The sequence below is a fragment of the Megalobrama amblycephala genome, linkage group LG1 (assembly GCF_018812025.1).
Source record: "Megalobrama amblycephala isolate DHTTF-2021 linkage group LG1, ASM1881202v1, whole genome shotgun sequence".
NCBI lineage: Eukaryota > Metazoa > Chordata > Actinopteri > Cypriniformes > Xenocyprididae > Megalobrama > Megalobrama amblycephala.
The window spans coordinates 25280352-25352440 of record NC_063044.1 but is presented as its reverse complement, the minus strand read 5'-3'; the positions used below and the strand labels follow the sequence as shown (position 1 = coordinate 25352440).

Sequence of the window (72089 nt, the reverse complement as noted above, 5' to 3'; positions counted from 1 at the left end):
TGCATTAAAAGTAACACACCTTAAAACCATTAAAAGAAAGACAAATAAATACTTAAAAACCATTATTCACCATTTTCTCCCTCCAAGCCCCTTAACACATCATATCTGTTCATTTCAGTCATTATTTTTTTCCTTGCACCTTCCAAATTTGGTTTTACCTTCAATGTTCTTCTTCTTATTTGTCCTCTCCCCCCTTTGTCTTTGTCCATGTTGTCCACCTTTATTTCTTCTTCACTGTCCGTTTCCTTATTTTGATCCATCTTTCCATGTCCATCCCTCTCCACGTCCTCCATAAAAGTATTAAAACTGTCCGATATTTGCATTTCAGTCCATTGAGTGTCCTGCTCCGTTGTTTGTTCCTCATTATTACCGTTGTCTTTTTCTCTTTCTCCTTCCTCTCTGTTGCTCTGTCCCTCTTCCTCTTGTTGTTCCTCAGTTTGTCCATCCTCCTCGTTGTTTCCTTCATGCACCTGTCCGCCTACCTGTTTTTCCCTTCCTCCTTCCTCTCCCTCCATCCAGCATTCACATTTATTTAAAAACTCTTGACACTCCGGGCACCTAACAGCATTGCAATCCCTTGCAAAATGTCCCCTCTCCTCACATTTGTAGCACGTGAACGTTGGGCAATCCTTTAGCAAGTGGTCCGGGCTCATGCACAGCCTACAGGTTTTCACCTGATGGCTGTGCATCACCCGGAAATACTGCTGGCCCTCGGCTGTCTCAAGCCTCGTGCTGTATGGCAGGGATGCCACCTCCTTGGGGAATCGGACTTTAAGGAACCTTGTCCCGTCCTCGATATCGGTGCCCGGGTAGCATCTCCTTTTAATTTGACTCTTGGGCTCAACACCCCATCCCTCCAATTTTTCTAAAATTTTTTCATCCTCCAGGTAGACGGGCAGGTGCATGAAGGAAACAACATAATCACGGTTTTGCAGGTTTTTCACTTCACACATTACTCCTTTAACTTTCAGTCCTTCAATTAGTTTATCACATGTTTCCTCCTTCTCCATCGTCAGTTCATATTCTTTACCTTGTCTTGGTCTTAGTGCTAAAATTTTACCATGTCCACATTGTTCCGTTACTGCTTTAATAATGTCCTCCGCTCTCACCTCAATCACATTCTCCACGTTCACAATAACTGTAGCCTCCTTTAAATACTTCCTTTCACCAAACTTCTCTCTTACTTGTGGGTTCCTTTCATTCCTTGCTCGTAGTCGTTTATCCAGTCCAGTGTCGTTTGCCGTGCGTGTTCCTCCTGCCAGTCCCATGTCCATTGCCGTACGTGTTCCTCCTGCCAGTCCGATGTCGTTTGCCGTGCGTGTTTCTCCTGCCAGTCCAGTGTCGGTAACCAAGCGTCTTCCTCCAGCCAGTCCAGTGTCATTATCCGTTAATCCGTCCATTTTGAGAAAACAAAAAAAAGAAAAAGGTTTAACCACCCTCCAGACAGCAAATGCTGCTGTTAGGTGGTTTAGAAAAGAAAAAAACAACAAAAAAAACTAACTGAAAGTACAAAACACAAAAAAACAAAACAGAAAAAAGAAAAAACAAAATGGAGAGCCTTCCTCTCCTGACTGCTGCCACCTCACTTCCTGTTGCTCGCTAACTCCCTCTAGCGTGCTCAGAGTGGTATGGCCGTAAGCGAAATCTGCAGCCAAGAGTGGGCTATTTAAGACATTCAGACACTCTTTATATTTTCAGAAAAAACATAAAGCTTACAGCACCTGGTATTCCCAGGCGGTCTCCCATCCAAGTACTAACCAGGCCCGACTCTGCTTAGCTTCCGAGATCAGACGAGATCGGGCGTGCTCAGAGTGGTATGGCCGTAAGCGAAATCTGCAGCCAAGAGTGGGCTATTTAAGACATTCAGACACTCTTTATATTTTCAGAAAAAACATAAAGCTTACAGCACCTGGTATTCCCAGGTTCTTACTTTTTTTTTTTTTTTTGAAAAACGGCATTATTGAGCCATCCTTCTCACCTTGGTCATCCCCGGTGGTCCTAGTCCCCAAACCTGATGGATCATATAGGTTTTGTGTGGACTATAGGAAGCTACAGCAAGACTGTACCTGACGCTTACCCAATGCCCTTGATTCATGACATTGAGTCCCTTGAAGGTGCATTGGTTTAGTTCGTTGGATTTACAGTCGGGGTACTGGCAGGTGGAGATGGAGGAGTTGAGTCGAGAGAAGACCGCTTTTATCACCACCAAAGGGTTATTTCAATTCAAGTCTATGCCGTATGGACTCAGAAATGCAGCTGCCACCTTCCAGCGTTTGATGGAGAGGGTGCTATCTGATTTGAGGGGGAAGTTATGTTTTGTCTACATCGATGACATCATCATATATTCAAAGTCACAAGATCAACACATTCAAGATATCAACATGGTTCTACATAAACTTACCCAAGCCAATTTGACGCTGAACATGAAGAAATGCCACTTCTTCAAACGCCAGCTCAAATTTCTAGGCCATATTGTCTCTGAGAGGGGTGTGGAGATTGATCGAGAAAAGACCAGGGCCGTTGATGAGTTTCCCCCTCCACAAGATCTCAAAGCCCTTCAGAGGTTTTTGGGCCTGGCAGGGTGGTATCATAAGTTCATTCCCCACTTCGCTGACATATCTGCTCCCTTGAACCACCTTAAAAAGAAAGGAGTAAAGTGGGAATGGACTCTAGAGTGTCACGCTAGTTTGGATGCTCTTAAACAAAGATTACAGAACTCACCTGTGTTGATACAACCTGACCTCAACAAAACCTTCCAGGTTCACACGGATGCGAGTGATGTTGGACTGGGCGCCATCCTCACTCAACACTCGGATGAAGGAGAACAAGTGGTGGCGTATGCATCACGGACCTTAACAGGGGCTGAGAAGAATTACAGCACTTCTGAAAAGGAATGTTTAGCAGTGGTGTGGGCTGTTGAAAAGTGGAGGCATTACCTGGAGGGATGTCCTTATGAGGTTTTCACGGACCACTCAGCACTCTCCTGGGCATTCAACTGCCCTAAAACCTCCTCCTGACTAACCCGCTGGACACTCCGCCTGCAACAATTCAACTTTCAGGTCCATCACAGAAAGGGCTGCCTTAACTTGGGACCTGACGCTTTATCCCGGGTCCAGGAGCCGTTTTCTACTGATGATGCCCCATGTCTTTCCATGTCATCGCAACATTCGTCCACTTTACCCCACTCGCTGGAAGAAATCGCTCAAGCAAAACGTTTGGACAATACTATCACTCACCTGCAGTCTGGCATCAAACCTCGATCAGTCAAGGAACAACCCATCACCTTTGAAGACCACCAGGGGGTGTGGTACCACAAGGTTCCTTTAAGGAATAAGGGAGAGAAGTATCAGTTGGTAGTACCATCCTCGTTAACCACTGACTTCATGCATTATTACCATGATAATCCCCTAGGTGGCCATCTTGGACAGTTGAAAACCCTGCTGAAAATCCTGGATGTGGCATGGTGGCCATCCGTCAGGAAGGATGTGTGGCAGTATGTCAAAGGCTGTGAGGTATGCCAGAAGTATAAACCCAGCAATACAAAACTCTCTGGATTTATGCAGAGTTCACCGATCACAGAACCAGGATACATGCTAGGAGTGGACCTAATGGGACCATTTCCCAGCAGTAAAAAACAGAACACTTACCTCCTTGTCATTGTGGATTACTTCACTAAGTGGGTGGAAATGTTCCCATTGAGAGACGGCAAGACCCAGAAAATAGTGAAAATCCTTAGGGAGGAGATATTTACCAGATGGGGGGGTGCCCAAATACCTGGTGTCCGATAGGGGTCCCCAATTTACTTCCAGCCTTCTGGGCAATCTGTCCAAGACATGGTGTTGCGTTCAAAAACTAACAACAAGCTACCACCCACAGTCAAATCTAACTGAGAGATTTAACCGAACCATAAAGACAATGATTGCTGCTTTTGTGGATCAACAACATCAGACCTGGGACCAGTGGCTGCCAGAGTTCCGCTATGCCATCAACATTATGGACGTTCTCCTCCAATGCCGCTGGCTGGGGGGGGGGGATTTATGTAGCGCGGCCACATAATAGGGGAATATTTATACTGCTGTGAATTATCCTAATTAATAATATAAGTACAGCTGTTTTGGATATATGTTTTCCCCTGTGTTGTATTGCCCAGAAATGTGTTTGTGTTCCCGTTTTACTCACGCTAGACTTCTGTCGGGAAGATCCAGGGAATCCCCGTGACGTCAGGGAGTCAGACAGCTGATTGTCACTTCCGATAAAAATAGCGGTTTGCCGGTGCTCGAGAGAGGACGCTCTCATTCATTGTATGGTGGATTAAGCGATCGATCGCTCTACACTACGTTGTCGTCGTCTGTGACTGGTTATCCCGTTGTGGAAATAATACCCTTTGGATTTATTTCACCGTTCACCGGATCCGGGACAACGCACATCGAGCTCCCGGACTAAAAGCCTTTCCGGTGAGGCCAATTCAACGCACCCACACACATACACTCATACTGTACATTGGACTGAAACTGACTATTCCAACACACATACATCTTTGTATGTATATATATATATATATATATATATATATATATATATATATATATATTAGTATTTATTGTAGGGGTTGTGGTCAATGTTCCCTCTAAGCTGCGCGCATGCGCGGCTGCGGCCACGCAGAAAAAAATAATTGCCGCGCAGAGAACAGACATGAAAATGATTGTAGTATTTTAAATGAGAAATAATTGCAGTGCTCTGGACAACCGCTATAGAGTTAGAACCGGTGAATGCGGTTTACAGGTTTCATAGAAAGAGAACGATTGAGCGTGTGTGAGCTGGCTGGCCCTGAGCCAAATCAGTCACAGTAAGAATACGGTCATTTGCGGACTAAATACCTCAATACAAGAGGCAACGCGAAACGAGAAGAAATGTGAAATAAAACGTCATGTTTTAATGAAAAGTGGTGGAAATAACGGATGATGGGCACAAAATGATAACAAAACTCTGAGACATTTACAATCACACCCACCACAGGTGTAGCTTGCAAACTCAAAATACATCAGTGATATACCTCAGTTTAAATAGATTTTTGTGTGTGGTGGTGGGGTGGGTTTCAGGGATGTTTAGATACCTATAAAAGAGTTAATGTTTCACATTTCTTAAAAATATTTAGCTATCTGGGGCCGTATTCACAAAACATTTTAACTTACCACTAAGAGTTCTCCTAAATAGCAGTAAAAGTTCTTAGCCAAGAGTGTTCTCTTAAAACCTATTCACAAAGCTGCTGAGACCAACTTTTACTAAGGAATAGACTGAAGTCTTAAGCTAAGAGTAAGGGCGGGGTTGACCTCGTTGCTATGGAGTATACACACAGTGATTGGCTGATGGGGGAGGAGTCAGCGATTTAATCATAGAAATATTGTAGAATGAGGTGTCATGTTTCCAAATTAAAATAAAGGTTTTAAAATACAAATGTTGCATTATTCAAATAAATATTTTTAATAAAAATGTTGCCATAGTCAAAATAAAATGTTGCCATATTGTTGCCATAAAGGTTTTAAAATGTAGGCTAGTGTCACTAATTAAACTAGTATATACAGTTAATTGTCCACCTCTTGGATGTGTTCATCTCAAGGGAATGCAGAATTCAAGCGACAAATTATATTATATTATTATATTTTTTTTTACTCTATTCAATCATTTGTAAGTGTGAACTCATGAAAACCACTGCCACAGATAATCAGACAATATTTATTTATTTGTTAAAGTTTTTTTTTTTTTTTTTTTTTGGCGTCTCATCGTAGATTCAAATCTATAAATCAAAATGTATTGCATTTATGAATAAAAGGTTCAGCACCCAAGGTTCTATTGCTATTGCCTCAATGGTGTACAGTGTCTTTAGGTGGATTAGGACTGTTTGTGATTTGGTCTTAGTGACTTAGGAGTCCTCTTGACTACTCCTAATGTTTCACAGATTTCGGAGCTAGTTTTAGCACTAAAATGCTTTGTGAAATACTCTTAGAGCAAAAATTTAGGAGTCCTAAAATTAGGACTGACACGCCCATTATTTTTAAGAGTTTCTCCTAAATCGGCAAGTTAGGAGCTACTTTTAGCCTTAAGATGTTTTGTGAATACGGCCCCAGATCTGTTTAAATGCTTCAGTTTGTTTTCACTTTATAATATATTAAAACAACTGGAAGCATTTAAACTGATATAATACTGTATCAGTTTAAATACTTAAATATTATATTTTATTATATTATAATGTAAGCCTAATAAAAAAATTGATCTCACAAGGGGATTGTTTATGGCTCCTTGCCACGAAATATCTTGAAACCTCCTGGTATATAAAATCTGGGAAATTCATAAGCAATAAACATGTAATTTTGATGGTTTAACACTGTCTGTTGCTAATAATTGACTGTACAAAAACACATTATGGTTGTCCCAAAATATCATTGTAACTGCTCATATTATATTATTATAAAGAATTGAACTGTCCTGCAGGAGGACAGAAATTATTTTTTAATAGAATTTCTTGGTTAAGACTGGTACAGTTAATACAGCAGTGTGAAAAAATCTCAAGTAACCTAAAATGTGCTTAATTTAGTGACTGAACTGCTTGTTTTCAAACATATTATTTAATAAATCACTAAGTTACATAAGGGTCAAATAAAATAGAAACGGCACATTAAAGTTAAATGTTACAGTTGCATGATAAAACCATTTTGTTTTTGTGCGTTTACGTTCATTGTACAGGTCTGATATAAAGTATGTTTTTGCTCAGGTGGCCAAAATGTGCGCTCAACAGAGAAAAGTTTTGCTCAGCGATTTATTCAGTTTATTTTGTGGAGTATTTTATTCAGACACGTTTAAGAGAAAGGGATTAAGAACCAGTTGACGTTGTGTAAACTGCCTTATATAGGCTGAGTGTTACAAGATTATTTGTTGAAGAGCCAGAGCCTGTGTATCCTGTGAACCGGCCCGTTCAGCCCACGGTGTCGTCCTCCCCCATTCTGCCAAGGCCTGCTGAGCCCACCTATGGACCACCCCCTGTGTCGGCAGCACCCATACTGCTGGTTCTCCCCGCACAGCCACAGGATCCCTCCGTCCTGTTTCGTGGGCCATCGTGCAGCCAGTGCTTTGTACCTCCTGCACCAACAGTCAAGGCATTCATGCCGAACAAGTCCTCGCGGCCATGTGGGGCTTGCCACGTGCCTAATTGTGGTGGACAGCGGAACACCTTCCAAGGACAAAGTGGCTGGAAGCACCCAGAAGATATTTTCCTACTGTCCATCCACTAGGAAATCCACCACCTCTGGGTTTACAATGTGGTGTTTGACAGCTTTGAAGACTTTAAAAGTGTGGTGGATGCGGAGTTGCAAAAGAGGAGAACTGTGTAAATAACTGTAAATAACTGTTTCTGTCAGGACCACTATCGTCAAATATGATAGATAATGCATAGAGTTTGTATTGGCAGTATGGTTCTGTTCTGGGCAAGAACTCCCTGCGCATCCATGCAGCCTAGCATGGATAAGAGCAGGGAGAGCAGCAATAAGCCCCCCAGGGTAAACAGAACAGGACCAACATGCAGATATCATTAAATGTCATGATTTAACATACACATTTTTCGAGAATTAGTCTGATTCAGGGGAAATAATAAGGCCAATCCTGACTGAAGAGAGGAGGAGCTGGGGATGGAGGAGGGTAATTTGCTCCTGAGAAATGCAATAGCTGCTGATAATACAGAGGAGCTTATATATAGATGCCGTAATAGGCGTCGTATTCCTATAGGTAGACGTAAGTCACCTGGGAGTCAGCTGATGCAAGCTTGACTGATGTGACCTGCCAGAACTGACGCTATGCTAGATTTCTGTCAGGACCACTATCGTCAAATATGATAGATAATGCATAGAGTTTGTATTGGCGGTATGGTTCTGTTCTGGGCAAGAACTCCCTGCGCATCCATGCAGCCTAGCATGGATAAGAGCAGGGAGAGCAGCAATAAACCCCCAAAACAAACCATATGCTGATATCCCCCAACACCAACTGAGTGCGAAAATCTAAATGCCATTTTTCCTCAAAATGCAGTTACCTGAATGACCTGAATTTTATTTATTTATTTATTTTTTAAATAAATGGGGGAAGCTTACACCCGTAGCGGCAGCAAATCTGATACAACAAGCATGTTGTAGCACATTTAGTTAGCGATTTTTATATATCATATATGCTTACACCGTTAGCAGCAATCTAGTCGGGGAAGCATACACCCATTGCCTAATTATTATTATTATTATTATTATTTTTTTTTTTTCTCTCTCTCCTATTGGGGGAAGCTTACACCCCTAGTGGCAGCAATCTGTTACAACAAGCATGTTGTAAATCACAGACTAGTATTAAACTAGTGGTAGTCAGGTTGGGGAAGCATACACCCGCAGGCCGCAGCAATAGCTCTGAGTTAGATGCAGCGTGCAGCTAAGAAATGAAATGCAGTGCTTCCTCATCATGAGCACGATTTCTGCTCCAGTCGGGCCGATTCCTTTGGCTACGAAAGACAAGATGGCGACTCCCATGATATCACACTCCTTACAGGACCATCAAGTTAGACATTGTTAGGGTTGAATAAGAAACCTCTGTGTATTTAAAGAAAAGCATGTTACAATACTCTGATAAGTTTTCAAGCCACAGACGTTTGTTCACTTATCACAGAATGTTGCGATATGATTGGATATCATAAAGAGCATAAGTCTAAGACAACAGCTTAAGATAACATGTACCTGAATAAACTTACCACAGTAGTGCTTATAGTATGCAGCAATGACACTAGAGCTTTGGTAACAAGCAATTTTTTAGATAGCCTTAAGATCAGCTTGTTCTAACCTTTAAGAACGAGCGTTTCCAGTGGCACTATAGCTTTAAGAAAAACGATGTTTACTATGTGCTGCACCACAACAGAAAAGCCGTTTGCACCATGAATCTTTGTTTTTCTGTCTCTACTGCAAAGCTGCTTGATCTGCGACGTATAGCGCTAAACACGGCGATCCGACCAGCGTGTGCAGCGATCAAGCCGGTTGCCAATGACAACAGATAGTAACGCACATCGCCAAATACGATCGCAAAAGCTTTGCAAAAACATTTTTACTGAGAAGGACTAGAAGCCTAAGCAAGAGTGATAGCTTTAACAACATCATGAGTTAGCTTTTAAACAATGAGCATTAAAAGGAACTTAGCTTAGCTTCGTGGAAACATTCAGAGATGAAGGAGAGTGAAATAGCCGGCTGTAACGTGGATGTTTGATCTCGTCTTGAAACGTTTCTTCATGCGGGGAGTGCAGATCATCTGAACTGCCAGTCCATGTCTAATTGCAGCGATGCGAGAAGCAATGCTAACCTTAACTCAGTTATTTCCAATCAGTCGGCTTATGATCAGTGCAGTGAATGAGAGGTGAAATCCACAAATCCCTCTCGCTAAATTCCCGATTGCACAATTCCTAGTGAGATGATGCTGTTTGCCTGTCGAATTCGCCATTTAATTTGCTCCTGAGAAATGCAATAGCTGCTGATAATACGGAGGAGCTTATATATAGATGCCGTAATAGGCGTCGTATTCCTATAGACCTTATGTAGCCCCGCCCCTTTTCAGCGCTGCGCTCGTTGTCTTTTGACTTCCGGCTTGTATTTCAACAGCGATCTTGTATTTATGAATGAACTGCTCATTTTAAAATCTTCCCGGTCTACTGACATTTGTTAAGACATCTGCTTTAAACATTACAATGCTCATGATAACTTTCATTGACTCTACAACAGGTAAATCCACTTCACCAGTTAATTATTCTTATTCTTATTTCCATAGAAATATACAGGGCTACCGCAAAACCGGAAGTTCAAAGACAATATTCTAAAGATGGCGGCGCGCTTGTTTCTCTGGAAAATAAGGTCTATAGGTAGACGCAAGTCACCTGGGAGTCAGCTGATGCAAGCTTGACTGACGTGACCTGCCAGAACTGACGCTACGCTAGATGTAAATAACTGACCTGAGTGATGCCACTTCTCCTGTGCCATCTGTAGAAGAGAGAAAGAGGCTTGTTTGTGTTGGTTTGTTTCTGTTTCAAAGTGCTTCAGCAAGTACAATCTATTTATTTATATAGTTCAAAAGTTAAAAAAAAATTCACTGTACAGTTTTACTTAAGAATGTTCTTGTGTTTGTTTTTTTATTATTATTTATGTTGCTGTTAAAATGCACTTTGTAGTATCTTTTTTTTTATACAAACATGTTCTGGCCTATGTTCAATATCAAGGCCAATCATTTTAACCTATCAGTTCCAATCTAACACAATCAGTTTACATACCCTTTAGTGGTTGTTCATGTTCAGATAATCTGTGTTTTTGTCATGCGTGTTGTTTGTTTGTCTTTGTCAGCTTCATGTATTTGTGATGTTTGTATGTCTTTGTCTGCTTTCAGTATCAGTCTCTCGCATAATTCTCGAGGAATTTTGGCCCTCTCTTCTTTACAATATTACAATAGCCACGTTTTCTATTACCTCTCATGATAAGTCTTTTTTTTCACATTTCCATTAAGTGTAATTTCAATTTGCAATTACAATTTGCACAATTTGAAAGGTAATGGAAACGCAGTGAATATTGCTTCAGTTCATTGACCTTAAAGGGGTCATGAAATGGATTATTTAAAATTATTTTATAATGTTTCTTGAGGTGCACTTATAATGTTAATATGATTTTTATATCAAATAATTGTCATAATTTAGAAATACATTTTTCTGCCCTGATTTTAGCCCTCTGATGTGACTGCTCTGTTTGAAGGGGCATGTCTGCTGTGAGACTTCAGTGTAAACACCCACTGCTGTAAATGGCTGACATCTTTGCAAATTAAATAAGTATTATATGTGGAATCCTTTCGAATACTTTTCCCACATTTTTACTATTACAGCTGTTGAGATTAATGAACTCTCACAAAATGAGAGAGTTCTTCTACTGAGGATGGGGCAGGCACAGATATTTGTCTAACATTGTCGGGTGAAAGAATGAATGATTTCTTCCAGCCTGCCGGATCTGGGCCATTATTGGGCTGAACCATTTTGGCTACCTCGGATGTCAGTCTCAGGCACCAAACCACCAATCATCAGATATATCAGTCTTAAGGCCCCAATATACTTCAAACAACATGCTTTTTTGTTCTTCGTTTAGGGGTAAAACGAAGTTCGAAATATGTGAGAAGCGGTAAAGCAGTAATCGAACATCTGACGCTGCTCACAGTGCTGAGAGCGGCGTTTAGATGAATATGTAAATATGTGCTGTGCACTTTCTTCTCAGTAACAGAATAAACAAAAACAAAAATGAAAAAACAGCAAGCATTTTTTATAGAAGGCATAAGAAAAATGTCTGATCATAACAACATTGGTATGTTAGCACAAGCTCTGAAAATTAGCACTCCGGTAAAGTCATGTCACGTCACGTTTATTTATTTAGCACTTTATTCAATAGAATTCTTTAAAGGTCCTGTTTTTCGTGGTTTTTTGAAGCTTTGATTGTGTTTATAGTGTGCAATATAACGTGTTCATGTTTTGCGTGTGAAAAAACACAGTATTTTTCACATAATTTACTTATCTGTATACCGCTGTTTCCACTGTCATAAAAACGGGCTGATGACTTCCTTGTTCTATGAAGTCCCTCCTTCAGAAATACGTAACGAGTTCTGATTGTGCCAGCGGTTCCTGTGTTGTGATTCGACAGCAGCTTAGCGCATCTTGCCCGGAAAGGTCACGCCTCTTACCATAACGTGGAGATGCATGCACTCAGTGTTATTGTAAACATGTCTTTAATTTTACCCTATCAATTTGAGCCGGAATCAGACCCGGTGATTGGACTGCGGGATGAAAATAACAGCGTTTCGACGACATGGCGACAAACACACTCTACAAGCGCAACTCTTGTGTATTCCTGTGGGCGGAGGTTAGTCAAAAAACTGTTTTAGTGACGTCATTAAAGAAGGAAGTAGAGGGATGTAGTCCAAACTGGCTGTTCGATGTAGGCGACTTCTGTTAAATAAAATATCTCGCTTGGCATTGAACTTTGAGCTTTAAAATTTTACAGATTTTATTTACACTCTAACAACAACATTACACACTAACTAAAGTTTGAAACATGGGATCACGAAGAACGGGACCTTTAAAGCAAGCAGCTTTACAGTATCAAACATGAAAAACAGTATTAGTGCCTCATTTCATCAGAAACACACATTTTGTACAACGCAGCTATCCACTGTGTTCATGTTTTCACCCGTGGAGATCTTACCTCAACAAACGAAATGAGTCAGAGAAGGGTTCCGTTTCGAACTCCCAATACAAACACAAAACAAACTTAGTTTTGGCCTGATTTTGTTTGAACTGACATCACATCAGTTCGTTCTTCGATTTTGTTTGAAGTATATCGAGGCCTTTAGTAAGCTCCAGTTTTTGTGACCATTTCATGAGAACTGTTTTCTTTGGAGAAAAAAAAAATAAAATCTTTGGAATTTTTTTGAGGTCTGTTAACCTGATCAGAAAAGCAAAGAATGAGAAAATTATGTTGTTTGGCTCTTCAAGAGTAAAATATTTAGCCTCAATTTATTTCTGCAGACATAAACGTATCTCAAAAGGCACTATTCCCTCAAAAAGGTTGTGAATTAGATCTGGAGGGAAGCCAGTAATGGTTTGGAAGAATTTAAGGTGTTTCTGGAGAACACATTCAGAGTCTCACTGCTGTTCAACTCTGTTATGCAGTGATCATGTTGTTCTGGACTTCTTGGTTGAAAAATACCTTCTCGGAAACTCTCTTGAAACCCTGCAAGTTCATGGGATCCAAGATTATCTGCAGACACAGTGAAAACTGTTCCCCTAACATTCTTTTCAAGCCGATCAACTTTTCCCAGGCAGAACCAACTGGACTGAATTAAGACTTGATTGATTCTGGGATGTCCCCAGATAGCAAACAATGATCGAAACAATGTTAAATCAATGTTAATGTGTCAACGTTAAAGGCATTGAATCAATATCACTTTTGCATCCGCAATTAATGTTGAAAAAATTTTGAAATTTCAACAAAAAATCTATGGAAATGGCATTGATGTTGGTTCAACATCATGCTTGCACTCTTAGAAAATGAAACACAACTATGCTGATGTTTTATTGAAAATGTTTGGTCACCATTTTGGTGGTCAGTATTTCCAGTTTGACTCTTGGCTTTTTGTGAGAGTTTGTGGTCTTTGTAACAGTGTTTACCAAAGCACATAATTTGTTGCAAAGAAAACCTGAAACAAAATGATCCAGTGATATAGTTTTCTGCCTCATAAAGCAGAGTAGTTTACTAATCTTGTTCCTGACCAAAAGTGGTTATTTGTTATTAAAATATTATGTTCACCGATAAATCTTTCTTGCCACTTTTTTAAAAATACATTATGGGAAAAAAAAATATTTTGACACACAGACATCAAGAATCAGCATATAAATCTCAACAATGGTGACATCCTTCATGCCGCAATGCATGCTGGGAGCCACCATAGTATACAACTCATGACTCCCAGCATGAAGCATGTCACCATTGTTGAGATTCATATGCTGATTTTTGATGTCTGTGTGTCTAAAGATATTTTGCACTTTAAATGTAACAATTCAGAATGTCTGATCTGTTGCAGTAAAGTATTATTGATGAATGTAACCTATTAAAAACAAATACACACTTTGGGTCAGGAGTACAATTAGAAAATTATTTAGCTTTTTGATGATGAAAACTATATCACTCGTTAATCTTTATTTCTGGTTTCTTTGCAACAAATTATGTGTTTTAGTTAACACTTTTCCAAAGACCACAAACTCACATGAAAAGCCAAGAGTCAATCTGTCCAACTAAAGGAAACACTGACCACCAAAATGGTGACCAAATATTTTCAATAAAACATCAACATCTAAACCTTTGTTAATTCTCAAAAAGAACTTCTGCTGAGATCTTGAGAGATTTAATGTCTTCTTTTATCTTCAGTTGATTACAGGCTGTGTGGTTTTAAGTCAGTTGTAGTTGTGTTTAATTTTCTGAGAGTGCAAGCATGATGTTGAACCAACATCAATGCCATTACCATTGATTTTTTTGTTGAAATTTCAATATTTTTTCAACATTAATTGCGGGTGCAAAAGTGATATTGATTCAACGCAGTTAACGTTGACACATTAACATGAACCTGTTAATGTGACATGACAATGAACCCTCTCATGGTTTATAAGATGTCCTCTTAAATGATGAAGAAATGTTGAGCAGATATCCTTAAAATCACAGTTGTCACAAGAAAATGTGACCTTCTTCTTTTACCAGTCTTTGGATGTACCCTGCACAGATGTGTTATTAAAGCCCCTATTGTTTTGAAAATACAAACACATTCTGGATGTAAAAAAGGAAAGGAAGTTGCATTAACTGACCAATGGCAAGTTCTGTAGTGCTCCACTGGCCTTTGTAATGGCATGGCCCAAGTGGACAAACTCCGCAAGATGATTGTAATCTACTACTGCACCAGTAGAAAGAACAATTTCTGCATTGAAAAGGATTAAGACATTTCAACACAATGCTACAGGACAACTGAACTTGAGTGGTCAAACTTTGTCCCCCTGCATGTGCTCCTGTGAATCTAGAATTGTCTTCTCTACAGAATTTAAAGTTGCCAGAAGCACATTATAGTGTGGGCCCCACCGGCAGAAACATTAATCTTACGCGACTGATTTTTCTAGCACTTCTGGCCTTGTTCCTCATGCAACTGTATCACTAACAACCACCTTGTCACTCTATTTTATTTCCCTGAGCACTTCTTTCTGCAGTTCTCTGTCATTCTCTTCATGCTCACCTCTGTAACCTTTGCTGTTTGCTCTGTCTCCCTTTGCTCTGTCTCCTCTACACGTTTCTCCTCTGTGGTGTCACATCCCTCCCTGCCATTAACCACTTCCCTTCTCTTGATGTCAGTGAAGCTACTGAAACTCTCTGCTCCACCTAAACATCCTGCCTTGATAATATCTGTCCTCTCACCTCCAGTCCAGTATGTGCAATACCTTCCAGCCCCTTATTCACAGATGCTCTTCACAACAATAGAGCCAAACTAGAGCCAAGACCCAAGCTAACCTGAGCAAGTGTCAATCTCTCCTGTCCTCTTTTTCCTCTAGTGTTTCTGTTGAAAAGGTTTCTTACTACAAAAACAAAATCAGCAACTTGGACACCAGGAAACTATCCACAACATTCTCCTCTGTACTATGTCCTTCTCACACATCTTCTCTGACTGCTGATGACTTTGCCAGCTTTTTCAGCCTTTTTAATTGAAATATAAAAAAATACTAATATATTAATTATACATTGATTGTTCATGTTAATTCATAGTGTATTATAACTAATGTAAGAAACAACTTTAAAATGTTAAAATGTAAATGTTGAAATTAAAAATAAACAATACTTTTATTCTACATGGCTCTGCTTTTATTAACCTTATTTAATGTTACTAATGGACTCTTATTGTAAAATGTTACCATTTTATATAAATCCAAACAGTCATGTTTAAAAATTACCATCTTTACAAACAAAGGCATAGCATGGGTCTATTATATGTATACTTTAACACATTATTTGCCTCTATTTGAGAAAACTTGATGATTATCTAATCAAAATATGTGTTACAGTGCCAATAAAAAAAGAACTGAAATCGAATACATTTCTGATTTATGTTTCTGTCGCGTATGATGAGAATACAGTTTAAATATGCAACTTCGCTGGATAATGAATGCATAATAGCGAACAAATGGATATAAACTACTGCAAATGAATGGTAACAACCGTGACATTAAACAGTTGGTGTTTTTGTCACATTGTTTTAACCACTTGAGGTAATGTTAGCATTCCTCTCAGCCTCGACGGTAAACATACTACTGTTATCTACTAATGCAGCATCTACTCAACAAACGAATTACTTTATAATGATATAAAAAACGTACTGTAGTGTACACTGTATAACATACCATTTTGTTGTCTATAGTTTATTTTATGAAGTGTAATATGTAACATGGTTATCTTTTTTAACATATTAATTTTGTCTTTGAATTAGTTGAATACGTCCTTAATGACAAGGCAGCCAAGGGTATTAACTTCCCATCTACTGCCAATGACCTGTACATTTACAGTAAGGACATAGCGCTCATTCCTTGAAGAGACAGGTGGTATTATTCTTTTTTTTTTTTAAGTAATTTACAATTTTGCTATTTAGAATCTATGATTAACAAGTACCAGTACCAGTACCTTACTTTCATTACATTAGCATCAATTGTTATATGTGACTAATTTAAACTACTGAAATGGTTATTTTATAATTGTTAGATGCAAGTACTCATATATGATGCTAAATCCAGGTGAACGGACCTGTCTGAACTGTGGAAGATGGAAGATGGACGATGACAACAAGCCTCAGAAAAAGGCAGCTAAGATCCCGTGCCTCAAATCAACTGGGTAAGGATCATCTTTACCAGTCAGTATCTTTACCACCTTCGTTCATCTTTTCGGAACACAAATTAAGATATTTTTGATGAAATCTAAGAGCTGTCTGACTGCTCCATAGGAGTACCAGAAAGGTACTAAAGACATAGTTAAAGGTGCCCTAGAACCAGTTTTTACAAGATGCAATATAAGTCTAAGGTATCCCCTGAATGTGTCTGTGAAGTTTCAGCTCAAAATACCCCATAGATCTTTTTAAATAAATTTTTTTAACTGCCTATTTTGGGGCATCATTAACTATGCACCGATTCAGGCTGCGGCCCCTTTAAATCGTGCGCTCCCTGCCCCCCGAGCTCTCGACTATAATACAGTGCATTTACAAAGTTCACATAGCTAATATAACCCTCAAATGGATCTTTACAAGATGTTCATCATGCATACTGCATGCATGCGTCGGATCATGTCAGTATAGTATTTATTTGGATGTTTACATTTGATTATGAAAGAGTTTGAGGATGTGCTTCATGGCTAAAGCTAACATTACACACTGTTGGAGAGATTTATAAAGAATGAAGTTGTGTTTATGCATTATACAGACTGCAAGTGTTGGTAACTTTAACTACATTTAACAGTACATTAGCAACATGCTAACAAAACATTTAGAAAGACAATTCACAAATATCACTAAAAATATCATGTAATCATGGATCATGTCAGTTATCATTGCTCCATCTGCCATTTTTCGCTATTGTTCTTGCTTGCTTACCTAGTCTGATGATTCAGCTGTGCACAGATCCAGACGTTAATACTGGCTGCCCTTGTCTAATGCCTTGAACATGGGCTGGATATGCAAATATTGGGGTCATACATATTAATGATCCCGACTGTTATGTAACAGTCGGTGTTATGTTGAGATTCGCCTGTTCTTCGGAATTCTTTTAAACAAATGAGATTTACACAAGAAGGAGGAAACAATGGTGTTTGAGACTCACTGTATGTCATTTCCATGTACTGAACTCTTGTTATTCAACTATGCCAAGGTAAATTCAATTTTTGATTCTAGGGCACCTTTAAAACAGTCGACAAGACTGCAGTGGTTCAACTTTAATTTTATGAAGTGACGAGAATACTATTTGTGTGCAAAAACAAAACAAAAATTAACAACTTTATTCAACAATATCTTCTCTTCTGTGTCGTTCTCCTACCTACGCTGTTTACGTCAGCCACAACACAATATATCTAGCCATGACAGAATATTGCCTTTCATGTGTTCATCTTTCTTTTTTTTCTTTACAGATTTAGTGTGAAGAATGCAACAGACTGTGTTTTCTTTGTCCAGCATGTCTTTAAATTTATCAGTACATGACTGGAAATTGTAATCAAGACTTTTTGGGGTGGGGACTGTGCAATGTCCTTCACAAACATGTTATAGACTTTTTTTTTTTTTTTTTTTTTTTTTTACTTGTATTACTAGAATTTGTTCTAATTTAATTTATTTAAACTTAAATTCTTCTAATTTGATAATAAATATTTCTATTAATGTGCATTTTTCTCTTTATGAATGAAGTTCACAAAAGCTTTAAAACACTAATTTCCTGTAAAAACATTATGTTAGTGTGCCATTGAGCCCCTTGACGAAGTGATGATGAATGTTCACACTAATAAGGGTCTTATTACTAATAATGAATATTGTATGTTTACAAATGTTGCCTAGTTGGATTTGGTGGCCCTGATGTGTGTCTGTTGCTGTTCACATCTGACCAAAATGAAATATATGAAACAGGGGAGATTACACATCATCAGTGTGAATTTTGTGAAAAAGAATCATATAAACACACAATGTTACAACATAACTGCAAAGAACAGTTAACATTCAAACACTACCAACTACGCATTATTTTATCGGCCTATTGATTTTAATAAAAAAAATAACATTCAGAATGCTAAAACAATTGTCTAATATCTGTTTTTTTTTTTTTTTTTCATGTTCAACCAGTGCATCAGTTTATCCACAGCACTTCAACAGACGGTCCTCCAGGCGCAGTCGTGATAATGTACACGGGCACCAGGCGAACATTGAAGGAACAGCGACCTCTAGTCGCAGATTTCTCTAGGTCACATATTTCAGCAGAACACCAGCCCTGCCTACAACACTTTTTTTTTTTTTTTTTTTTACCTTACTTTTCCTTGAAATTATGTTATTCCTCTGTTTGTTTCAATGGTACCATTAAGAATCAGGGAGTTTTAATAGCATTCTTTTTTCTTTTCTTTTCTTTTTTTTTTTGGTATAATTTTGTTTTTCACATTTCATCTAACATCTTAAACCCTTTTTATGTATGGCATGGCATTACTACAGGTTGTCAGAAAATCGCTGAATTCTCTCAATTGAACTTTTTTCCCCCTAGTTTTTTCCTAGTTTTTCTTTAAATGTGTGCTGGATTACAAAGGGGAGGCCATACTAAGAATTTAACGCCTTCCATGCTTGGTCATAGGCCAGAAAATTATTTTAAGGAGGTACATTTTAATAATTTTTTTAAATCACATTTCCCCATCATATTTACATTTGAATCAATTTTTATATAATTGACATTACTGTCATGCCAACACTTTTAAAGACACCTCAACTAAAACCTGGCATAACTCAACCTGCCCTCTAATGTTTGACTTCCTTCTCCATGACAGAAACAGAAAGTTGCACTGCTTTGTATACAGGGGTTACTGGGGTAACCTCTGCACTCTGCTGCTCTAGAAGCGCCACCTACTGGCAGATAGTGACTGTGCATTTTCATTCAGCCGTCTATCATTTTTGCTCAGACAGCTGTGAAAATCAGAATAAGTTTTTACCCAGCATACATGCAGAGTTGTACATGGATCATGGAAAAACAGCTAATGTGCATTCTAAACTAAATCTAAACTAAATCTGTTTCTGGTATTGTTCAATTTATGTTGAAGTGCCAATGACAACAATATTGTGCTTGGTGATTTTTTTATGTTAACATTTATTTGTTTGTTTAATTGTGTGTTTGTTTATAATGATCCAAATGGACACTTACACAGTATAATTCTGTAGATAAAGGAAAAGTAAATAAATAATAAATGTAAAAACTCTAGTATCCAGTGATCTTAACATCTGACAAGAGCTCTAATCACAGCTGGTATAATGCAGATGCCAAAGAAATCTGAGCCATCTATTACTTGTCCAGTGTACTGATGTTGTTCAGTTGTGAAAAGTTGAAATACCTTTTTTAATAATGAGCCAGCTGAGGGCACTATAAACACATTTATGTGGCCATGAGAACCGGCTGGTGAGCACTAGGGTTATAACTTTTTGACAATTTTTCAAATAAAAGATTTCCTGTAAATCATAAATCATAAATCATAAATCGATGAACTTTTGCTTACAAATAATGAAAAAGGCTCTAATTCCTTTAAGTTTAAAAACAGGTCACACCAGAAAAAAAGAATATAATGAATTTTAAATTAGTAATTTAGCTATTTTTACTGTAGCTTGATTTTATTGTTTGTATCACTCCACAAGCTGTATTCATCACTGCTTGCTTTTGCTTCTTTTTGTAACTATTTTCATTGGCAGAGCAAAGATAAACATATAATTAGCTTCTTTATAAAACTGTTGTATGAAAATAATATCACACTCACAATCATGCTGATTTCCAGCCTTATATCATTGAATTCCACTGTCAATCAATACATATCTTATTAAAATAAGATATGAACATATTTTCTTTCTCTGGATAAACCTGTGCAAAACATATCATGTCACTTAACTCATACTGTGCATGACTGTTTTACCATGTAGAAATGTTGGGCAGCAATTTGAAAAGTTTATAAAATTCCTAAGTATGTTAAAACCAACAGAAACAGTGAGGTACCAGATAGCCTGTAAGAGAAGTTTGGTGACAGCTGAGGAAGAGTCACTTAAACACTTTCCCTGAATTATTCCGTATGTCAAGTATTTTTCCACACCTTTTCCTCATGCCCCCTACTTAGCCTGTTAAGCTCCCCAACAGCTGAGATTGGTTCTAGCTTGGCTGCAGCTGTTTCCCGCTCTTAGAGTTGTAAGTCATAGGAGAACTGTTGCCAAATACTTTCGATGGAAAGAAGCTAAAGCCTGCTCAAAATCGCTAAATGACGTCATACGTGATTTAGCATATTCATGATGTCCATACATCATTTGCATTTTGCCTAGTGTCAGCCCTTTACTTTGGTTTGCTTGTCTCCTACTCTTTGCTTGCATACTGTATTTTAATCCAGCCAAAATCCCAATAAATCTGTTCTCATTTACATATTTTTCTGTTTCTGACAACATAATAAATCTAAAGTAGTGACTAAAACTATGTTAACGAGCAGTCAAGCTGCTGCTCTGCACAAAAGTCCTGATTTATAATCAAGATGTCATTTGACAAAATCACCATAGACATAAGATAATTGTGATTTCACATTTATTTACATGTAAAATCATTACGCAGCAGAAAATCATTCTTATTTTTTCTCTGACACAGCCTCGGCAGAAAGAGATGTGCCTGCAGTGGGAAAGCAACACCTAGCACTTGTGAAACTTGGAAAGTAGATAATGTTTTTCCAAGAAGTCAGATTTGTTGCTTGGCGCTACAGAGGTCTGAAAGGGTCACACTAAAGGGGGCTGAAAATTAAATCAATTAAAAATCAAATCAAATTATTTATAAAGCACTTTTAAATCAGTGTACAAAACGAACTGTACAATTAAATATATAATAATAAAAATAAAATAGAATAATAAAATACAATTGTAGCACCTTTCATAATGTGAGGAAGAATTAGGTCGGAACTGGCTGAACTTTAACATAAATTTTAATCACAAAATAAAATTCAAAACAGAAACCAAAATGGCCACTTTTTAGCCAACTGCAATACATGAACATAAAAAAACAACAACAGCATTTAACGGCACACGTCTGTGGCTCCCTGTCTCTCCTTCCACTGTTGTCACTCCTCCTTATTTCCTTGAACACGAGACCAATGTTCTGCACCAGCGTTACTCGTTAACACTCATTCCTCCAGCCTTGCTCTGTTTTAACGGCTGTCAGCTCCACTCTGCTTGCCACAACAATAACAGGAAAAAAACCCAAATAAATAATGTAGAGATAAAAAAAATAAAACAAATTCCACATCACACATCTGCTCAAACTTAGAGTTCATTAAAAATAGTGAAGGGCTCATCAAACAAATTTGTCTCGAGACAATGTTTACAGAATCTAATAAACATTGGTAGTCCATTTCACAAAGCGTGATCTCCTATGCCTTTTAAGCGTGAATATCAAGAAGCAGGCAGCAGCTGATTTTGAATTCTGAGGGACTGTTTACATGACATGGTTTACAACTAAAAACTGAAAACTTTTTACACATTTTGGCAGTTAATTTACATGACAATAGAGTTTTGGGGGCCTGAAAATGCAAGCTTTTGAAAGCTTCTTCAAAGTGCACGTTTTTGAAAACTATACTGTTATTATCGTCTGCATGCAATGAAAAAAAACGTGAAATTTTGAAAAAAGTGACGTCATACATATACATGTTATATGTTCAGTCTAAAGGCATGTAGTTTTTCTTTGCAAAATTACATCAACAAATACTTTCCTGGCAGCAAAATACAGTATTTATAGCCGTTTTTGTGAATTTGTGTGAACGGGAATCAATTTGCGAAAAACACAAAGGAAAAACTTTACTGTTTTTAGTACATCGTTGTCGTGTAAACATACCCTAAGTGACCTCTAGAAGCAGTGGAAAATAATAAGATTTGAAATATGTCTTGGAGCCAATTTATGTAAAGCTTTAAAAGTACCATATTTTTACTAAATTGAACAGGTAAACAAAGATCCTTCTTTTTTGTGTTAGTCAGGAACCTTGCTGCCACATTTTGTACCCTTGTGACAGCAAACACTGACTTAAAGGCAGGGTGGGCGATTTGTTCTAGAAACATTTTTTTTCCTATGCTGGTTGAAAGTCTCTTCACATCCTAATAGCAATCACTAAGTGGTCTAAATGTATTTATATGTATATATATATATTGTCTGTGGAAGGCGTGTGTCCATAAAATGTTCGTCCAGTCTTTGCATTCATTGCGTATCATTGTGAATGCAATGATACAATGTCTTGCCTGCCTGTCAGCGTATGTATTTCCATACCTCCGCGTAACTGCTCACGTAGACATCACACATCATCAGCGCGTTTCTAAAGTTTATACAGATGTCAGTCATGAAACAGTAGCCACCTTTTACAATTCCTCCTGAACCAAACAATGAGCTTATGCTGCGTTCACACCGTAATTACTGTAATTTGGAAAAGATGGAAACCGTGACGTTATACTCAGAGTGTTTCTCTACTTGAATTCAATTGCAACACTATTAAATTAATCTGCAGAAGTCAGGTGGTACAGGTCAGTGCTCTTTATGTTGTTTATGTTCATTATTATTGTAATGTTATGTGCTTTGAGACATGGACATTGGACTACTGGCTCTGTTTTCATGGTGGGCTAAGAGTCTGAGTCCACGGTGGGCTCTTGTTTTTTGGGGGGGTGGGCATGGCTGATGGCTGGCTGGGCTCCAGGGCTGGAGTGGGGCTGGCGTTGTCCTTATCCACAATGAAAACTGTAAATGGAGTCATTTTAAAGCACCCACTCCACGAACTTGGTGAAGCTCCCTTGAGGATGATCCAAGGGCAGGTTTGCTCTCGATTGGAAGCATGGAGGCATACCAGATCGAGAAAGTCCCTCATGTGATCCTCAAGGGAGTGATCCCCCTGCTCCAGCAGGAGGAGATGGACAGTGGAGATATTATTTTGACATTTAAATCAACTCTTTTGGTCTGGTGTTCTGTTACGGGTTGGTTGTGTAGATAATCCAATAAAGATGAGTGATGCAGAATGAATGAATAACAAAGGCTTTTAATAAGCACGACAAGAACTCAGGCCCTACACAACAAACATAATGAAGAAAGCTGATGGAGGATGAGGATGATGATTCAGAATAGGGAACATGTGAGGACTAATGAGAAACCATGGTAACTAATGAAAAAATCAGGTAAACAAGAAAGTGAACACTGAACGTGACCATGACAATTATGTTATAGAGACCTCCTTGTTTTAAACTAACAATCATCTTTTTCTAACATACTTGTTTTCTTTCTTTAAAATAGCAGGAACTTTTGTATTGATTTATCAAATTCAATGAAATAATAAAGTCTACAGTATAGAACTGACCCACAATGGGCCAATGGGAGTCGTTGTATTGAGAGAGCATGTTTAATCCCAAATGCATGTTGTGCTGTGTGTGAAGCATGATCAAGACTTACACATAAAATTCTTCATGCATCGTTCTGTGCCAAACACTTACTTGAGTGCAAGAGAGAGGAGCTTTTATTTCTAACCCAGTCTCTCTCAGATCTCTCACTTTCTCACTTATGGTCTCTCTCTTTGTTTCTCCACCTCCGTCCTGTGAGAATATGAAAACTCTCAGCAAATGTTCCTCCCACACACAGAATTCCAGGGGCAGTGAAAGCAGTCCTACACACTGATGGAGGTCTGAACAATAGATGCATACCTGGACACACCTCCTGATAAATCTGTCTCTCAGTTCTGCTCTTCATCCCTACATTTCCTCAAGGAAGATCAATTATATTTTTGTGACAAATTTATTGTGCAGAATAAATATATAACAAATCCACGTATATCAATGAGGAAGTGGCACATACAGTAACTATATCATTTTCGTCTACAAAGAGTTTCTTTCTTTTCCACATCATGCAAAACAATATACTGCATGTTTTAAAGGTGATAGAGAGGATTTTTTCGTCGACTGAGAATCCAAAGACTGTTACTGAGTTTTTGAAATGAGCGCATGCATAAGAACAGCCCCCCTCCTTCACAACACATTTCAAAGGAACGCCTCCCAAAACTCGTAAACACTCGTATTGGAACACGAGTGTTTACCACCGGCATTCGCTGTGTCGTGTTTTTTGGATTCATTATGTCGGACTCACCGCAGGTAACTCATAATCTGCAGTTGTTACTCCTGTCTCCTGACAAAAACATTGCATGCGGCGCCTGTAGAGTGTGGAAAGTTACTGGAGAGCGCAGCCGCGCTCGTCTCTCAAAAGGAACGTCACGGCAGTGATTGACAAGCCAGAGGGCCTATCGTTTACGCGATGACCACGTAAACGATTGGTTGATGTTTTTAAGGCCTTACCTCGTGCACAGATGATGTTTATTAATATTATTCCTTTCAGTGCACCTAATAAATAGTCTTTTATCAGTTAGTAAAGACAGTTTCAAGTAATATTGCAAAAATGTATAAAACAAAACATCCTCTTTAGCACCTTTAAGCTAAAACCAGAATTAAATGTGTAAATGTCAGCTATACACTGAATTTAGGCAGGATGGAGCAGCAAACTCATCTGTGACATGTAAGGTTTGGGGAATAAGGCAACATTATAGCTTTTCTCGATTTGGTGCATTTTTTGTATCCCCAACATTTGCAAAATGTTCTGCTGAAATGCACAAGGCCTTCCCTGAAACAGACGTCATCTGGAGAGGAGCATATGTTGCTTGAAAACCTTTATATGCTTTTGAGCATTCATAGTGCCTTCCAAAACATGCAAGCTGCCCATATTGTATGCACTTACGCACCCCCATACCATCAGAGATGCTGACTTTTGAACTGAATGCTGATAACACGCTGGAAGGTCTTCCTCCTCTTTAGCCCAGAGGACACGGCGTCTATGATTTCCAACAAGAATGTCAAATTTGGACTCTTCTGACCATAAAACACTTTTACACTTTGAAACAGTCCATCTTAAATGAGCCTTGGCCCACAGGACACAACAGCGCTTCTGGACCATGTTCACATATGGCATCCTTTTTGCATGATAGAGCTTTAGTTGGCATCTGCAGACAGCACGGCGGATTGTGTTTACCGACAGTGGTTTTTGGAAATACATCAATCATGCCAATGAGTGATGCAGTGTCGTCTGAGAGCCCAAAGACCATGGGCATCCAATAAAGGTCTTTGGCTTTGTCCCTTACACACAGAGATTTCTCCAGTTTCTGTGAATCTTTTGATGATGTTATGCACTATAGATGATGAGATTTGCAAAGCCTTTGCAATTTGACATTGAGGAACATTGTTTTTAAAGTATTCCACAATCTTTTTAAGCACTCTTTCACAGCTCTGCCCATCTTTACTTCTGAGAGACTCTGCCTCTCTAAGACATCCCATTAATAGCTAATCATGTTACAGACCTGATATCAATTAACTTAATTAGCTGCTAGACGTTCTCCTAGCTGAATCTTTTCAAAATGTCTTGCTTTTTCAGCCATTTGTTGCCCCCCGTGCCAAGTTTTTTGAGACCTGTAGCAGGCATCAAATTTGAAATGAGCTCATTAGTGGATAAAAGTGTACAATTTCTCCATTTAAACATTTGTTATGTTATCTATGTTCTATTGTGAATAAATTATTGGCTCATGTGATTTGAAAGTCTTTTAGTTTTCATTTTATTTAAATTTGAAAAATGTCCCAACATTTCCGGAATTCAGGTTGTACATTTATTCCTTTTACTAAGTTTACAACTTAGTTTCTTTAATTGGGGTCAGTAGCTGTAGGCTGGATTTTGACACAAATGTGCATAAAAGTCCTTAAAAACAGCAGCTTTCATTGTTGAACTTAATGCAACATAAGATAGGAACAAAATTGAAGTAACTTGCTACTGCCGTGGATATGTTAGTTTGGTTTTGTTCTGTTCCTGTGTTCACATTCATTGTTAGCTTCTAGGGATGTTAATTAGTTTCACACATGTTCATTGTCTTGTGATAATGTTATGTAAATTGTTGTCTGTCTTCAAGATTCTTTGTTTAATAAATATATTCTAGTTGTTCATTCTGCATCACGCATCATCTTCATTTGGAATATAAAAGTAAACAGTGACAACTACTGATGTTTATTATTTTGTCTTTTGAATAAACTGTGATGTACATTTTACCAATTTGACTTTTTTACTTTATTCAAAATTTCAGATGACTATGCTGGTCCATCAGCTAGACCAGAACTATATATGTACTAACAATCATAAACCATCCTAGAACAACATAGGTTTAATTCTGATTTATGCTCTGTGTTTCAGCATTTTCCATGCACATTCTTAACCCAGTAATGCTTAATAATCCAGCAATGCCTGTGGTCATGCGTTAACCTGTTTTCCTTTATCACAATAAGGTCATAAACAGCTTAAGCATAAAATGATCAACACAGCTAGATTTTTGGCCCTTACCCAGAATTCTCCCGACATGTAAACAGTGTGCATGTGTGATATGTAACAGAAAAGTGTCTTTACTGCAGATTTAAGTGCATCCAGACAAAGCAAGCTTTTTGTAGTAAGGGAGGAGAAAATATATTGCAGACTCTGACTCTTTGGAATTCTCTGAATAGTCAGATACACAAATGACTATGTCACTACCAGGAAATAACACGGTTTACTTGTGTTGTCGGGTTATTGGTTTGCATGTGACAATGGATTATTTTAATGAGCTGATTTCTGTGAGTTACCAGCCTGTTGGTGTGCATGTAAACATGCTCACTGGCAATTTGTTCAAAAGAATGAGCTAGATGACAAGGTTGATCAAGCACTTTTGAGAATTTTAGTTGTGATCAGTGAAATGTAACCACAGCAACTAAGAAAAAACTGTAAAAGTTCTCTGTTCATATCACAAGAATGATTAGATCAATAAATGCTTTCCTTTTTTGACAAGACTAAAGAATTGATGCCAAATCTTACTACAAATACTGTCATGTTTTGAGGTACTAATTCAAAGCAGAAGCATGAGACTACATGAAATGCAATAAGTGGCACATGAGAAAGAAAGTTGATTCAGTCTCATGTCTATTTCATTTCCCTTGCAAATTAGTCCCAAGTTCCCAGAATGCTCAAGCTGACAAGAAATCCTCCAGCCTCCTCGTCCTGACAGTCATCGTGGGGACAGTTGGTCACAAATATGGCAAAATGTGACAAATACTTGTCAAACATCACCAATATGCTAAAATCTACTTAGAAAAAAAACAAATAACAACAAAAGTATCACAGAGCTGTAAGTAGCACAACAGAAAGCTGTAAAGCAGTAATTACTTAGGTGTTACCAAATACATCAGAAGTTTCCAATGTCTTCAGTAGTTACTAGAGAGTTGACCTTTACTTTAGAATTAATTATACATTATGCATCATTCATGTTAATTATGAACCTGCATATAATAGTTCTTAGTAGTTCTCTGGGAGGTATAAAAACAGTAGTTACTGATTAGCTAATAGTGAACCACATTCAGCTGAGCACTATTACTTACTAATTAATTAATCAGAGTTTCTTGTTAGTTAATAGTAGTTACTAGAGTCAAGTCACCTTTATTTATATAGTGCTTTTTACAATGCAGATTGTGTCAGAGCAGCTTTACAGTGATAACTGGTATATAATTTTGCACAGCAGCTTTTAAAGAAAATGGTGTCATTGTCCAGTTTAAGTAAATTCAGTATCGATTAATTCCGTTGTAAGAATCAATAGTTATTAATTTAGTTAATTTATCTATATCAGCACTGGAGTAAACAGTGTCATCATCCAGCTCAGTTCAGTTTGCATACAAGGGTGTTGATGCAGGCAGATCAAAATATTGTTGAATATCAAATGTCAAGTGTCCCCAACTAAGCAAGCCAAAGGCGATGGCGGCAAGGAACCCAAACTCCAACAGGTGACATCAGGTGGCAAACAGGTGTTAAAATGGAGAAAAAAACCTTGGGAAAAGCCAGGCTCAGTTGGGGGGCCAGTTCTCTTCTGGCCAACAGCAAACAGTGCATGATTATGATTCAGGCAGCTTTCATAAGTCAGATTGGGATCACAACAGTCAAAGTATTTATTCCAGTTCCATCTAGTTGAGGATTGTATTCATCATGCTGGTATGGAACAGTTTGTTGAGCGTTAATAATGCATTACTCATTTGTTCCTGTATAGTTATTCATTAATGAAGGATCAGTATTCTAAAGTATTATCAACTAACCCATTAATAGAGTTGTTTTGTCCATTCCTGTGATCGCAAATAAATGGAAACAGGTGCAACTGAATAGATATGTATTCTCTTTTTATGTGAAATGGTAAAAACCAGTTTGCTTCAGCATGATTGATGACACAAATTAATTAATTGCTGTATGGATGTAGCACCAGGGTCAAGTGATAGCTCATTTAGATGTCAACGGTGAATCTTCTGCCAACAAAAGTCTTTTAATGACTGAGAAAAAAAGCAAAAAGTGCAAGACAGAAAGTTAAGCATACAGTCATGGCCAAAAGATTTAGCTGTGACATAAATTTTGTGTTTCATAAAGTTTGCTACTTTGATACAAGGATAAGCATTTCAAGTTTTGAAGCCTTTTATTGGTGAAAACATTCACTATGCAAAGAGCTAATATTTACAGTGTTGACCCTTCTTCTTCATGACCCCTGCAATCCGCTCTGGCATGCTAAATATCAGCTTCTGGGCCAAATCCTGACTGATGGTGATCTATTCTTGTCTTATTAGTGCTAACAATTTGTGGACTTTTGCTTGTCCACTTGCCTTTTGAGGATTGACCACAGGATCTCTATGGGATTAAGATCCGGGGAGTTGCCTGACCACGGATCCAAAATTTAAATGTAATAATCTCTGAGTCACTTCATTATCACTATTGCCTTGTAACATTCTTTAATTATTGCAGTGTTTTGGGCAGAATTATGAGAGAACTCACTCCCTTGGATGAAAAGCAACCCCACACATGGATTGCTTCACTGTTGGCATGACACAGGACTCATAGTAGTGTTCGTCTTTTGTTCTTCAGGGCAATGGATTTTCCAGATGTCCCAAACAGTTGGAAGGGGGCAAAGAAAATAACTTTGCACCAGTCTTCTGCTGTCCAATCCTTGTACTTCTTGCAGAATTTCAGTCAAGCCAATGCCAATTGGCTTCTTTGCTGCCCATCTTGAGACCAGGCTGTCATCCAAAAGTCTTGGCCTTACTGTTCCTTACTGCACCTGCTGCCAATATTGAGCAGCTCTTCACTGGTGGTGACACCATTCTTTAGCAACTCCTTAGGAGAAGATGGTCCTGGTGCTTGCTGGACACTCTGGGAAGCCTTCTTCACTGCAATTGAACCTCTCTCCTTGAAGTTCTTGATTATCCAGTAAATGGCTCTTTCAGGTGCAATAATTTTTGCAGCAATTTCCTGGCATGTGTGGCCATTTTGATGCAAAGCGATGATGGCTGCACATCTTTCTTTGGAGGTAACCATTGCTATCACAAGAACAGAATGATTGGAAGCACCTCTTCCCTCTTTTAATAGCAATCAGTCTGCTCTTATAATTCAATCTAATTCAACAAGCTGTGGACAAAGCTGCCCTCGGCTGAGCATTTGGCAGGCTAGGACACCTCCAGGGCAGCGCTGGCAGTTCAGGGGGCCATGGCGGTGCAGGTAGTTCAGGGAACCATGGCAATGCAGGTGGTTCAGGGGACCATGGCGATGCAGAGGCATGGCCTCCGTGACCGTAGCAGGGTACCTGCCTCAGCCCATGAACCCATGGCCTGGAACTGGTTCATGGGCTGAGGCAATCACTGGACTCTGGTCTGGGGCTTGGAGCCAATTCAGGATGCTGGTCAGGGGCTGGAGTCCCCTCTGGATGCTGGTCAGGGGCTGAAGAGGATGCATGTGTGGCCCAAAGACACATAATAGCAGTGGCCATAATGGCCAGTGCTGCACACTCTTGAGACTCTGGCGTGGAGGCCGTCTTGGCTGAGGGCTCAGGCGTGGCAGCCATCTTGGCTGAGGGCTCAGGTATGGCAACCATCTTGACTGAGGGCTCAGGCATGGCAGGCATGACATGAAGATACTCAGACTTGGCAGGCATGATGTGAAGAGTCTCTAACTGAGCAGACATGATGTGAAGAGTCTCTGGCTGGGCAGGCATGATGTGAACAGGCTCTGGCTGGGCAGGCATGATGTTAACTGGCCTTGGCAGGCAGTGGCGTGGATAATTCCAGACATGCTGGTCAGGACATTGAAACTCTGTGGTGCAGCGGCCATGATGTGATGAGGCTCTGGTGTGGTGGGTACTGTGGGATTGCTGAGCTCCTCATCCACAATTCCCACAGTAAACAAAGAGGGCATGATCAATATATTGCAACAGAGAAAATCAAGTTTTCCCACCTGGTAAATTGGACAGCAAGGGCTCATTCAATCCCACACGAAAAATGTCTTTAAGTGCCACCTCATTAAAATCCACCTTGTAGCATAGCCCACAAAAGTCTTCAACATAAGCCTCAATGGGGCGATTTCCCTAACGCAAATATAGCAACTGCTGGGTTCATTGTAGGTGGTCATATATTCTGTAAGGGATCCACTACAGGCAAGTCTCAGAGAACCCAAGTGCAGTTTTATTAACTCAAACATAATCAAACATAAAACAAACAAAGACTTGACTTAGCATAGCATAGCATAGCATAGCATAGCTTGGCTTGGCTGCTTGGCTTGGCTTGGCTTGGCTTGGCTTGAAAACATAAACTCAACAACAGTGGTACACGGACAATACTTTACAAAGTCTGAGGAAACATGAGGTCAATATATACACAGGGGCTAATGACTAGACTAGACACACCTGTGCACAATCAAACCAATGAACCAATGACAACATAGGACACATGACAAGGGAGCACATGGCAGGATCACATGACACAAACAAGGGAAACACATGGCAAAAGGGAGCATATGGCAAACAGGAAACAACAATGAGACATAAAACTACAAAAATAAGACATGAAACATGAACATGAAACAAAACTAAATCAGTTATGAAAAAAGGAAGATGTACTGATGTGTCTCTATCGGGGGCACTAATGTACATGAGTATGTATGTGTAAGAGAAGAGGAATTAAGTGACGTAATGAGAACACACATTAGATGGTTTGGGAAGTGTTCCTGATTCCGGTTGACCTAACAGGACCTGCAGTCTAACAATCCCTTAATGGATTTGAATTATAGAAATGTGATATTGTATTGTGTGTATGTTAGGTTAAAGAGATGGGTCTTTATTTTTGATTGAAAATAACAAAGTGTGTCTGCCTCCCGAACAAGGCTAGGAAGACTGTTCCAGAGTTTGGGCACTAAATAGAAAAAGTACCTACCAGCCACAGTCGATTTGATATTCTAGGTATTATCAACTTGCCAGAATTTTGAGACAGCAATGAATGTGAAGGACTATAATGCAATAAATGCTTGCTTAGGTACTGAGGAGCTAAACCATTTAGAGCTTTATAAGTAATCAGCAAGATTACAAAATGTATACAGTACTTAAGTCAGCCAATGCAGTGTTGACAGAACGGGACTAATATGGTCATGCTTCTTGGTTCTCGCAAGAACTCTAGCTATTGCATTTTGGAACCAGCTGAGTTTGTGTAATAAACCTGCAGGGCAACCATCTAGTAATCCATCTACTGTCTAGCCTTGAGATCACAAATGTGTGAATTAACTTTCCTGCATTTCACATTGAGAGCATATGTCATAATTTAGAGATGGACAAGCACAATTTTACAAATGGAAGAAATGTGGCTTTCAAATAACAGATTACTATTAAATAGCACACCCAGGTTCCTGAATGACAACATACAGAACATCCATCAAGAGTTAGACAGTAGTCTAGGTTATTACATGTCAAGGTTTTCTGTCTAATAATTAAAACTCTTTTTTTTATTGAATTTAGTAATAGGAACTTGCTAAGTTATCCAATTTTTAATATCAGCTATGCATTATGTTTTTGTGAATTGGTATGCTTTGTCAGGCCTCAAAGAAATATAGAGTAGAATATTGACAGTGTAATATTGACAATTAACTTTTTTAATTATAAGAAACTGCTACCAAGGGTATCATGTACAAGGTAAAAAGTATGCAAGTAGAAGTATAAAAGTAAAATGGTTCTAGTACTAAGCCATGCACCCAGCACTCTATACTGAACATGTGATCAATACACCTCTTCATTTACTGCTACAAACTGATAATGGTCAGATAAATTTGATAAATTTGATAACCATGCTAATGGATCTCCACTAATGCCAACATAATTTTTGAGCGTATCCAAGAGAATGTTGTGGTTGATAGTATCAAATGCAGCACTAAGGTCAAGTAACACTAATAGAGAGATGCAACCACAATTGGACGATAAGAGCAAATCATTTTTAACTTTGTAATGAGAGCAGTCTCAGTATATGATACAGTCTAAATCACGACTGGAATTCCTCGCAGATACCATTTCTCTCCAAACATAATTGTAAGGATTCTGCTTTTTCTAGTATTTTTTACAAAAAGGGGAGATTTGAGTTAGATATGAAATTAAATAATTGTCTTGGATCATTTTTTTTTTAAATGAGACAATTAATAACAGCTAGCTTTAAATTTTTTGGGACACAAAATCATTATTGCTGTGCTGTTTGGAAATGTCTGAAAATGTTGATACTTTATTTCTTGTTAATTTTGAACCTGTATCAAATAAAAACCTAGAGCTGTGTTGGTGTTCTTCTAAGAGAGTCGAAAAGTATATGCAAACTTATGTTTGCGTTGCCCATCACTTGTGTTTCACTGTGCAGATGCAGATTTCTAAACTAAAGGATGTTTGAGAGTGAAATGAGACTCATGTGCCTTTATTTAATGCACTTGAGTCACGTCTGCTCTCTCTTAAGAGTTCCTCCTCAAACTATCTGGCCAACACAAGAGGAAATGAGAGTTTAACAGAGAAAAACAAGTCTTCCTAAAGCCACCCACATCCCATCTGCTCATTAATTATCAGTTTTATTATTATCATCACTGTTGTCACGATTATGAGCTGAAGTTTTGCTAATTGCCATACTGGTCATCAGGCTGTATTTCTGTTAAACAGTACAGTATGGAGAAAAAAAATCCGCCCGTGTGCATGTAATCATCCATTCACATCCCCCCTAATGACTGTCAGTTTGCCTGCCCTTCCATTTTCTGTCCAATTAATTCTTTTCTTACTTCCCGGAGAAAGAGAGACAATAGAGCCCTCCACTACATAATAGAATAGATCATTAAAATTCAGCAGTTCTTTGCAGTGGCACCGTGCTTCCTCCCTGGACTGCTTGGCATGAATGCCAGACCTCGCTTTGAAATTCTACCCAGCAGACCACATGCAACCCCAGACACTTCTCACCCCCTTCTGTACTCACAGAATTAACTCTGAATCTGCCCCACACCAGAAGATTTTGAGCAGCTGACATGTATTTCCATGATTTTTCCATGTTCACACTGTAAAGATGAAGTGAATGTGGTACATTTGAGTTTCTGTCCTGACAAACAAATTCCATGTATGATTCAAATCAGGTGTGATTAAAGTATGAAATATCTATGTGAAACCTGAATATGATTTACCTCTTTGTGTCAACACAACTGACACACAGTTTTATTGGAACGGACAGATGTGTAATTCTCTTAAATCAAATCTTTAAAAAATAAATAAAGATTCAGCATTTTGATAACTTTTATGCACTTAGAATCACACTGCATGTTCTCAGATGAGAAAAGCTTGCAAGGAAAACAAGTTTCCTTTCCTATCTATTCATTCAAATAAAATAAACCACTATAAAATAATTTCAATGCCCAAATGTTCTTTAACCATCCATCCATCCATTTTCCAAACCACTTTATCTATATAGGGTTGCGGTAAACATTGTTTATTTCTTATAAAATCTTAACTGAAATGTTATCATAATTAGTTATGGTAAGAAAATTACAAAACCTATTGTTTAATAAAATCATGACAGCCCCTCTCGACACTGACAGCTGCTGCTTTAGTTGCAGATGTAAGACAAACTGCAGCAGCTGCTAGGAACAGAGAGTTATTATTTCCCAAAGCAAAAAGTATGATTTAATATGTTTTGGTGATGGTATATATATATATATATATATATATATATATATATATATATATATATATATATATATATATATATATATATATATGTGTGTATGTATATATATGTAAAACCTCATTATTTAACTAAAGTATATTTCAGTACTTTTGGAGTAATGAAAATTCTAATTTTTATCAAGTGATGTTTTCACAAAAAAGGCACTAAAACAAATGAAATGCAATAAAAATAGCACAATAGTAGCCATCAGCTTAGATAGTCAAAGTTTAGACAGTAAGCTTTAAGAGAAATTTTATTTTTTCCACAAGTATTGCCAGCAATTACTGTTAGACAATGTTAGAATGATGTAGAGTAAACACTGTTTTGTGTGTTTGTGTTTCACAGCCTAAAAAAATGTAATCAAAATGTTCAACTGATTGCTGGTATAATTAAAGAAATTTAATTCAAAACAGTCAATGAGAATAAGCATGTAATATCAATGACTGGTGATGTTAAAAATGCAATTATTAATGAACTTACTGGAAATTAAGAGCTTTTGACATGTTAAAGTGCTCACTAATATTATGCAAACATAAAAAGACAAAAATAATTTTCATTGTTAACCATGTATGTCACCTATTCTTTTTCAAGGATTTGATTTAATTAGCTGGTGACTGCTGAGCTGAACACAAAACAAGGTTTTGCTGCAGATATCATTCACAGATATTTTTCCCACAGGAATGTTCCCAAAAATAATGATTCAACTAACTATTCAAATAACGATCCAACAATACGGCTGTGTTTATCAAAAATCATTTCAGCCCTCCACCCTTTCAACTGTTCAAGAAACTTTTGTAGGTCCTGTAACAGAGGATTTCTGCTGGCACAAATTCATCACATTTAGCACCAACAGTCAGTGTTCTGATGTGTGTGAGCAATCAAATGATGTCGAAAAATCAGCAGGCACTTATTTCATAGTTAGTTGGCACAAACTCCCTCAGCTAATGCTGTCCTTCATCATAATAACGGACACCGTACAACAACGTGGCTGGGCCTTATGGCCGGGATAACGTGGTGTAAATCGGCTGATCCCAGTTGGTGGTGGGACTGTGGGAGGGCGGAATGGACAAGCTGTTGAGTATGGGGCTTCCGTACGGCCTCCGTGAGGAATGAAAGTATGGGTACTGGTAGAGGCCAGATGGGTAGCTGGTATAGGGGCTGTAATAGCTGGAGCTTTGAAGGTCTGTATAGTCACACTGAGTGCTGGCGAATGAGGCGGCGACTGAGGTGGCGCATGCATGTGGGCTGTAAATGCTGTACTCGGAGTGTGAGGGTGAGTGCTCACTGTAGTGATTCGGGCTTAACTGCTCAGTTTTAATGTGAGCTCTGTGCTGATTCACTTCACTCGTGCCAGGTGACGAGGATGCCACGGGCCCTTTGCGACTCCAGGAAACCCCGTGGCTGTAAGATGAAGCGTAAGCACCTCCAGAGCTGGCATTCTGCCCGTGACCGTGCTCTGAGGTCGAAACGGCTCCGGCATGGCCACTGAGAGGCAAGTATTGGTCAAACTCATGCACATCAAAGGTTTCTATGTTGCTGATGACGTCTGTGCTGAGCTCAGAAATGTCAACATTGCTGAAGTCGATATTCTGTCGACTGCTGTCAAGCAAACGTCTACCTTCATGCTTTGAATCTTGCTTTCCTCCATGATGGAGGTCTGTTTTGGGTGTTGTTGGGGGTGTCGGGGGTCCATGAGGCTGACCTAAGGATAATCACCACAAAATGATGTTTCGGGTTATACATATACATTTATTTTGCATGCATACTATAAATTGCTCCACATGAAGAGTGTGTATCTCACCTGTATGATCAGAGATGTGATCCGAGGAACTTGCCAATCGCCCCATTCCAGGTTCAGCTTTATACATGTGATGGGTTAGATCAACGCCGCCATCAGACTCACTCTGACCTGGCTTCACACTCTTTCGTCGCCTCGGCTGGTATTTATAATCCGGATGATCTTTCTTGTGCTGAACTCTCAATCTTTCGGCTTCTTCCACAAACGGTCTCTTTTCATTCTCCGTCAGCAGTCTGTTGAGTGACACAATTATCAATCATAATTAACTTTCCGTCACTCAGAGTGTTATTTATCAATGCTTTCAGGAATCGACTAGAGAGGGGAATGGGATCAATTTGGGACTTGAACTCGGGTAGCCTGAAATGCTGTATGTCGGAGCGCTGCTCACTAGGATACAGTTCTGACAACATTCAGTATTTACACACAAAATCTGTATTACTGAAGTAGAACACATACCTTTCAGAAAGTTTAAACATTACTTAATCTTATGTCTTAAGTAAATATGTAATAATAATAATGCACTATAATACTCTGACTTAGAGAGTATACTCAGTGTAAATATGATAAATAAAAACTCGGCTTTACTGAAGGTTTACATCCAGAGCTTTACATTTTTCAAGGGTTAATAATACAAGGGTGTTTCCTCCATATACATTATTTTATTAATTTAAATATTTATTTATTTATGCCAGTTTTTTTTTTTTCTGTAAGTAATATTAAAATGAAACACATCTAATAAAACTATTATCAAAGTAAGCAGCTCTTACCTCCAGAGTTTTCCGAGGGTTTTGCTGAGCTCGGCGTTGTGTAGGTGCGGATACTGATCCGCCAGTTTCCTGCGCGCGGCTTGAGCCCAAACCATGAACGCGTTCATGGGTCTCTTCACGTGCGGTTTGTTCTTGAGCGCGCCGCTGCCTCGCGCTGGCATGGGTACTAAAGACCAGTCATAACCCTTCAGAACCTGCGACACCGCGTCTCTGATACACGCCGGGAATCTGTCATCCTCATCCTCCAGTTTTTTACCCATTCTCGTTATCATGAGTGAAGGGTGGCTAGTAGATCCAGCGGGAGATGAAGGTGCGTCAGAGTCCGACTCTTCCTGAGACATCGAGCTGGATGAACCGGCCGGGCTGCAGGGCGGCTCTGCGCTGGACTTATCCTGCTCCTCTGTCATTATCTCACTTCTGATGCTCAAATCCAACTTCTTTAGTATTTTTCCTAGTTCCAGAAAGTTTCAGACACTGTTACAGTCCATCCAAGATGATACAAGCACAATGATAGAGCTCATCACTGTTAATCTGACTTTGAAGCTCCTTTACGCGAGGACTATGTCACTCCTCCTGCCACCTCTCGTTGGTGGACTGTGTGGCCACAATCAATTCCGATTGGTTAACCACATTTCACAATGAGGTAATTTGATACGTTTCACTCAAATAAATACATTTATTTCCTTCTACATTTTCATTACCAGCAACTTTGCAAAACATTTCAAAACAAAATTGTACGAACAGAGGGGTAAACAGGGTGTGAGATATATTTGAAAATGTAAGATATATAAATAGGTCCACATTTATTTGTTTTGGTTTAACTGTGTTAGTATTTACTTACACGTTTGGCATTAAAATGTAAATTCATTAAAAGAGAGGGATGTCATATTTTCAGTCAATGAAAATGTAAAAATAATCAGGAATATTTTATGGCAATATTAGATCAATTAACAATTAATAGAAACAATTCTTCATTTATATGTATAAACATACAGTAGGTATGGGGGAAAGGGGTGATTTATAGCACTTAAAGAACTTACTTTTTTTGGTGATGCACCAGTTTTTCGGTGATCGATACAGATCTATTTTTGATCTTGATGTTTTTGTCTTTATTACCCTATTTTCCACAGCATCATAGGCTTTCTATGATTTCAGATTTGTGGAAGCAAATTACTGTATATCTGAAAGATAAAAGCAGGTCATGTTTCATACAACAGCAGTCTGGAGTGATAGGGAATTTGGAAGTGTTGTGCATGAATATGTAGATTCCTTATTAGTGCCACTATATATGAGCCAAACACCATATTGTGAAGGTTCTTTTTCTGCAAAAGTCTTCAGCAGCTGATTTTTTACAGGATTCAGTTTATTATTATTGTTAGATAATTCTGTATATGGTAAATAAAATAAGTTTGGTTAAAGCTCTTATAAATATTATTGATAATCACATGAACCCTACCATAGATACAGTATCTATGGTTCTTGCATCCATAGACTACACAATAATGTGCCATTTTCAATGAAAATTCGGTAACTTTATTTTAAGGTGACGTAGTTATGTTATGTGTGTACTTACTATAGTAATAACAGTAAATTAAGCATGATTACAAGCAACTAACTAAACCAAACCCTATCCATAAACGTAACTCTATGTAGTTAATTTATATTACTCAGTACTTATTTAGTACTTGTATAGTTAGTATAATGTAACTACGTAACCTTAAAGGGTTAGTTCACCCAAAAATGAAAATAATGTCATTTATTACTCACCCTCATGCCGTTCCACACCCGTAAGACCTTCGTTAATCTTCGGAACACAAATTAAGATATTTTTGTTGAAAATAGGGAGCAATGACATTTCCTCTCTCAAGATCCATAAAGGTACTAAAAACATATTTAAATCAGTTCATGTGAGTACAGTGGTTCATTATTAATATTATAAAGTGACGAGAATATTTTTGGTGCGCCAAAAAAAACCAAAATAACAACTTATATAGTGATGGCCAATTTCAAAACACTGCTTCAGGAAGCTTCGGAGTGTTATAAAACGTTTGTGTCGAATCATGATTCGGATCGCGTGTCAAACTGCCTAACTGCTGAAATCACGTGACTTTGGTGCTCCGAACTGCTCCGAAGCTTCCTGAAGAAGTGTTTTGAAATTGGCCATCACTATATAAGTTGTTACTTATTTTATTTTTTTTGGTGCACAAAAAATATTCTTGTCGCTTTATAATAATAATATTGAACCACTGTACTCACATGAACTGATTTAAATATGTTTTTAGTACAATATCATTAGTTTGTTAGTGTGATGAGCAGTATTTCGCACCGTTTCAAGATGGCTGACATGTTGTCTGGAGCAGCTGAATGGGGTATCTGCATATAGATATCTATAGTGTTATGTGAGCACTAGTGTCTGTACATTATGGGCCAATGTATGGACCCAAAATATACTGAAACAAGTCTGAGATCTGGCATATATGGTTTAAAAGGCACAATCATGTTTAATGTGTTTTATTAATAGCAGGTAGTTCACTATTAGCCAATCATTAACTACTATTTTTTCATACATCCCAGAAGACTACTAAGAACCAATACAGGCTCATAATTAATGTGAATATGCATAATGTATAAATAATTCTAAAGTGAAGGTCATGGTAACCCACTAGTAATGACTCAAGTAATTCAGACAGAATTACTAATTATTTGCAACACATCCCGCTCTTTACTTTTTCATTCATCCATGTTTCTTTATGAATAACTTCAAACAGTCCTGCCCGCTGAAAGCATACGGACATTAATATGACACATTTATAGGACATAAAATGTCTCTGTGGGAAAAGTGAAAGTACTCAATGAAATGTTTCAAAATGTCTCTTAGCACCAGTTTCAGTATAAGGATATGTTTCAGTGCAGTTACTTTTTATATACTTTTAAGTTTTTGCTGCTGTTCTAAAAACCTTTCTTTTCGCCATTTCCACTAACAATCTGCGTAGCTGCTTGAATCTGTGGAGCTCTAGGTAACCATAGAAGTGTAAGTGGTTTGCCATTAATTGCTGTTGTGAAACTGGCGAACAGCACTGAAACACTTTGACCGGTACAACTTGAAATATATTATTATTATAAACTTTTCATTAACTTCAGTAGGCAGTATAACAAAGGAATTGTTATTTTCTGCTTTAATATCTAGCGAGGTGTCTAACTGTTTATCGATCATTTGTTGGTAAAGGGTGAGAGACCTGGCGAGCCAGGTTTTTTGTCAAAGAGCCAGGAGTGGCTTGTAAGCCATATGTACCTGACCGCTGGTTTAGTGTATGATAGAAGTGCTGAACATCTTGCGACAGCAGGTGACTTTCGCTATTTCACTATGACAGACACTATTTGAATATAAGGAAACTGACAGGACCTACATTCACAAAATGTGGGGGGAAAAAAAACTAAAGGAACAAAGCAACCTGTCTGTCTATGACAAAGGATAAAACTCTGGGTCTACCTAAACGTTTTTTGGTAACACTTTATTTCGATGCTCCCCAACATGCATTCTACTGACTATAAGTAACTTTGCAACTACATGTCAACTTATTCTATTAACTCAAACCCTAACCTAACAGCCTACTACAGTCTACTATTACGCTAACGAGAGTTAGTTGACATGTAGTTGCAACTCATAGTTAGTAGAATGTCTAAAGAAGACCAATCGAAATAACGTAACCATTTTTTTTTCTGTTAGAAAAGAAAGTTAAATTCTGACAGACGCTGTACAATATAAGGAAATACACACATTTCTCTTTAAATTAAATCTCTTTAAAATAGATGCTTACAACTAAATATATTAAGAAAGAGAGAGACATGCAGATAAGAGGGGAGGCTGAATCACTGTATTCATGCCAGTGTTTAGCAAATGATTTTATCAAACAGCTTTCCCATGAAAAGACAATGTCTCGCTGGTCAGACATTTGAGTGTGCTCAGAGCTGCAAAGAGTGCTCGAAGCATAATGAGACTTTTGGATTTATTTATTTTTATAAACATAAATCGGAGATTGCTTGGAATGGTAAGTGTGTTAGACATTTTTTGGGGTTTGTGGGTTAATTAATAAGTAGAAATTTGATGAATACTGACAGTGAAAGTATTATTTTTTGCATTACTGTGAATCTGATATCATTGTAAATGATTGAGAAGAAATGAAAACAAGGAAATCTTTTCTTGTGGCAATGCTGACCATACCAATTGATGTTTTGAACAAACCATCTTCAGTTTGTTTATTTAGGTCTTTGGTGAGAGCAGTGTTTGATGGAATTTCTCTCATGTTTTCTGTGATCTGGATAAGAGTGTTGCATTTGTTTGGCACATACTGTACTGTTTGTCTGTGACAATTAACATCCACTGTCATTTGTCCATTTGTTAAATCTTCTTGTGGAATCAGTTTTACCTTATAATACCTGGTGCACTTAAGGTTTCTGCAAGGGTTACATTACCATTGAGATTCATAAACTAGCAAACATTAACTTACCAGTTTTTTTAAGTATCATTTAAGGTACTGTTTGAAAAAAGTTGTTAAGACATTACGAATTATGCGTCATTTTCATACTGTTATCTTATAGAACAGCATTTTTCATTTTATTTTCATTCATTCATTTAGCAGACACTTTTATCCAAAGTGACATTTGTTTGAATGAATTGGTGAATTTCATCTCAGAGCGAACCATATTTAGAGTATACAATTCTAGGTTCATTTAAAAGCTATATTAAGAAAATGAATTGCAGAAAAGATGGAAAAAAATTCTGTTATTGCCTTAAGGTTGTTGAGTAATTGAAGGGATAGTTCACCAAAAAATTAAAAGTATCCCATGATTTACTCACCCTCAATCCATCCTACATGTATATGTTATATCTTCTTTCAGACAAACGCAAGCGGAGTTATATTATAAAATATCCTGGCTCTTCCAAGCTTTATAATTGTAGTAAATGGCACCCCTGATTTTGAAGTCACTGCTGATTTTTTTATGCTAACTCCTACATTCAACGTCATACACCGCATCAGAAGTTACTCTTTTGGTGCAAGTCAACTTGCGTAGGCCGTCTGCCGGAAACTTGTTATTTTAGTTTATAAAGTTTTAAATATGGATATTTTTCTTACAAAATCTCATTGCTTCGCTTCGCTTCAGAAGGCCTTTATTACCCCCCTGGAGTCATATGGATTACTTTTATGATGGATGGATGCACATTTTTGGACTTGGACAAAATCAGGAGCGACATTCACTACCATTATGAAGCTGGGAAAAGCAAGGATATTTTTTAATATATCTCCGAATGTGTTCATCTGAAAGAAGATAGTCATATACACCTAGGGTGGCTTGAGGGTGAGTAAATCATGGGATAATTTTAATTTTTGGGTGAACTATCCCTTTAAATGCTTGCTGAAGAAGTGTGCCTTCAGTGGAGTGGACTAAGATCAGGAGAGGTGTGACATGGGTTTGATTAAAGACCAGACGTGCCCCCACGGTCGATAGAGCATTGCAGTGGTCCATTCTTTAAATGACGAGCTTAGATGATAAACTGCACAGCATACTCTGACAGGAAGGGTTTGATTTTCCTGATGTCACAAAGCTATTATGTCGCACACTTGGCAAAGGGGGCAGTAAAACACAATGTGATTAATCTTGCTTAGTCAGGGTTTAAAAGACACTTAATATTTGGTAATATTATCAATTTGACTTTTGAATGAGCACAAAACTTGAAATTAATTGAGATGGATGATGACACCACTGTTTTCTGCAGAGCTGCTTTATAGCTGATTCGACTTTGTTTCATAATTGACGGGTTTGCAACATCACCACTGTTATTGAATTGAATTGAATCAACATATATAGCTGCATTTAACTCGTTTCAAAATTGATGAACTTTACAAAGTTATTGAAGGAAACTGAATCAACACTGAACTGACTTGAGCTAATTAATGACACTAATGTCTTCTGTAGAGCTGCTTTACAGCAGAATTTGAATTTGTCTCATATTTTATGAAGTTTGCATCATTGATCGTTATTTACTTGTTTGTTACTGTGAATCTGCTTTTTAAAAACTCTGTATGGTATAAAACGCTATATAAAGATCACATGACTTGACTGTAGTTGACCTGTTAAAGTCAGGAAGGTCTGTGATATAATCAATAGCAATATGAGACCAGGGTCACTGTGGGATGGGCAACAGTTCCAAGAGACCAGCTGGTAATTGCAAGGGAGTCTTGGATTGTGGAAAGACATAGCATGCATTAACATAGGAGGTAACATCAGTATTCAGGATGGGCACCAAAAACAGTTATGCTTCAATGCTGTAGTTCTGTTGATAACCGGATGGCTGGAGCTTAAGGAGGTGTGAACCCACTGAATGACTCGCTGCCTGATGTTCTGGGGAACATACTGTTTGTTGGGTGGTCATTCAGTGGATGAAGGGTGTTCCTATTGAGAGTGTTGGATTTATTCCATGATATCCCACTGTATTGGGTCAATGACAACTGATGGGGGCAGGATGGGTTTGACCTCTGATGTAGATGTAGGTGAGTCATACATACAGGAAAGAGAATCAGCCTTGTTTTTCTTACTGCCTCATCTGTATGTAACTGTGAAGTTTAATCCAGTAAAAATTTGCTCTGACTTGCTTTGGATTCAGTCTCTTTCATGTTTTTTTTTTTTTTTTTTAATATGTTAATATGGGGTTTTTTTGTGCAAAAAAAGAAAAAAAAGAAAAACAATGTGGGAAAAAATATTATTCACAGACAAAGCATTTTGAAAATGTTTTCTTACAATTTGCTATGTAGCTCTCAGATCCAATACAGCTGACTGCTTTATATTAAACTAAAGTTGCGGACTCTCCATTACACTGTGCCTAGTTTACAAAACAGTCTGCAGTCAAATGCTCTGAACAAACATATAATCTTCTAACAAGATCCTATTAAAATTAAACCATCCACTTGATCCTGACACTGGGATCCATATTAAGTCTGTATATATAACTGAATGGAGCAAAAGCCCAAACTGTTTTGTCTGCTGTCATGCATTTCAAAGTTAAATAAATCCAGTTTTTTAATTGTCACTTGTTCTGTTCAATATAATTTCTTTAGGGAAATCTTGCACTCCTAAAGAGCAGAAATCCGATTACATGATACCTTGGAGTATGGTGTCATGAGCCCATAAATTGGTGTGATTCTGTAAGTGCTCCAGACAAATGTCACACTTAAAGGATTAGTTCACATAATTTACTCGCCCCCATGTCATTCAAGATGTTCATGTCTTTCTTTCTTCAGTCGAAAAGATATTAAGGTTTTTGATGAAAACATTCCAGGATTATTCTCCTTATAATGGACTTCAATGGCCTCCAAACGTTTGAAGGTCAAAATTACAGTTTCAGTGCAGCTTCAAATGGCTTTAAACAATACCAGACGAGGAATAAGGGTCTTATCTAGCGAAACGATCGGTCATTTTTGAAAAAAATGTAAATGTATATGCTTTATATAAACAAATGATTGCCTTCCAAGTGCTTCCGCCAAAACCGCACTTTCGTATTCTTCAAAAATTTTACACTGTATGTCCTACGCCTTCCCTATTCTACTTACGGAACAAACGCATCTTTTTCAGATAAAGAAAATCTAAATTGAATACCATTCAATAAATATGTTGACAAGGGATAAAAAGGTAGGGAAATTTACCACAGGAGTCATCATACCTGATTCATTATTTGCAAATGAGCTACTAATCTTTAAATACAACCCAAATATATACTATATAAATGATATAAATATAAATATTTCTGTTAAGTGAATTCATGTTCACACATATTTATATTAACACAGCAAAAAGAAACAAAAGGAAATAGTAACACTTTAGAATAATGGTCCATCATTAATAAGTAACTATGCAGAAAGTAATGCAGGACAAATGAGTAGTACTACATTAACCTTTCAGCTACTACTATTAACTAATATAGAAACAAGCTTAACTAATCAGTAAGAAACATCGAATTTAGTACTAAGATAGTTGCTTATTAGCTAATCAATAATTACAGAATGAGATTGGCATCATTAAGAACTAATAGGTAACTATGACAAATTATAAAGAATTACTAATTAACTAATTTAATTTAATTAATTCTTTTTTTTTTTTTTTTTTACTCTCAACGTGATCATGAAATGCATAATTACTCAAGTGTTACCTAGTCACTATGCAGGAACTACTAGTGATCTGGACCATTATTTTAAAGTGAAAAACATCTTTTCTTCCTGAAGAATGACTAGGTACTTGATTAATTAGTGAAGCAATTTATGACCATGTTCTGAGTAAAAAAAAGAAAATCTTAAAGAGCTACTAGTGACCTGGACCATTATTTTAAAGTGAAAAAGATGTTTTTCACTTTAAAATAATGGTCCAGATCACTAGTAGTTCCTGCATAGTGACTAGGTAACACTTGAGTAATTAGTGATGCATTTTATGACTGTATTCAGAGTAAAAATGATGACTGATTATGTCTCAGACAGATGATAATGTTCTTTACAATTCGTCAGTTAGTTAATAGTTATTAATGATGCTAATCTCATTTAGTAATTATTGATTATAGCTAATAAGGAACTATCTCCTAAATTCAATATTACTTACTGATTAGTTAAGCTTGTTTCTATATTAATTAATAGTAGTAGCTGAAGTGTTAATGTAGTACTACTCATTAGTCCTGCATTACTTACTGCATAGTTATTTATTATTGACAGACCATTATTCTAAAGTGTTACCAAGGAAATTGTAACACTGTCCATAACTGGTTTAACTTGCTGCCAAGTGTTGGAAGTAATTTGAAAGTTTCTGAGAATAAGAGTATCATCAGGTTACGGATGAGACAACAATGAATCCAGCCATCATAGCGCTCTACATTGTGGGGAATATTCTTGGTCCATGTTTATAATAAGAGAGAGAGAAAAAAAGAAAGAAATAGTAACAGATGAGGAGAAGAGAGAAGCACATGAACTCATGTTCCAGTGAGACAAAAGGATTTCATTTCTCAGGGGAGACTCTTGGTTTGTGTCTGCCATCTATATGTCTTTGTCCTGGCCATTTCCTGTCAGACACAGAGAATCAAAAACATTTTTAGTGAACGGATGGAAGTGTTTTTACAATTGCCTTTTCCCTCCCTGCAAAAATAAGAAAAATAAGCTCTTTCTGCAATTATGTTTTCGTAATTGTATGTATACCTGTATACGTATGTATATGTATATGTATATGTATATGTATCTTGTCATTTATACATTTTAATTTATAAATTAACCTGAGTGGGTTTTTTTTAGATTAAAAGATTACTCCCCAAAATTAAAAATCTGTCATCAATTACTGACCCAAGGGGTGCCCAGACAGAATCTACAGTCTTTTGTGCTGCAAATTTGTGTGTAAATGTACATTTTTGACCATTGTTTTCCACTTCTGATGTCATTTCTAGCGAGAAATTACTATTGTAGTAATTAAATATTTGCTCAGATATCACCCAAGCTCGCTCTATTTTGCTGTAGATCATTAATCCATTACGCTGCCTCAGAAGTCTGTCCGAAATCAGTTTCATGGGGTGCCTTCGAGCGCAAACGCTGCCTACAAAGTCATTGCCTGATAGGCCAGTGACGCAACAAGTCAGCTGCCTGAGTTTTCGGATGCAGCCAGAGTCTCTTTGAGGCAAGCCTCCAAATTTAGCAAAAAAGCATAAACTGGATGTTAATGGAGATAGTTTTTTTTAATGGATGTTGCACTCAATTGAGAAATAGTTTTTTTTTTTTTTTTTTTTTTTTTTTTATCTGATAACAAGACATACGTATATGATGGAAACGCCTTTACCAATTAAATCCCGCGATGTACAATAAAATCTTTGAGGTGACTTTGCCTCAACAGAGGATGTGAATGGATAACTGGACTAACCAGTTTCATCGCAGAGCATCTCAAATGTTGGTTTGGTCATTCTGAAATGCCTGAGCCAGTGTTTGTTATCAGAATGATTTGGTTTAATGGCCTCCCAGATGCATCTCACACGATTGATCCCAAACACCAGCATCCGATTGCGTTTACTGAGTTTCATCTGCTGCTATGAGACTCAAGTCATTTATAATGGAAGAAAAAGAGCCACAGTTTCTTCCCCGATTGCAGAAACTTCCATTTTTATTTCAGATATTCTGCACCAATTTCACAGGAAGTGACCTGGAGTGTTAGAATTTTTTTTTTTTTTTACTTGACAATTCCTGGTTACGGTAAATAGTAGAGAGAACATTCTGCTGAAGTTTATATTTATGTGTGTGTTTCACAGAAAAAAAAAAGTCCAGAATGACATGAAGGTTTGGAATGATGTAAATCTTGCTCATTGTTTTGGTTTTGGCTTCACATCTCTGTGAAGGTTGTAAAACTTTGACATAACTAATTTACTTTTTCAAACTAAACAGTATCACTGAAGACAACTCTTACTCTAGGCTTACAATACTGTGCACAGTATTTGTATTTTCTGCATGCATAGCATTTGCAGCGTACTGTGCAGGTTATTGAATCTCACAGTACAATATGTACAACTTGACTTCCTATTTTGTGATGAATGAACCTGAGGCAATAACTTTTTTTTTTTTTTTTTTTTATTAGCATCTCTTTCTTTCTTGATTTAATCAGACTGCCAAAAGTTGAGACATTTTTTCCTCCAAAATTTGAAGTGTATGCAGGCTCCGCATTTACATATGGAAACCCTCCTCCTCCCCAGATCCACCTGTAGCTATAGATCTTCTACAGGGGTTATTTCATGTATGTTATATGTGCAGCAGCAGCATGTCTTGCATGCTCACAGCAGCAAGCTGTGAATATATTGGCAGTAGCAAGTATCAGTACTTGCTCTGCAGCAGCAGCAGCAGTGTAGCAGATCTATTCCACCAAGACCAAACACATTAACATTTTAGAGTTGTCATGACAGAAAACAGCTTATGATGATGCTTAGGCTGTTTCAGAATTTGTATTGCTTTCATATTGTTGTCATCTGTAAGTCTGTGCATGTCAATGGACTCCATATGCCACTCACTAAATTAAGCATGTGGCGTGAGGTCAAATGACAACAGTGTTGAAATGTTTATACTGCATAATACCTATTTAAAAAATCCAGTATACAGTACATACTGGACAAAATATAGTAAGCTAGTGGTCCTGTGGTTAAGTCATTAAAGGGATAGTTCACCCAAAAATACAACACTAAAGAAGATATTTTGAACAATGTTGGTAACCAGACGGTAGTTGATGGTAGCCATCAACTTCCATAGTATTTATTTTCCATACTATGGAAGTCAATGGCTACCGTCAACTGTCTGGTTACCAACAATTTCCAAAATATCCTATTTTGTGTTCATCAGGAGAAAGAAACTTATATAGGTTTGGAACAACTTGAGGGTAAGTAATTTTTTTTTTTTTTGGGTGAACTATCCCTTCAAAGTGTTTGATCTTCTGACCTCTGTTGTGTGTCTGGCCCTCCCATTGACCTCTGACCCCACACTAACCTAAATTTATTCAACAAAAGCATCATAATGAAAGGCTTACTGTTCTAATTAGAGATTTTATTTAAACTTATTAGTGGGAGATGTTAAAAGGAGCAGGAGGGGATTGAGGATTCAGACTGAAGGAAACAATTAGTGTGAATGGCTCTGAGTGAACTGGCTTGAAGCCATTTTTCAGAGCTGTGTGGAAGAGAGTTCAACCACTTCCAGATTTTATTGGTTGTATGTGTTTATTCCCAGATACTTCACTGTCTTGTTTGTTCAAGCTCATGCTGAAGGGATCATGTTCAGCCACAGATCAGATTATTCTAGCTTTTGTAGAATCAGTAACCATACAAGTGTTTCAACTGAGAGTCAACCAAAAGAGTAACAGTTTATGCGCAGTTTATCTACAAACATGTTTATCTACAACAGTTTATCTGCAAAAGAAAAATCATCTCTTTTTCTTTTGCAATGAAACTTTTGTGCAATGCATTGGCATCCAATCAGCAGTTTTCATTTGATATTCTGATATCTGAAAGATGTTTGTTTTCTACTCTATTTTCCAGAGTTGACAGGTTAAGTTCTTGAAAGAGTGTAGTAAATTCTGTAATGGGACAGCTAAGGACACATATCGCCATCCCCCATTCCCACTCCATATGGTCTGGATAAAAATTGTGGCATCCCTCGTCTTCCAACTCTTCTGTCTTTTTGATCCCATATCCTCATAAATCAACTTCCTAATTTCGTTGTTGAATTAGATTTGTATGGGATGCTTGTTTCCGAGCAGTGCGATCCACCCCTGTGCTTCTTACGGGAAACGGGATGTCTCCACACAAACACACAATCACAGGGGACTCTTCAGTTTTCCACAGGCTTGTCTTATTCCATCGCAAGCCCAGCATTCCCATCAACAGCCTTATCAGCAGCCTTATGCTAAAATACTTGAATGTTTTTTCACATCAATCTACACTCTATACCCCATAATGACAAATCAAAATCTAAATTTGTGATAATTTTGCAAATTCATAAAAAAAAAAAAAAAGAAAGAAATATTACATTGATATTAGTATTCAGACCCTTGTCTGAATACTAATATCAATGTGAAGTGCATTTGGCAGCATTTAAAGCCTTAGTCTTTTTTTGGGTATGATGCAAGAAGTTTGGCACCCCTTTGGATTTTCCCCTATCCCTTTCTACAGATCTTCTCAAGTTCTGTCAGGAGAGTCATTTTTAAGTTTGAATGGGTTCAAGTCCGGGCTTTGACTGGGCCACTTGAGGATATTCATCGAATTGTCCCTAAGCAACTCTTGCATTGCGTTGTCTGTGTGCTTGGGGTCATTGTCCTGTTGGAAGATGAACCTTCAGCCCAGACTGAGAGTTGAGAGTTGTGGACTAGGTTTTCATTAAGGTTCCTGACCTGTTCCCCAGTCCTTGCCACTGAAAAACACCCCCACCGGATGATGCTACCACCACCATGCTTCACAGTTGGAATGGTGCTATGTAGGTGATTCTCACAGTCTGAGAATCAAGTTTGAGGCTTTCATGTGTTTTGTACTGAGGAGAGTCTGGCCACTAAAGCCCAGGTCAGTGGAGTTTTACATTGATGGCTGTTCTTCTGTCTCCACACTAGGGCTGGACGATTAATTGAAAAGTAATCGAAACCGAAATTCAGAACCTCTAAATGATGATTTTCCCAGGTCAGTTATTTCAGTTTTTAATCCTATTAATACTTTCCCCTTAAAAACATTCTAGCACGTGTGTAGTCATGTGACTTTGCCTCGTCCATTCAGCAGCATGGAAGCAACACAGAGGCAAACTCAAACACAGAGTCAACACACACAGACAGCACGCAATCCCAAAAGTGAGATCACTTTAACTTGCGTCCTCACCAAGCGACAACCTTCCGGTCTCTTGAATCCAACACAGAAGTAACTTAAACTGCAATTCATTGACTGGCCGCTAGAGACAGGCTCCAAAAGGGAATCAATCCCATAGAACCCCCATGATAAAATGCCCAACTTTACAGCAGAATATGTTTACAGCCACCAAAAAAGTGTTTTTGGTCTTTATAGATAATTTTGCCCTTCATGACAACTGTGAGGGGGTGAATTTTTTTTATAACTCATCTATTTAAATCAGATTAAGCCTTAAAGTTGTGCGTAATTAAGGGCGTGGCCACTTGAGTGACAGGTGGATTTCTGCTGCTGTCACTATACTAGCCGTTTGTCTGCTGTCTGTTAGCTGTCACATCACCTCAGCTAATTCCAGATGCTGAACTTGGTATCTCTGCCATGTTTGTGCTTTTTTCTCAATTATTTAATACAATTATCAAATAATATGGCTTGTTGTGTCCAAGAAGTGTGGGCTCCATTTTTTCTAATATGAAATAATTTTATTTATTAATTTATTTAAAATAATTCATTTATTATTTATAATTTTATTTAAAACTTTACTACACTCCAGAATCTGACAGATCGTGATTAGCTATAGGCTGAAACCATAGACTGTATAACGTTGTCATATAATGTTACGCCTGCATTTCATAAATAGCGTAACAGACTATATTGGAATTATTTGTTTTAATTGTTGATATGTCGTTAAAAATATAGGCCTGTAATTACTCAAGAATAGACAGTGCAAAAGAACAGAATGAGGACTGTGATGTCCACCACCTTTTTTAAGCTAAAATAAATTTATTATGACCTTTTGGACACTGTAGTGAGTTGGACACTGTGAGTTTGATCACGTCGAGCTAGGTGAGCGTGATTCACCCACGTCCCACCTCAGCTACACCTACATCCTGCCTCTTTGCCCCTTTTCGGTTTTCAGGGAGTGACGTGGGGCCAAGGTGGCGATGACCGGCGAAAATGCTCTTCAGAAACCTACGGACACTACGTCCATTGTTTTATAGAGTCAATGGTCCTTACTAAAGTTTGTCAATTGTCTGTGTTTAAAGGCTTGCCAGTTTGGACATTCAAGTGATTTTAGACCACCGGATATGTATCATTATATTAATCTACTATGCTGATGCATTGTGGCACATAAACACTCATACAGACAGTAGCTTGCACATTATGTGAAGACACAGAGAGGAGCGCAGAAACTCATTGTCAACGCTGTCCTGTGATTTATCACAAACGTAGGTTAGAAACTCTCATTAATGCATTCAAATAAATGTACTGGTGTTGTACTTATTTATCTGTATCTGATTTAGAATGAGTAGAAATCTGTAATAAATGTTGCGAACCATAGATAAAATAACTGCTGAAAGTGAGCTGTTATGTCAGAGCACTCTTTCATTAAGAAAAACTATCCCACCTTTAAAGGATTAGTCCACTTTTTAAATAAAATTTTCCTGATAATTTACTCACCCCCATGCCATCCAAGATGTTCATGTCCTTCTTTCTTCACTGAAAACATTCCAGGATTATTCTCCTTATAGTGGACTTCAATAGCCTCCACATGGTTGAAGGTCAAAATTACAGTTTCAGTGCAGCTTCAAAGGGCTTTAAACGATACCAGATGAGGAATAAAGTATCTTACCTAGCGAAACGATCGGTTTCGAAAAAAAATACAACTGTATATGCTTTATAAACACAAATTATCGTCTTGCACGTGCTTCCGCTTTCTGAATTCTTCAAAAAGCTTACACCGTATGTCCTACGCCTAACACGGCGGCAGTTTCGTTTTTTTTCCGTAAATTGAATAGGGAAGGCGTAGGACATACGGCGTAAGCTTTTTGAAGAATGCGGAAAGCGGAAGCACGTGCAAGACGATAATTTCTGTTTATAAAGCATATACAGTATTTTTTTCGAAAATGACTGATCGTTTCGCTAAATAAGACCCTTATTCCTCATCTGGTATCGTTTAAAGCCCTTTGAAGCTGCACTGAAACTGTGAACCTTCAATCGTCTGGAGGCCATTGAATTCCACTATAAGGAGAATAATCCTGGAATGTTTTCATCAAAAACCTTAATTTCTTTTCGACGAAAGAAAGACATGAACATCTTGGATGAGTAAATATTCAGGAAAATTTTATTTAAAAGTGGACTAATCATTTAATAGAATATGTACCACAAAAACCTTGTCAGTGAACTATGAGGGCAAAAACAAAACAAAACAAAGCAAAACAAAAACGCAAAATAACACAAAATCGTTCATTATTCGTAATCGAGGTAAATTAATCAATTCAAATTCAGATAATCAAGATTTTGATTTTAGGTCATATCGTCTAGCACTGCTCCACACATGATCTCTGGAGCTCTACCAGAGTGATCATCAGGTTCTTGGCACATCTATCCTGATTACTCTGTCTGGCCAGATGGTCAGCTCTAGTAAGAGTCCTGGTTGTTACAAACTTCTTCTGTTTAAAAAATTATGGAGACCACCTTCAGCTTAGCAGAATTTCCCCAGATCTGTGCCTTGACACAATCCTGTCTCTGAGCTCTACTGTCCTTTGACCTCATGGCTTTTCAGCTGTTAGACCTTGTATAGGGAGGTATGTCCCTTTCAAAATCATGTCTAATCAATTGAATTTGCCAGAGAAAAGGGATGTGCCTAAGCTAAATTTAAAGTATCATAGGAAAGAGTCTGAATAATTCAAGTCAATTTAATATTTTAGTTTTTCTTTTTAATAATTTTGCAAAAATTTAAAACAATTTTGATTTTGCTATGTCATTATGTGGAGATTTATGTGGGGGGAAAGCATTTTAGTATAAGACTGCATCATAAAATCTGAACAAAAAAATGAAGGGGTGCACTGTACTTTTAACAAATAATTTAATAATGGTTATAATGTGATACAAAAAATGTAGCTACTGTTGTACTGTATAACTAAGTTATATCTATCTTAACTATTATTTACAATAGTGTTGTTTGAACTGAAGGGAACATTTTTTATTGTTACAAAACTTTTTTTCATTATAAGCCAAGCAGTTTTCTGAAAATTATCTTAATACTTTTTATGTTTCCATGTTTGATTCTCTGCTCTGGTCTGTTAATTGCATGCTTTGCACAAATTATTAGTTCATTCCTTACATCTATTTGCGGTTAATTGTAAATTATAATTTAGCTATCAGTATGCTTTGACCACTATGGTCCTGAAGAAACTTTATTAACTTCCTACTTCAATTATTATGTATTATTGGTTCCTCTTCTTTTTGTGCCAGTTAGTTCAAACGGTATACTGCTCTCACTTCACTATTTTGAACTGCTGACAGTCACTCTCACTGGATGCAAATTTCTCCCTGCAAAAAGCAATAAAATGTGTATGTGTGTGTGTGTGTGTGTGTGTGTGTGTGTGTGTGTGTGTGTTCAGGTATTCACAAGGATAATAATGACAGAAATATGTGATCTTGTGGGGAATTTGTTTGGTCCCCATGAGTAAAACGGCTTACAAATCATACTAAGGATGTTTAATGAAAATGTAAAAATGGGGTAGGGTTAGTGTAGGGCGATAGAATATACAGTTTGTACAGTGTAAAACTCATTATGTCTATGGAGAGTCCCCATAAAATATGAAAACCCAACATGTGTGCGTGCGTGTGTGTGTGTGTGTGTGTGTGTGTGAGGTCTTCTGTCCATTTATGAAATTCAATATGATATTACTATGAGCACATTAAAGAAAAAGTAATATTGAAGTCTTGTAATCATGCATGATACGTGTGCCTGTGATTGGCAGCAACCCAGCCCAGCTGACATGTGTGGGAGAGATGTCACTTCCTGTACATTTCCTGTGAGTTGCTAAGAGGTGAGATGAATAAAAGGGACAAACGACGTGTGATGAATTATGTTCATTTCCTGTTTGTACTGTGATCCAGCCACAATAATTTTGTAAAAATTTAAAATAATTTTGATTTTTGAAGTTTAACTTTGAGACCCTACGTTCTGTACCATTTTTGACACTCTATCTTTCTATTTCTGAACACTAAAAACATGTTGTTGACCCTACTGTGCTGCCCACTTGGTAAGCGAGGTGCATTATACTCACTATAAAGGTTTTGAAACAGGCATCAAGTCTATGTAGATACTTTAGCACGCTCCACAGCACACCACATTCGGAAAATTTGACTAAAGTGCAGCAAACAGCCTGCTCCAGCTATTTCGGCCTTGGTCACATTTGCAAATATACTTTGCATGCTGCGGGAAGAACACAGGTTTGAATATTTTTCATCTGCATGTGAAATTATGTGCAGTACTCATGTTTTCTTCAGTTACTTGGATTTGTCCGTTAGTTTTACCCTCATGTAACAGGTGTGTGTGTTTGTCAGGCATGAAGGTATGTGTTCATCTAGTAGCATGAAGGGCAGTCAATGTAAAATCACCATAGAAGGCAAGATGAGCTGTTTCTGCCTCTCTGTTTCCTCTGCTCCTCGTGTCTATCCAGGGCGGATTACAAAGACGTGCTTTGTGAGGGGCTGCAGCTGCTGAAACGCGACAAGATCCAGCTGAAGAGAGATGGGAGCAGGTGGGTCAACAACATGACCCCTCCGTTCCCAGAATATCAGGCTGCACTCACACACACCTACTGTAACAAACACGCATAGTACAAACAGTGTAAAAAATAACATGTTTACTGAGCTATTAAAACAAGGACATACCACAGACTTATATACATAAATCTATTTATAATGACTACAAACAAACAAACCCATACCAAAACCCGACCCACAAAAGAAAAAGTACAGCTTTAATAAACCAAATATTGGTAATATTTGTTCTTCCCAAATGCAGCTTGTTTCACTTTATTATATCATTTTGTCTTTGTTGTTAAGTTAGTTAAGCAAACACACAGACTGCATCTTGAGTCTACACTAACATGATGGACACACTTAAAGGGTTAGTTCACCTAAAAATGAAAATAATGTCATTTATTACTCACCCTCATGTCGTTCCACACCCGTAAGACCTTCGTTAATCTTCGGAACACAAATTAAGATATTTTTGTTTAAACCTGATGGCTCAGTGAGGTCTGCATAGGGAGCAATGACATTTCCTCTCTCAAGATCCATTAATGTACTAAAAACATATTTAAATCGGTTCATGTGAGTACAGTGGTTCAATATTAATATTATAAAGCGACAAGAATATTTTGGGTGCTCCAAAAAAACAAAATAACGACTTATTTAGTGATGGCCGATTTCAAAACACTGCTTCAGGAAGCTTCGGAGCACAAATGAATCAGCGTGTCGAATCATGATTCGGATCGTGTGTCAAACCACCAAACTGCTGAAATCACATGACTTTGGTGCTCCGAACCGCTGATTCGACACCTGAAGCAGTGTTTTGAAATCGGCCATCACTATATAAGTTGTTATTTAGTTTTTTTGGGCACACCAAAAATATTCTTGTCGCTTTATACTATTAATATTGAACCACTGTACATACATGAACCGATTTAAATATGTTTTTAGTACATTAATGGATCTTGAGAGAGGAAATGTCATTACTGGCTATGCAGGCCTCACGGAGCCATCGGATTTCAACTAAAATATCTTAATTTGTGTTCTGAAAATTAACGAAGGTCTCACGGGTGTGGAACGGCATGAGGGTGAAATGACAGAATTTTCATTTTTGGGTGAACTAACCCTTTAAACAAATTCCTTTCTTTTCTTTTTTATATTTGAAATACTTTTAATCTAACATCTAATAAACTGTGCCTACCTATTAAAGTCTTTTAAATTCTTTGTGTAATTAAAGAACAAAAAGCAGCTAACAAGTGGACAGCATACATGGAAAATTACCTATTATTTAACACTTGTTGGACATTATAATTTCCTTTGCATTATTTCTGTTCTTACTGTTGCATTACTAATATTCTCAAATGAGAATTCGATCAATCATTATAAACAACAACAACAACAATACAGAGTAAGTGGCTTGTGTTAATGTCAGAAGTATGACTGGATTCACTGCTGTCAATCTGCACTCGTTTGCAGTAAGTAAATCCAAACATATCACTCCAGCTTTCTGAATAACAGTGAAAACAGTCTGTCAGGTGAATTTTGGATGTTAACAGGTTACAGGGTTGCACAGAGATGACACACAGCTAACACGACTTTCATCCGACTTTGGAAGGTATTCAATATCCATATATTAATGTCACAGTATCATGAATCACATGACTACATTAGCCTGTTTTTTTCATTCATCCAGTTTAAAAGACCAGGAGATGTTACCATTTTACTCTCTCTCTCTCACACACACACACTCACACACATTCAGTGCTTTGTAGTCATGTTTCATAAGCTGGTCTTTTGATAATTATAAAAGCCAACGGAAATGATGGATGGAGCAAGGGGTTGTGGGATGTTTAACTATTCACCAGTTACCAGTGTAAATGGTGTCTCTGCCGCTGGCCGTAAGCAATTACTCAGTGTATTCATGGCTCTGCCTTTTTTGTGGCATCTGTGATGAGAACGGGCTTCTGTCATCACGTCTGCATGCTTGCATTATGGCTGATCGAGGTCCCTCAGGGTCTTGAAAGACTCCAGTGTTTTCAGCATACTTAGTATTCTTGCAGGAGTTTGTAGGCCACATCCTTAACACCCATACACACACACACACACATTGGGTTTTCATGTTTTATGGGGACTTTCCATAGACATAATGGTTTTTATAATGTACAAACTGTATATTCTATCACCTAACCTTAAACCTACCCACCATTACGATTTCAAAAAACATAATTTAAAATGTTTTATAAGCTGTTTTCTTCATGGGGACCATAAAAAATGTCCCCACATGGTCAAAAATGACTGGTACTATCTTTGTGGGGTCCTCATAATGTAGGGTATACCAGGTACACACACACTACTGATAAAACGTATAAGCAGGCCCACACAGAAAGTGCTTCTTTAGAAGGTTGAGAAAGTAGTTTTTGTTATAAAGATATAAAACTGGATATATAATCAGAGAGGGAATCAAATAATTTTGAGATATGACCAAAAAGGTACACATACTTATTACAGGGCTACCAAAGGTTACTTAGAGGTGTATTTGCACACCGGAGTAGTGGCCTGTGGTGCTTTTTCATTTAATTATATATCTGCTTCCTCTTTTCAGATGTCTGCAACTTTTGAATTCCCGTAGAACAGCAAAGTGAGTGGCTCAGATCATGAAATGACATGAAACTGTCACTGATGATAGAGTGTGATGATAATGATTATGAACAAGTGAAGACACTTTGCATGGACAAATGACGGCTGCATGGGCCTGACTATGACTGGATGATAAGCTCAAGTGAAAATAGGGCTCATTTGTTATTCAAAGCTGCTCCGTTTTCCCCACACCCAGGAGCCCTTGCTGGGGAAGTTATCCCAAGCCATCAAGGATGTTTTGGATGCAAAGTGACATGCAAAAGGTGCAACATTTGCATGTCCGCTCTCATCACACCTGTTAGTCATGCAGCGTTGTTTTTACTGCTTTTACAGCCTTGTAAGATGTGTCATATACAAAATAGTCTGCTTGTTGTTTATATTCAGTGTTAATGTTAGAGATGAACATATGCAGCCAGAGTTCAGTTTCTGATGTGTAATATGGTTTAGTCACCAGGTGTAATAGTGATGGACAACATGATTGCTTTGTAGTCACACTTATGTCTCTTAATAACTTGCATTGCAAACCTTAGCAATGTTGTATTTTATAGAACATAAATAAAATTACATTTTATGAACAATTAAGAGGAAATTGCAATATTATTGTTGTGATCTGAGTGGTTATCTCTGTTGAACCTTTAGTAAAATCTGTCAATCAGGCATGAACAGATACCAAATGTTATTTTTATTCCTATTCATGTTCTCCATAGGTCTCTAATAGGAGTTTGCAATTGCTTTACTGGAGTGGGATGTCACTGCTGAGCTGAGTTCTTGTATGATACGTTTCCATGCAACTTCTCTGACTGTTAGATGCAAGGAGAAGCTCTCTGCAGGATTATGGGTAATGTGGTTCTTCACAGGGAATTGATTATTATTTTTTTTTTTTAAGTGGACCTATTATGCCCCCTTTCACAAGATGTAATATAAGTCTCTGGTGTCCCCAGAATGTGTCTGTGAAGTTTCAGCACAAAATACCACACAGATCATTTATTATAGCTTGTCAAATTTGCCTCTATTTGAGTGTGTGCAAAAACATGCTGTTTTTGTGTGTGTCCCTTTAAATGCAGATGAGCTGCTGCTCCCGGCCCCCTTTCCAAAAGAGGGCGGAGCTTTAACAGCTCGCGCTTCAGTTTCTCAACAACAACAAAGCTGGAGAAGAGAAAGAGATGTTGTAGTAGAGTGCTGTTACCATCATTTTACCCCAGACTGCTTCACAAATGAGGGTCAATTCAACGCTGGATTTGTACAAAAGATTAACATGACAGCACATGCTAGTCATGCAAGTCACAGCAACTACATACATTTATCCACTAACCATTCAGAAACATCCAGTTGCATTCTAAAATTTGTAACTTCTTCCTGAGTCTCTCCATCAGTGTTGGCGTCGGCTTGGTGTGTTCCGGCCTTAAGGCTGAACACCGGTACTGCCAATCTTTATTTTGGCTGCATGAGATTCTCCAGCTTTGTTGTTGTTGAGCAACCGAAACGTGAGCTGTTAAAGCTCCGCCCTCTTTTGGAAAGGGGGCGGGGAGCAGTAGCTCATTTGCGTTTAAAGAGATACACAAAAACAGTGTGTTTTTGCTCACACCCAAATATGGGCAAATTTGACAAGCTATAATAAATGATATGTGGGGTATTTTGAGCTGAAACTTCACAGACACATTCTGGGGACACCAGAGACTGATATCACATCTTGTAAAAGGGGCATTAAAAGGTCCCCTTTAAATGAAGTGTAGTGTTCACATTGGTGAATACTAACTGAGATAAATGTAAACAAATGCTAAAAGTAATGAAGTTCGTACTGAATGTAATTTTTGTATTATGCGGTTCATTCTTTTGATTCATTGTGAAAGACTGATGTGTTGAAAAAGCTATTAATATATATATATATATATATATATATATACTGTAGCTACATTCAAAGAGTTATTTATTGTTCACATATAAAGGCAGGGAAATACCCTGGAGAGATGTTTTCATTAATTATTTCATTTATTTTATACCACATTTTTTACTATTATAATAAATAAAAAAAATGGCCTCAGATTTTCAGCCAAAATAGTTTGAATTAGTAATGAATTAAAAAATGGATTTGGACATAATGCATAAAGATACTGTATATTTTATGTATGAACTATGAAATTATCAAGCAAATAATTCTAGAGCTTTTCTCAGAACTTAGGGGCCACTAAAAGCGGAAAACTTTTCATGTGTTTTGACTGTTCATTTACATGAATATGGCGTTTTGGGGGGCTGAAAATGCAAACTTTCGAAAATGATCACGCTATCGTCTCTGTGCAAAAACGCAAATTTGTGAAATTGGTGACGTCATGCGCATGGGTATTACGTGTTCAGTCTATAGGTATGCACAAGTACTTGGCAACCAAAACAACAATGGCAGACACAGGACTGTTTGTGTGCTGCTCAAGATACTGAGTTTATTAATGTTTCTCCAGCAAAGATTTACTGTAGATTTACTGCACCATACAACGACCAGCGGAGATGCATTATTTACATATGCCAAATTCTAACATTGCCAACTGTTTCTGACATCACCAACTACTGGCCTGGTATACATAATACAGTGTTTTTAGTCATTTTCAAGGAGGCATGTGATCGGCAACGTTGTCATCTGTAAGTGAAAGTTTTCAAAAACTTTTCAGTTTTTAAGTATATTGTTGTCATGTAAACGTACCAGAAGTTCACTTTTCTAAGCCATATTTAGCTTTGAAGTAAATGGTGTCACAGTGATTATTATGAATTGTCAACTACCCTCAAATTCATCATATTAATTATGGACATCTTCTACTAATGTTTGACAAACAAAAAGTGTCACAATGATTTTCACAACTATTATTTTATCAACTCTCAAGCTTTCTTATGTGAAAGTGTGCGTGTGCTATCTGTCTATAAAGTTAAATGACATTTGCTTTAATATTTTGCAATATCTTTTGAATTGATTTTAGAAATGTTTAAGTGTGACTTCCCAGTAGTTCCCCAATAGTTTGTGGGGTCATTGTACACACACCTCTGTTTTTTTTTTTTTCCTTCTGCTTGGAGATCCCCTCAATGGCCCTCTCCTGCTGTTGCATCATCATTAAATCCTCTGGCTTTCTTTTCACTTCTGCCTACTCATTCTGTCCATCGTGACCCCAATCTGATGTCAGCTCCAGCATGTATGAAGGAAGCCTCGGATCTGAGCTATCATAAGGGAAGTGCTGGAAATCCCTGGAAGCAGCTTATGTTCTGTTGTTAAAGGGTGAGGTTCTCCACTGTTCTGGATGTGCAGACCACACAACCTGATAAAATCCTGCTGCAGGACCCAGCCCTGATGGAGTGGGTGTATAGGATGACACCCGGTTCAAACTAAACACCAAACACTGAAACACCACCATAAAACAGAAAAATAAGGCTGCTTTCCTCTGCACTGCTCTTATCTTACGCTTATGCTTTGTTCACACATTACCAGTAAATTACCATTATGATGCTATATGTTACATCTTCTCATGTTGGAAACTGATTTTTTATTTTTGAAAAGGTCCTGTTCACACATGATCTCTAATAAAGCAATAAGCCCCAAGAAGCCGGCTTCACGGGGCTTATTGCTTTTATAGAACGGTTATTCTTTCTTTATTTATTTATTTATTTATTTTTTGCAATTATAAACTTACATAGAACGGTTATTCCATATATACAGATATTAAAAGAAATATATGTATATATTGATGCAACTTTCATGAAAATCATGAAAAGCCTTCCTTCCACTTGAAAAAATAGTCCCTGACGTGAACAGCAACAGAATGTGTCATCTCATGGAGATCAACTAAAAACAGAATAGAGCTGCGTTTCCACCGAAATTACCCAGAACAATTTGTCCTAGGAACTTTTTTCCCAGGAACTTTTTCTCCCCAGACCTATTGGTGGCTGTGTTTCCATAGCGGTCTAACTACCGTGAAGTTAGTCCAGTGATGTAGGACTGCACGCGACTTTCCAGTTCCAGCTGGATTTTGTCCTCTGCATATAAGCTTAAAGGAACACTCCACTTTTTTTGAAAATAGGCTCATTTTCCAACTCCCCTAGAGTTAAACAGTTGAGTTTTACCATTTTCGAATCCATTCAGCCGATCTCCGGGTCTGGCGGTACCACTTTTAGCATAGCTTAGCATAGTTCATTGAATCTGATTAGACCAATAGCATCTCATTTCCTAGCCATATCGTTCCTAGTTCCTGGGGAAAGAACCTGTGGTGGAAACGTGGCTTAGGAAAAGTCAGATGGTGGCAAAGATTGTTTGAGTGAGTCAGTTAGTAATGAAGACTTTTATTTTGAAATGACTAATAGAGAGAGGGGGGGGGGGCAATCTAACCCACTCCATTGACTTTGTATTGCGTGAAGCTGCCTCCTTGTCATTTCTAACTTCTAACAAAACAGAACAATGTCTAAAAGCTGCTATGTGACAGGGTGTACAGCAAACTAGCTAAAAAACCCAGAACTACGTTTTTATAAGCTGCCGACCCCAAAAATTAAGCATTTAAGGACACAGAAGTGGATACAGGCAGTTGAGACAGAGCTCAACGTGTCTTTTGAAAACTTCACCCATTGGAGGGGAACGTAATTGGCGACAGGAAATATAATACATAAAACTGACATTTGGATATTTGACTTACCAGTGACGAAATGTTTACTGCACACGTAGGCTTACTGAGGCATACTGAGTGTCAGGAACCCACAATTTACCCATTCTTCCTGCTGATGCTTCACGTCTTATAGTATTCACTTCTGTCTCCTTAAAGGCTGGCTTTTACGGTTCGGTAGCTTATAAAAACTTAGTTCTATTATTTACTTTTTTTTTTTAGCTTGTTCTCTCTTTTGTTAGAAACAAGAAATGACAAGGAGGCAGCTTCACGCAATACAAAGTCAATGGACAGGGTTGGATTGTTTTCTCCCCCAGTGTGGGCACGGGAAAAAACCCTTAAAGGGTTAGTTCACCCAAAAATGACATTTCTGTCATTAATTACTCACCCTCATGTCATTCCACACCCACAAGACCTTTGTTCATCTTCGGAACATTAAGATATTTTTGATGAAATCCAAAAGGTTTTTTTTATCCCCCATAGAAAGCAACATAATTACCATGATTCAAGGTCCATAAAAGTAGTAAAACATTGTTAAAACAGTCCATGTGACTGGTCACCGTGATTTTGCCAAGTAAGACATGCTCCTGGATCAACATATTTTGTTGATCCTGGAACAACATTCCTATCCGAAAATTTAGTCCTAACCTTTTCCCAACCCCTAAACCTAACCCTACCCATAACTTATCCCTAAAATCAGAGGGAAATGATAGTTGAATAACACTGTTGTGGAAGCACATAACCCAGGTTGTAAGCCTAAACTTGACATAAATGGTAAATTGGTCCCTCAAATCTGATTGGTTGATTGGAATGTTGTTCCAGGATCAACAAAGATGTTGATCCAGGAACATGTTGCACTTGGTGAAATCACGTTCACCGAATGGGTCTACAGTTGTTCAGCCTTAATGTTATAAAGGCTTAAATTTCATTTTTGGCTGAACTAACCCTTTAACTATTAAAAGGACAAGATATCGCAGCTGACATTCAATCAGATTTTTTATTTATTTTTTAAAAAACATGAACATAGCACTGACCTGAAGTGAAATGCTATATAGATGCAGGTAATAACTTTACAAGCTTCAGTGAACAGTGTCAATAAGAACAAACATATGTTTAAGTTTCTAAGGGTGTTGTGCAGTAATAAATAAAACAGTTGGGTAAAGCGGTGGGTGTTTTATCGTGAATAAAACACAGCTATTGACCAATCAGAATCAAGGACTGGAACTAACCATTTTATAAACGGTAATTTACCATGTGTGAAAGGGACTATAATCATAGCTTACCGTATTTTGGTACTAATGTGTGAATGGTGTCTTACCAAAAAAAACAAAAAACAAAACGCAGTTGCTTGTGTGAGTCGCATACAGTATGTTATATTTACCAGAAAATTCAATCTGATAATTTTACAGTAATTTACAGGGTTACATGTGTAAAAGGGCTTATGATTCAATCTAGTCAGAGTACCAAAAAGGTGCGTCATTAGGGGATCCACAGACCATTTTGGCAAAAGTCAATATGCACCATTAGTAAGAGATTCCATGAGTCTGGTCTATCAGAGGAAGCCAGGAATAAAAACGCCTCTGCTTACATAAGAAACATATCAATGTTACCATGTACCAAATGTGAAGGAACATTTTCCATAAATGTGTATTGTTAGATGATAAAAAGAGCTTTGCAAGCTACAAACACAAATTCAGGCTATACACCAGATGGCAGCAGGAACAGGAAGTGACCACATTCATAGACTAAGGTTTGAGTTTTTGCTGGTTTGACTTGGAGCAGTAACAACCTAAAGCAATCACATAGCATAGCACACAGCTCTGTGATGCAAGCACCACTCACGCTTTCTTCAGAAAATATAAGAAGTATTCAGTGTTTACAGCTTCACATGACATGTCTTCACATGTCAGTGACCATCCACACCCCATATGGTTACACTAGCTATGTTTCCATCCTTCAGAGCGTACAGACAAAATGCAATAGACGCTGTCATGTTATCTTGCGTTAGGAGGAGTGGTGTTTGGGAACGCAATGGTGTGAGATTTATTATACCCAATCATTCTGTTGTTGTGCATAGAAACATTCATTCAGTAACAGTGTTTCTATTACAGTTTATGTGCATGTCTTCTTATCACTCAATTGAGCGCATAATATTTTTATGCACATTTTTTGAATTTATGCACATCTTGGTGTTTTTATCCTATCCCAAAATTTGGAAACATTGCTACTGGTTAGTCAAGTCAAGTCACCTTTATTTATATAGCGCTTTTTACAATGTAGATTGTGTCAAAGCAGCTTTACATTGATAACTGGTACATTATTTTGGCTGTACAGCAGCTCTTAAAGAATAGTGTCAATGCAGGCAGATCAAAGCACTGTTGAATATTAAATGTCAAGTCAAATGTCAAGTGTCCCCAACTAAGCAAGCCAAAGGCAACAACGGCAAGGAACCCAAACTCCAACAGGTGACATCAGGTGGCAAACAAGTGGCAGATAGGTGTTAAAATGGAGAAAAAAAACCTTGGGAGAAACCAGGCTTAGTCGGGGGGCCAGTTCTCCTCTGGCGAACAGTGCTTTGTTACGACTCGATTGCAACATTCAAAGTATTTATTTCAGTTCCATCCAATTGAGGATCGTATTCATCACGCCGGTATGGGCGGTTTGTTGAGGAACTGTGGCCCTGGCAGTCGTGTTGATGAGGCCTTCACAGTGGATGATCTAGTTGACTCAATCTCTGCTGATACTTCAGGGCTGCGTTGTGGTTGTGTCAAGGCGCAAGTCCTTGGTCTCACCTGGATACGGCCCAGATCCGGTTGACTACGGTAAACCTCAGGATAAACAGAAAGACTAATATTAGCGTAGATGCCATTCTTCTTCTGATGTAACGAGTACATATGGTGTTATAGGAAGTGTCCCCGTTTCCGGCTGACCTAATTTATGCAGCCTGACAATCCTTTAACGGATTTGAAAATATAAATTGATAATGTGTTATGTGTATGCCAGGTTAAAGAGATGCATTTTTAGTCTAGATTTAAACTGACAGAGTGTGTCTGCATCCCGAACAATGCTAGGAAGATTGTTTTGATATTTTGAGATTTTGATATTCTAGGTATTATCAGCTGGCCTGAATTCTGAGATCGCAATAAACATGAAGGACTATAATGCATTAAGAGCTCACTCAGGTACTGGGGAGCTAAACCATTTAGTGCTTTGTAAGTAATTAGCAAGATTTTAAAATCTATACGATGTTTAACAGGAAGCCAATGCAGTGTTGACAGAATTGGGCTAATATGGTCATACTTCCTAGTTCTAGTAAGAACTCTAGCTGCTGCATTTTGTACGAGCTGTAGTTTATTTATCAGGCAAGCAGAACAACCACCCAGTAAAGCGTTACAGTAGTCTAGCCTTGAGGTCATGAACGCATGAAATAACTGTTCTGCATTGTTCATTGAGAGCATATGTCGTAGTTTAGATATATTTTTAAGATGGAAGAATGCGGTTTTACAGATGCTAGTAATGTGGCCTGTAAAATGGTTAGTGACCCCCCATTTTGTGCCATGTATGTGAATGGAAGTGATGGTTGCAATAATATCTAAATGGGTTTTCAGCATATCAAAGTAAATCAAACAGGAAATCCAGACCAAATTGAACCTTTACAAGTCAAATAAATGACTCATGATGACTCAGTGTGAGAGCAATTACAGTCTAGCAGTGAATTTGAGCTTTTATACAGATTCAGCCTTGTTATGTCCTTGGATGTATTAAGTTTTTCCCCCCTAGTGGTTTGGACCCTCTAGTTAATTGGGAACATGATTGTGAATAAATATCATTGACTTTTAGTGGAAATATGAGGCATGTTAATTTTTTTGGTGAAGAGACTATTATTAAATGTATGTAGTTATAAATTATAGGCAATAGTGGTAATAGTGGTAATAGAAAACTTCAAACTAAAACATTGAGCAATGAATATAGAAGTGCTTCCCATCCACAGCCTGTTTTTATACTTACACTTACATTCACCTCATTCTCATTCTCACTCTTTATTTGAACTGGTCTGAAGTGTTGCTAGGTTTTGTTTTGTCTGCTTTATGTTCATTTGAAACCTGATCTAATACTGCTCTCTGATGGCATATTTACACGGCAAAAGCATCAGAGAAACCAAATCTGAAGCAGTATAAAACCATGAAAATGTGTGTTTACACAGATTGTTTAATGCTGTCCTGAAGTAGCTTAAATAGATTAACACAGGGTTTAAAACCATGGGAACAATTGTGGGATGTTTTTTTTTTTTTTTCAGAAAATATAACAATGCACAATTACAGTGACACTGATTGGGTTAAGCATTTTTGGATGGGTCGAGATGCCTGTCCTCGGCTAATGAAGTCAGCTCTTCAAAAGAAGATTACAAACTAGCGAAATCCAAATGATGACATCTGCCCAACCCTTACATTTCACATGGGTTGGAAAGTCCGCCGGAGCTCCTGTTAAGGAATTCCTAACTATGCATTCACTGGGAATTAGGCTTATGAGGCCATGCTGAAAAATACATAAAAAAGGGATGGTGCAAAAAACACCTAAACATAAGCATCTTTCATAGTGCAAACATACTGAACCCAGAATATTCCAATGAAATAGGCCTAGTATTTATCAAAGATGTTCTAATGATTTTGTTGCAGTCATCATCAATGTAATGTATAATAATTACATTTAAATTTAAATTTAAATTGATAATTAAATTCTCTATAAAATATTGCAAATTATCTTGATTTTTGTTGATCTGTTTTTTTTAATAGATTAATTAGCATATTTATGAAGTTTTTTCCCCAATTCACTGATAAATGTGGTTAAAAGTATGGCTAAGGGATTTCTTTTTTCTGTCTGTGCATACTTGTTTTGTGTTTCTCCTTTTATTCAAATCAGTCTTCAGAAATCACACCAAATAGATTGAAACCCCTTTAAGGGGTTATATTAATTATTATATTATATAAGAGATAATATTCAGTACATCCAGTTGGTTGATATCATAAAAGAATATTTTAGTGTATGTTAAAGAATATACTTCAAAATATTTTATTAATCTCATCCCAAATTCTTTTAAATCCATTCACTGACCAAATATCCAAGTGTAGGATAACAATCTACATAATCATCATCATCAACCTTCATAACTATGCTCATCTACAGATAAGACTGCCGTTACCCCGGTAACCCCGTAAACAAAGCAGCTGTTACTTTCTGTTTCTGAACAGTATTTAAATGTTTTAAACAGACATTCAAATTTTTGTATTTGCAGTGGTGTTCATCACAAGACTAAATACTTAAATACTTAGACTATTTATTTTCAAACTTAAAGGCCCACTGAAGTGCCTTGACACGTGCAGCATTATCAAAGACTATTTATATATAGAAAGACAGTGCGCTTGTATTATTATGAATGGGAGAAAGTGCAACATGGAATAAGTCCCACCTTGTGAATAAGAGCCAATCGCCGATCGGTAAATTCATCGCGTCACTGGAGCTGCCGTTAGAAGCTCCGGTTCCTATAGAGATGCGCACTTAGGACTACGCGTGCACAATAGCTTGATCAAGGGTTGATGCCATTATTTTGTCATGATTCAAGCTTTTAGAAACAAAATTTATGAGACAACTGTTGTCAGGTTTCATCGGTGATTTCAAATGTGAAATTTAATCGAAAGCTTGGCGAACAGCTTTGGAGAATTTGATATTTCCCCATTCAAAGTGAGAGGAGCTGCACTTGCATGCCCGAGAGGCATTTCAAAGAAAGCCGCTGAGTGAAATGACTTGTCTTGAAGTGACTTTGGCATTATTCAATGTATTGACATAATTTCAACTGAAACAGGAAGACAAGGCGGGACATATCGAACAGCTCCCCCCTTTTTTAAAACAGCCAATAGTGTTTCAATTATATCACAGCTAGGCCACAGCTGTTGAGCTCGGTAAAGCCTCAGTTTCCTTCTAATCACTAACCACTTCTCCATATAGCTTTAAAAAATAGTATTCTGTGCAGAATTCAAATGGGTCCAACACATTTTCTGGTCTGCGCCGACTTGCACATGATTTGCTCTGTACTATCATGTCTCTGGGCCACAGCTGCAGTGGTTCGCGTGACACTAACATGAAACTAGACATCATTTGTCTAAATGGAAAGCATATTTACACTGTATGAATCATTTCCTAGTGCACTATGTGCCATTCTCCATGTAGAAAATAGTAGATGTGTGACCCATTTTAGCACAGCTTCAGCGTCTATTTATAATATAGGGGGCAGGACGCTTTAGATTCTAGAGAGCATTTGATTGGACAGAAAATCTGATGAGAAGCTAAAGTGCAGAGTGATGTCATCAAAATCATTGATCCATATTGCTGGAAGTGAGAGACTGTAAGTTTTGAACGCTAATATCTTCTAAATGCTAATTATCGAGCACAACTAGCTTATAGATAACAGTAAGGCTAACATATTCATACTAAAAGGCAAAAAAACTTTAAACATTTTAAATTTTAATCTGGACTACAACATGGCCTAGATATTGATTGAAAAATGTTCTGATTCTTTATTATGGTTCAGTAACACTTTACAACAAGGCTTCATTAGTAAACATTAGTTAATTCATTAACAAACTGACAATGAAAAGTACTTCTAAAGCATTTATTAATCTTAGTTAATTTTTCAACATTTAATGATATATTATTAAAATCAAAACCTGAGCTAACATGAACTAACAATGATCAGTTTTTTTAATTTTTTTAACTAACACTATCGAAGAATAACTTCTGTAACAAATGTATCTATTGCTCATTATTATTATTGTTAGTTAATGAATGTTACCTAAAGCGTTACCTGTTGTTCTTTATAATTCTTTTGCACTTTAATCCATTTAAAACATTTGCTTACGTTATACATTTTTTGTGTATTGTTTTATTGTATTTAAATGTTAAGTTCTTTTTGTTATAAGAAAGTTTTAAACCTGTTATAGTATGACATCACTTTTTTTGCAACTTACTTCAATATTGTGATAATATTATTTCAAAACTGTAATTAAAGCTTCAGCAATTATCGCAACATGAACATTTGATACGGTCACAGGCCTAGTGCCCAATCCTATTCCTGTAGATCCTGCAGAGTTCAGTCCCAACTCTGCTCCAACACACCTCTGTAATTATAGAGATCTTAATTAGTTGGTACAGGGGTGTTTTATCAGTGCTGGAGCTGAACTTTGCAGGAAGGTAGGTCTCCAGGAACAGGATTGGCACCCCTGCCATACACCGTACAAAGATTTTATCTCATCTAAACATAAAGCCTCTGCAAAGGAAAACTGTTCCTAGCAAGCAAGTTCAAACAAGACAAATATTTAAGGGAAAATGTACAGTCATATCACTTAATACGTGGCTTTACACCACAACAAATATTACGGATCAGGGACATGAAATATTGATTCAAGATTAAACTTTTTAAATATAACGTTTATTATCTAATTCATGGCAATGTACAAAACATTACAACAATATTACAGCACTGTTAACACTGTCTTCTCCGTGGTGTTATACAAGAGACATGAAAAGAAGTGCCAGTCTCAGATAGTCCGAATTAGTGGTTGCATTACAGCATTATAGACCTCAGAATGTTGTGACTGACCTCAGAATCAGGTGTTCCAGAGAGATAGTAAGTTAATGTTAACCTAATAAAGAGTAAACTGTAACACTTTACATTAAGGTTCCTTTTGTAAAGGGTTTATAGAGGTGTTTGTTAATGAGTTATAACTTATTTACCAATGCATTATAGGTCATTGATAAGCAATTAAAACCGCATGAATAAAAAGGGTGACTTTAACGTAATATCTGCCAAATCGTGAACCATTTTTAACTTAAATCTTATAAATGCTTAATAAATGTATTTATTCACACATATTTTACTCAGAACCAGATTTTGTGGTTATTTCATGATGCAGCAAAAATGTACTGTTATGGTGAAGGATGATTTATTTGTGGTTTTCTTAACAAAGTCTCATGACTTATGTCACTTTTCTCACTGTTGCTCATCAGACTTTACTCTGTGCATTACCCATGAAAAAGGTCATGATGCCTATTCAGAGGAATTTATACAAACTGATTTAATGTTTTTCAAGATGAAATGATCAAACTTTATTTTGAGAAAAAAAAAAAAAAACATACAAGCACAACCATGACTTGATGAGATATTAATAATGAAAAATGTAATTACCTTATTAGTTACCTGTGAACCCTAATGAAGGATGAACCATTTATTCACGAGTTATAAATGTTAGTAACCTGTGAAACTGAACCTTAATGTAAAGTGGAGACACGTGAATCATGTATTTATTTATAACGTTTATAAATCATGAATAAATGGTTCACAGGACTTCACTTTACATTAAGGTTCACTTTGTGTATGTGTGTGTGTTCTTGTATACATGGTTTATGAGGACACAAATGTGTATAATGACATGGGTATTACAACATAAACATGGTTTATGAGGACACTTCCTGTGTCCTCGTAACCCAAATGGCTTAAAATCATACTAAACTGTGGTTGTTTTTTTTTTTTAATTCAAAAAATGTCGACAGTTTTCTATGATGGGTAGGTTTAGGGGTAGGGGTAGTGTAGGGGGATAAAATATACAGTTTGTACAGTGTAAAACCCATTACGTCTATGGAGATTCCCCGTAAACCACATATACAAGTATGTGTGTGTGTATTCGAGCCCCTGTCTCTGAGGAACACTGCCCTGCAAGAAAGTTAAACGCATTTGAAGAGTCATTTACCAAACTTCTACAGTTTAAAAACCCAGTTAATTTATACTGTATTCGCACCATCTGAGCAGCGCATCTGTAAACTATAAAAAATTTTCTTTTAATTTTTTTTTATTTGTTATTTGTTATGTGGTGTACATAGAAATTCAGGGTCATAAGTTGTATGTATGTTTACTTTTATTTAATTATCTTTGTTATATGTGTGTATGTGAAGTATACTTGCCCCTTGAATGGTATGGTCCAGGGGGAAGTCAAGCCTATAAAATGGCTCCGGTATTTGCGGTAACTAGAGCATTGTTTGTTTATTGCATTATTTGTTGTGGGACTTTCACCATATGGCACCAATAAATCACCTTCAAACCTCACCCAGCGGTTTCCCTTGTCTTTTCCGGCCTCCATCCACTGGTGCAGTTGTAACACACATGAAGGAAGTGGTCAACAAACATGTGATTTGTTTTGGGTTTTTTCTTCAGCCAGCATCAACTTGCACAATTTTTACAGACTCGATTACAGCTAGAGCTTGGCACCGCAAGTCATGCTTGACTGTTAAGCATTGGACAGTATTTGCTTTTTAGGCAAAACAACAAATAATGCAATCTTTATTTGGGATTGTGTCATACATGACATGAATTGCATCCTTTTATTCCTAGAAATCATGGATAATGCAATCATAACATATCTTGTATCACTTTGGTGATATAAGCTTTAGAAATCATGCAGCAGGGGTGCAAAACTCAGTTCCTGGAGGGAAATCCACAGTCCTGCAGAGTTTTTAGTTCCAATCAGCTCCAACACACATACCTGTAGTTTTCAAATAAGCCTAAAGGACTTGATGAGCTGGATTAGGTTTTTCACCCCTGTCAAACAGTGTTGTGTCGTGCTATATGTAAGTGTTTGATTTTGCAAAAGGACACATTTCTGTTTAGCCAAGGTGAGCAAAGATGCCCTGTACTTGTGTGAACAGTGGAGAAAATGGAG

At 37.5% G+C, this 72089-nt stretch overlaps 1 protein-coding gene, 1 long non-coding RNA gene and 1 other non-coding gene across 4 annotated transcripts; all 3 read right to left on the bottom strand.

Moving 5' to 3' along the window:
• Positions 1-1709: 1709 nt before the first annotated feature.
• On the bottom strand, positions 1710-1828 carry LOC125250603. The gene has a single exon (XR_007180816.1). It is a non-coding gene; the product is annotated as a 5S ribosomal RNA (ribosomal RNA).
• Positions 1829-34738: 32910 nt separating this feature from the next.
• Positions 34739-38872, bottom strand: LOC125265679 (transcription factor Sox-8-like). Its single transcript, XM_048186045.1, is given in 5 exon segments — positions 34739-35546; positions 35548-36214; positions 36314-36543; positions 37078-37528; positions 38118-38872. Coding segments are annotated over 4 exon segments (1401 nt in total). The 5' UTR covers positions 37485-37528; positions 38118-38872; the 3' UTR covers positions 34739-35449.
• A 6923-nt stretch (positions 38873-45795) lies between these two features.
• Positions 45796-62645, bottom strand: LOC125265671. Of its 2 annotated transcripts, none has more exons than XR_007184332.1 (4): positions 62356-62645; positions 54920-55122; positions 54586-54734; positions 45796-46174 (listed from the first exon to the last, which is right to left on the bottom strand). It is a non-coding gene; the product is annotated as an uncharacterized LOC125265671 (long non-coding RNA). The 2 variants fall into 2 exon arrangements; XR_007184333.1 differs by having other exon boundaries at positions 54920-55042.
• Between the last annotated feature and the right edge of the window lie 9444 nt (positions 62646-72089).